The sequence below is a fragment of the Cynocephalus volans genome, chromosome 2, assembly GCF_027409185.1.
Source record: "Cynocephalus volans isolate mCynVol1 chromosome 2, mCynVol1.pri, whole genome shotgun sequence".
Classification (NCBI taxonomy): domain Eukaryota; kingdom Metazoa; phylum Chordata; class Mammalia; order Dermoptera; family Cynocephalidae; genus Cynocephalus; species Cynocephalus volans.
In genome coordinates, this window is record NC_084461.1 from 153364612 (window position 1) to 153435824 (window position 71213).

At 48.9% G+C, this 71213-nt stretch overlaps 1 protein-coding gene across 1 annotated transcript; it reads left to right on the forward strand.

The window, feature by feature from the left end:
- The first annotated feature begins 14179 nt into the window (after positions 1–14179).
- On the forward strand, positions 14180–49007 carry NEURL1B (neuralized E3 ubiquitin protein ligase 1B). The gene is made up of 6 exons (XM_063087679.1): positions 14180–14904; positions 20299–20426; positions 33079–33624; positions 44864–45583; positions 48183–48308; positions 48700–49007. Exons 1-6 carry the CDS (start codon positions 14180–14182, stop codon positions 48942–48944), a joined length of 2490 nt encoding a protein of 829 aa, XP_062943749.1. The 3' UTR covers positions 48945–49007.
- Positions 49008–71213: the final 22206 nt, after the last annotated feature.

Here is a 71213-nt window from a genome sequence, read left to right on the forward strand (position 1 = left end):
TGTGATATTAAAAATCCAGAGAGCATATATTTTGAGCACAGGGGATGCCAAAACGTAGCTGCTTTATTTAAGGAATTATTGGGCTGGTGTGAACGGATGTTTATAGGAGCTTTTGCTCCTGCTTGGGGGGAAGCAGGTATGTGCAGCTTGGTTGCTAAAAATAGGGGGATCCTCAGTCTATTTTCATGTGATGAGTCCTGAAATATCACCCCCACCTTTCCCACCCCCGCTTCAGACTGAGCAGCAGAGCAGATACACGGAGACCTAGCTGAGGATGGGCTTCGCCTGGGGAAGGACCTAAGGCCACAGGGTCCTCAAGGGCTCAGGAGCCACTCTTTAAATTCATATGCTCAGTGCATGACTATAACCAGATCCCTCTATAAGGCAGGCCAGGGTCTTTGGAGTCTGAATCTCCAGCTTGAATCTGGCTGTCTCCCCATGTAAACTTTTGCTAGGACGCTGGGTCCAAGTGGCTGCTTCTGCCCCTGGAAGACAAGGACAGGGATGCCCACCTTGCAGGCTGTCGAGAGGCTGGAAGTGCAGATGCTCAGAGCCAGGATCTGTACTGTGAGCAGATCTGCTCATCCTAGGGGCTTCCCCAGTTCAAGAGGGGGCAGGAGACTTCAGGGCTTTTGGCTCAGAGAGCCCCAGATGGGTCCGCTTTACAGATTGCACAGCGTCCTGGGAGGTGAGGTTGGAGGAGGTCCCTTCATTGCATTCCCCTCTGATCTCCCCCAGCTGCTGCCAGCCAGCACTCTCCTCGCCATCTGTCTGCTTGGGCATCCCTTTCATTCATTCATTCATTCACTCTGTAATATTCAGCAATAGTTCTTGGACCATTTCACAGCCTTTGTTCAAGTCCCTGACTGAGGATCCTGAGGCCAGGGAATCCATGTGGAAGAAAGCTTCTCCCCAACCCCCCACCACTCTGACAGAGTGGCCCAGAATGGCCCAGGTCAGACTGCACAGACAGGAATCTGAGGGGAACTGGAGAGACTCCACAGGCCCTGCCTAGGGCAGGCTAAGCAAGTCTCCTCCTGAGCTAACTTCTCCCACCTCTTCCATAGTCTTCCAGGGAGGGTAGGAGCACTTCAGTCTTTGGTTATGGTCAGGAGTGATCTGCAATGGTCTCAGCTGTGGACACTTCAGGGTCAAGCACTTTGGGGTCAGAAAGATCTGGATTGAAATCTCTCAGCTTGGCAACTCAGCGCCTAGGTGGGCTTGAGTGAGTTTCTTTGCTTTTCTGAAACACCCTGTCCTCAAGTAATACCTATGTCATTTGCAAAATACCAGTTCATCACTTGCAGTCCCCTCTACCTGCTGCACCCTTCCTCAGACACACATGTGGCTTCCTTTCTGCCTCCCTCCCAGGTCTGCAACCAGGTCCGCTTTCTCAAAGAGGCCTTCTCTGACCGCCCTGGCTGGAGGGGCCACTCCCGCCCACACATCATGCTGATTTGTGTCCCTATTTCCATGTGTCACCCTGATATTATATTATACATTTGGTTTCTTGCTTGTTGCCCACTAGAACGGACCCTTCAGGCAGGGATCTCAGCTCCCCTCTGAGTGGGGGAACACAGGGGTCAGGATCCCACTTTTCTCTGTGTGAGGTACACCCACCCCCTTCACCTTTGGTGGAAAAGGGATAGGGATTCATGTTGTGAGATGTTCTGAGATCGGTGCCATTCCTAGCCCCATTTGGCAGACCAAGAAATGAGGATCAGAGAGGCAAAGAAATTATCTGAGGTCACACAGCATTAGCAGAGTAGGATGCACACCCAGTTGGCTGACTTTGAAGCCCTGGCTATTTTCTCTTCGGGGGAGTTTGACAAGAGGTAGCAAGACAACTAGGATACACTGGCTACCATAGAGATTTGCTGAGAGCACAATTTCACTTACATCTTTCTGCCACTCTGACACTATTTGAAATTTTTTAAAAATATAAACACTATCTTTTGTGCTGACAATTTTCTGAAGTGAGATGTAAAGGACAGAGTGACCTGGGGCCTGTTGTGTGAAGTCTCCCCTCTCAGTCTCTGTCCCCAGGCTAGGTGGCAAGGTGGCCTTCTAATTCCTTCCCCTGCCCCCGATCTGGTGAGGACAGGGCCTGTGTTGCTGGGAGACCCTGGCAATAGTGGGGAATGGAAGGAGGGGGATGGTGGCAGATGAGTGGGAACAAGGCCTTTACGAGGCAGCTGCTGGAGGAGGGGGACTGCTTTGTTGGGTCTTTTGAAGGCCACACACAATGGGGGACCAGGGACGCCCCTTTCTTTGCTTTCTTCTTCTACACCTGCTCGACCCCCTGTTCCTCCAAAGGCTCCTGACCTCTCTCCTTTTCCTCCTGCTGGCTCCTCTGGGCCCTGCCTCCTTTCTCCCTGAGCCTCACCCTTCTCCCCCTCCTGAGGCCCTCAGAGGTGGCACTTCAGGGCTCCCAGCAGATCAGATGACTGCTTTTCGTCCTCTCCCACAGTCTTCCAGGACTTTATGCGTGCTGTTTCTCCCCCGGAGTACCCTTCTTGCCTGTGTTCACTTATCCGAGTCTACTCAGACCATCCGTTAAGAAAGAGGTCTTCAAATTTGTGGTTCCCATAGTCCCTAAGAGAATCTTGAGCACTATGTATGATACGCAAACATTAAAAGTTTTCATCATAAATGTAAATAGTTGCCAAGGATGTAATTTCCAGCTGTAGACCGAACATGTGCTTTAGATAAAAATCTCATCAAAACCTTGGAGCCATGGATTCTGCTCATTCATTTGCCTGAAAACTCCACCATGCACACTGAACAGCAAAGCCAACCCTCTTCAACAAATTGCGCAGCCAGGTCAGGCTGAATTTCAGGAGGAAAACCATATGAGTTTCTTTTTCAACTTGTATGCATTTCTGCATCCACGCTCTCTTCTGAATGCTGTTTCTAAGATGCCTGAGGCATGCTGCACTAGATGAAATAAGGCTTCTGTGCCTCCTGCATTTCTTACGATGCTGTTTGCTCTCCTGTCTGAGGATGCTCCCTCAGCACCTGGACTCTCAAATTTTTCCCATTGGTGCCCTGGAAGGTTTTATTTTTCAAACTTTTTGTTGTAAAATTTAACACACAGAGAAGCCCATCATGTGTGGCTAAAGCTCACATGAAAACTAAAATGTGCAGCTCAATAATTTATCAAAAAGCAGACAGCCAGGTGAAGAAACAGAACATTTCTAGATCTCCCTTGGGCCCCCCTTGGGCCCCTCCTAATCACTCTCCCTCTTGTTCAAAAGTGATCACCATCATGAATTATATAATAGTCATTTCTTGCTTTCCTTTCAGTTTTATCACCTACACATGCCTGTTTTTGAATGTCATGTAAGTAGAGTCGCATAGTGTATGTTCTTTTATGCCTGGTTTCTTTCACACAACATTATGCTTGTGAATCATGCAGGCCGTGTGGCTGTGCTTTGTTCTTTGTCATTACTGTATACTGTTCCATTGTATGAGTATCTCCCAAGTTATTGATCCGTTCTACTGTTGATGGACATTTGCGTGTTCTCAGTTTGGGGCTATTTTGAATAAAATTTCTTTGAACATTCGTCAACATGTCTCTAGGTTCATATAAGTAGACACTTCGGTTGGGTGTATGCCTAGGGGAGAAACTGCTGGATCATGGGGATAGAAGAAGGTTTAACTGTAATAGATATTCCCAAATCGTTTTCCAAAGTGGTTGTACTACTTTACACTCCCACCAGCAGTTCCTGTTGCTCCACGTCCTTGCCAACTCTTGGTATTGCCAACCTTTTAAATTTTAGCCAGTCTAGTTGGGGAGCTGTGGTTACCTTAATTAACTTTAAGATAACCTTAATTTTCATTGCCTTGATTATTGTGACCTTAATTTTCATGGCCCTGATTATTGATGAGATGCAGCACATTTTTATGTATTTATTGGTCACTGGAATGTTCTTGTTGTGAAGTGCCTGGTTTTTGTCCATTTTTATATGGAGTTGTTAGTCTTTTTCATATCAACTTGTAGTTGTGTTTATTCTGGAAAAGAGTAAGTTCTGTGCTAGTTATATGTGTGCAAAATATCTTTTCCTGCTCTGTAACCTGCCTTTTTACTCTCCTATTGATGTCTTTTGACAAAAAGAATTTTTAATTTTAATTTTAATGTAGTTGATTTTATCAGTCCTTTTTTTATGGTCAGCACTTTCTGTGTCATGTTAAAGAATCTTCCTACCACTTTGAGGGCATGAAGACATTCTCTTACATTACTTTCTAGAAATTTTATGTTTTTGCCTTTAACTTTTTTTCAATTTTATTTATATTTACTTTTGTGGGGTACAGTATGTTTTTCAATACATGCATATACTGCACAATGATTCACTTATTGTAGATAGCATAGTTTTGACCCCACTAGTTCACCACTAATCTTCCCCTCCCCCACCCCTCCCAGCCTCTGGTAACCATCATTCTACTCCCTACTTTTTTTCATTTATACACTTGAAGATTAACATCCTTATTGCAAAAAGAACTCTTAAAAATGAATTTGAAAAATCTAAGCAGAAATTTTGTGAAGGACATGAGTAGATAAGTCATAAACCCTAAAAAACCACATGTGGTTAATACGTACATTCTAAGATCTGGTTGTGGGTGGAGGTGGGGCTGGCCCAGCCTCAGTCTCAGGACCCCAGGTATCAGCTGGCTCGGTGGCTTGCCTGGATGTGGGAGTGGGGACGGGGTTAAGGCCCACGGCCCTGTCTCAGGACCCCTAGGCATGTGCTGGCTCCATTGCTTTGCCCTTTAACATTAAGCTCTACAACTCCCTGAAATTGATGTTATGAATGCTGTGAGGTAAGGATCAGGTGTAATTTTTTTCTGTATGGATGTCCAATTGAGCCAGCACAGTCATTGCAAAGATGTCTTTTCCCCCACTGCTTGGCAGGGTCACATTTGTCATAAAACATGTGTCCATTTGTGTCTGGCTTCTCTGTTCTATCCCATTGTTCTGTTTGTCTATCCTTGTACCAACACCACACTGTCATTTACCAGAGCTTTATAATGGATATTGATATCCATTAGAGCAAATCTTCCACTTTTGTTCTTTTTTTCAAAAAATGGCTATTCTTTGCCCTTTTTGTTTCTACATAAAATCTTTTGAAAACTAGAATCTGTTTTCCAAGTTCCACACACACAAACCTGTCAGGATTTTTATTAGGGTTGTATGCATTGAATCTATAAAACAGTTGACAGAGAATTGACTTCTTTAAAATATTGAGTCATCAAATCCCTAAATATGATACAACTCTTCATTTACTTTGGCCTTTTTGGATTCCTCTTAATAAAAAATACTCAGAAAACTGAAATCTTAAGTGAACCAATTTTTTAAAACTATTAAGTGAGTGATAGTGCAGGCAGCATTTGGATAAGGCAAAATCATGAAATTTGCTGCCCTCCAGCAATGTTCCCAGAATTTTTTCTCTGTACCCCCAGCTGGTCTGGTGTCAAGGGGACTTCAAGCTGTGCCTATGTCCCCAGACTGATTCTGAATTTAGAATTCTGTGTTCAGCCTTTCTCACTTAACATTAAAACACAAGCCTTCTCCCTGTGATTCTAAACTCTTGGGAAACCTCACAGCCAGGATCTCTGTAATTCTGTCTAGTGTCTTGCCTGTTTATTAAGCCATTATCCTATAGAAGGAAGTATTTGTGACTTTACACTGTAGTATATAGGGCATGTGTTTCTTGAGAACTTACTATCGCCAGAAACTTGTGTTAATGTTCTGGGCTCATTAATTCATTTAATCCTTGCAACCCTCTCAGCTAGTTTCTATTATTTGCCACATTCCACGGTTATAGACCCTGAGGCTCAGAGAGGTCATATAAGTAGCTCGAGGTCACACTCATGAGTGCCCAAGCTGGGACTGAAACCTAGGCACTGTGCTCTTACACCCAGGAAGATGGAGGATGCTGTTGGCCCCTTGAAACACTCACATCTCCTTTTGTGGGCTCCCTCTTCTTGGCCTGAGGAGTCTGTGAGGTGGAGAATCCAGCTGTGGAGTCCCCAAGACAGGCCAGAGTCCATGGCATCCCAGCTGTGTGGCCAAGGGCAAATCCTTCACCTCTCTGAGTGGCCAAGGGCAATCCTTCACCATCAGTGAAATGGGCAAAGAGGGTCTCGTGAAGGTACAAAGAAGCCATGAAAGGGAAATGGCTCTGTAAACTCGAAAGTGCTCCCAGGTGTCAGGTTCCACAGATGGGCTATCTGCATGGACTCACGGTCCAGAGGAGGAAAGAGTCTCCTCCTAGTCACCCACCTGCAGCTGGCCCAGGACCCCAGCTCTTTCCACCTCACCTTGACTGCCTGGTTCTCTCAGACCACCATCATGACACTAGCTGGGGTGTGATGGGCAGTCTTGCTGGTGGCCCAGTGAGAGAAGCCACTCATCCCATGGTCACTAGGGTCTGACACTAGGCCTGGCACAGAAAAGGTGCTCTAGCAATAGTTAGGGGAGGAGTTTCAAAGAGCCCTCCTGGCATTTCACTCAATTAAGGGACCAGTGGTGGCAGAGCAGGTGGATTTGGCAGGGGTCCAGAAATTGTTTGGAGGCATTGGGGAAGAGAAGAGGGCAGTTATCTTTTTACCTCTCTGATGGCATTAATGCCCCTCATTTATAGAATGCCCTTGTTTCCCAAGAGTTTGGCCTGTCACTGAGTCCGTATTGCTCTGAGACATAAAGGTAAAGTCACTTGCCCAAGTCATTCAGCAAGTAAGGAGAGTTGGGATTTAAACCCAGGATCATGTGAACAAATTCTGGACTGTGTATCTGACTGCAGGGTTGTGATGCCCATAGACTCAATGTCACAGTTCCACTCACATCCCATCTGATCCCCACAACAACCCTGCAACCCTGATTTTTTTCATGGCCATTTTACAGATGAGGACACTGAGGCCTGCCTGAGGCCCTGGATTGGAAAGTGCTGCAGCTCCAAACTCGTCCTGGGTTTTCCAAGTTCTAATCACTGCCCAAGCTCCTCCAGCCTCCCCACACAGACATCTCCCCTGAAGCTGGGCAGAGGAAGTAACAAAGAGCAGAAACCCCTGAGCATGAGCCAGACAATGGTGGGAATGCTCCAGCATGGGCTGGGGTGGCTCCTCGGGTCCCCAAATAAATAAGGAACATAGTCTCATGGTGCAGAAAGCCGACAGGGGTTCTAGCCTTTCTCCTCCTAGGTTAGTAATGGTAGTTCCCAGAGATGAACAGCCTGCTCTGTGCCAGTCTCTACGCCAGACCGTGGGGCAACAGTTCACACACCTGCCCTCTTTGACTCTTCCCAGTAACCTGGGAGACAGACCCTGCTACTCTCCTCATTCTTCAGAGGAAGAAACTGAGGCTCAGTTTGCTTGCCAGAGTCCACATGGCCAGGAAAGACAGAGTGGCAGTTTTTAACCCATGCCAGCCTGGCCCTGGCCTCCAAGCTGTACCAAGCTTGTACTCTTGGAGGCCTGCTGGGTCACATCCTCCTGGTTCCCTACTTGTCTCATGAAGCCTTGCCTCTGCTCTCCTGCCTCTACCAGCCCCACTGTGCACCTAGCAATACCTCAAGAAAGGCAGCCGAATCTTGCTTTATACCACAGATGTGTTTAGAGAAAAAGTGTGCTCTACGTCAGATCTTATTTTAAACATGCAGGGATTCTAACCTCAGGCAGTCTTGCCTGAGCCTCCACCATGCACAGGCTCCTTCCCAGGCTTCTTCTCATTTCATTCTCACTGTAGGTGCCATTGTCCCCATTTTACAGATGAGGAGCCTTAGGCTTAGAGCAGGGACATGCCATGCTCAAAGACAAGTTGAGTAACATGCTCAAGGTCACACAGCTAGACAGGAAGGAAGCTGGACAATGAACCCAGACAGTCTTGTTCCAGAACCTAACCCTTTAACTAACACCCCATCATCTGTGGGTGAACCCAGCCCCTGACCTTGGGCTTCATCCATCCATTCATTCGTTAAACATTTATTGAGCACCTACTCTGTGCCAAGCACTCTCCATGCATCATCTCATTGCAAGTTTGTATCACCTATGAGGTAGGTATTATTGTCATCCCCATTTTACAGATGAGGCAACTGATGTTCAGAGAGGTTAAGTAAGTGCACAAAGACACTCAGTAGAGCTGGAGGATCCAGGCACTCAGCCTGCAGAAGGCAGCATGGGCTAAAATATAGTGGACTTGGTGTGCCCAGCCAGGAACCTTGGGCTCTGCCCTGCTCTCAGGTAATCTCTCCATTTTGCAGAGGAGGTGGTGTAGCCTCAGAAGGCTGAAATGACCTGCCCAGAGTCATCCAGCCAGGAAGTGGAAGAACCAGGACTTGAAACCAGCCTGCTTGGCACCATCTGGATCCTCTCTGCAGTGGAAGGGGTGTTGAGCAGAGAAGGGCTACAATCAGCTTGTGGGCATGCAGGGGTGAGGCCAGGGGTGGGGAGAGCAGGAGAAAAGATAAGCCCTTCCCAAGCTCACACATACTAGCCATTCAGAATGTGCCAGGCCCTTTTGATTAGTGCATCTACTCTTCCAATGCCCTATGAAATATGGACTCTCATCAACTCCATTTTACAAATGTAGAAACTGAGGCACAGAGGGGACATATAACCTGTACGAGGTCACCTGCTTAGTAATTGGCTACACTAGAATCTGAGCCTGGGTTCTTAAGCCCCCCACGATTCATTATTCCAGTGTTTCTTTAAAAGTCCACAACCCCCAGGTGGGTTCTCCACAGCTCCGGGAAGCCGGCAGAGAAGAGTAGGTTATCCCAGGGCAGACAGGGGCTGGCGCTAGGCTTAGAGATGCATCAGCACAGGCCTGCCCTCAAGTTGTTCCAGGTAGGATAGGCCAGGCCCTTTGCAAACTCTCAGCCACTGGAGGGGCTGAGAGGAGGAGAGCACATACTCTGGGGTCAGAATGGGCTGGATGGTAGGCCTGGTCCTGCCACTATTGGCTGTGCAGGCTTGGACAAGTTAGTTCACCTCTCTGAGCCTTCCAGCATGCACTGTAGAATGGAGATGACAATAGCCCCTTATCCTTTAGGAGGAGGTAAGATTAAATGAGGCGACAAATACAACAACCTGAGAAGCAGCCCCTTAATCTCTAACACATTTCCCGCTCATAGAATTGTCATGAAGATGAAAAAAATCAGAGACTAATATGTCCAGTCAAACCGTTCTCTGCCTGTATGACTATGGCCAGGCTACCTACACTCTCTGAGCTTCAGTTTCCACATCTATAAAATGGGCACGTTGACAGTAATACTTTTAGAGTTAATGCAGGGTTAATACATCTAAAGGGTTTTAAGAATGCCGCTGGCACTCAGTAAATGTTAGCTATTATAGTGTTGTAATTATCATCATACTTGCACAGTGAATGCAAGTTATTGGGATTGTAAATTGATTTCAATTCAGCCCCTGCCTCAGGCTTCTGTCCCATGCTCATAACATGCATTTCAGAGTATCTAAGCTCTGTCCTTGTGTTGCAAGAAAGTTAAGGAGTCTAGGGCACCCATGACCCCAGTCTCTGGCAGAACTGCCTTCCTCGGACTTCAGAAAAATGTCAGCCCTTGGCCTTTTCAGATGGCTGGCATGATACCCATCCATCTGAACATGGTTGATGTGACTCTGGACAAACTCAGAAAGAAGTTGTGCCCACTTAGCCTTCCTGTGCACAGTAGATGAGCTCCCTTTGGAACTGGCTCCAGGACCAAGCATGTGTCTGCAAGCAAACAAGACAAGGAAAACCACGGGATGAGTCTTCTTTTCCCTTTTGCCTTGGCTGCCAGATACAGTGCTGCCAGATTCTGTACCTCATAAAAGGAAAAATGAAAAAATGAACACTGCAAAATGGGAATTGTGTTAATGACCAGACTGTGATGAGGATCACTCAAAAGGCACAGCCTGGGGTCTGCTATGTGGTTGGCACTTTGTAACAAGCAACTGAAAAATAACATTTTTGCCGGTGAAGACCCACTGTGTTTGGAAATTGAGGGTTTTATAGGCAGCATTTGCTGAAAAGCAGGGTCTTCCTGTATCAATATTAAAACTAAGTTTTGTGGTTTGACTCCAGCCTGGATTCTCAGTTCTTGAGTTGTGTGGAGACTAAGCAAACACCCTGGGGGAAAGGGTTATTTCACCTAGGTGTCCACAGTGGGCATTCCCCCCACCCCAGTGTATGCCCATTTTACGAGGTGCACCTGACCGCCTGCTATTGCATGGGGTAGGGCCTGCCAGGGCATGCCCCAAGGGAGCAATGCCAGGGAACCTGGCCAGGACCCTCCCAATACCTATTGCCCTGGGAAGCTCTGCTGGCACTCATAATCAAGACAGGCAGCCCCACCCAGGGGTGCCTGCAACCCAAGTGTGGGTACTGGTGCCAAAGGAGGGTGGCATAGTCTGTGCAATCCTGAATGTGGTTGGTGGGAACATGTGTGTGGAAGTCAAGTCCAGGAGTGATCATGACTGAAGGCTGCTGCCCAGGCTCAAGGATGCCCACCCCTGATGCCCTGTCCCACAGGTCCCCTGGAACTCTTTAGGGTCTGTGGCCTAACAGTCTTTTCCCTCCCCTTTTTACTGTCTGCCACAGTTCTTGGGTCCCAGGCCCCCTAACATATGAAGACATAGGCTCGACACTGTCCCAACTGGCCCTGCTTGGGAGCTGGTGGGAGGGGGTGAAGTTGGAGGAGACAATAAAAAAGGGGACCCACACCATGGGAGATCAGCTTTGTGCACATGCAACAAAGACAGGGGAGAGTTCTCTGCAGTTCTTCCAAGGCCACAAGATGTGGGACCAACAAGACTAGGGAGCTTCAAACCAAACTTCACTCCCGGGTTCTCCTGTAGGTTGTAGGGGCTCAGCAGATTTTTGGACTGGAAGGTATACTTTAAGAGATATGTGATTCAGGAAGCCCCACCACGACAGCCCTCCCAGGAAATCACATGGTTTCTGTTTGCATGCCTGCTGTGACAAAGGCATCTCCCTCTCTCTCAAAGCCACCTGTTCCACCTTTGTGGAGCACTTTGTCTTCCTAGATGAGTGTGCTGCCCAGAGCTAAAGTGACTTCTGGAATGGCCTAATCAGCATGCACTGGAGCAGCAAGCCCCTTCTTTGTTCTAAAGACTATATTTCTGTTTTTTGGGGTTTTTTTAAATTTAAATTTCCTTAAGGTTTTTCTCTTTTCTTTTAAAATGTATTTATTTATTAATATTATTATTTTTTTACATTCTAAGATGTTGTGGAGCAGATGGGGGAGGGGGAGAGGAAAAGGGGGAGGGAATAGTGTAGGAGGAAGAGGAAGGAGGGGGCCGTGGTTGCGGCACCCCCCTCTCAAGCCAGCAGGGGAGACCAAGGGGCTTCCAGCAGTGGCTCGGTTGTTGCTGGGCTGGATGCAGATGCTAAAGACTATATTTATGTTAATTTGCTCTGTTGTATTTATTTGTTTCTCTCTGCACATATCACTATTGATCATACTGTGGTCCAGGGCTACTATCAACTAAAACTCATTCTTTCACAACTCCTTCCTTCCTCTCTCTTCTTCCCTCCCCCCTTCCCCCCCTTCTCTCCTTCCTCTCTCCTTCCCTTCCTTCTCTTCCTCCTTTCCTGTTTTCACCCAGCTCAGGGGAATGCATCTCTGCAGTCTATTTATTCAAATGAGTACTGAGCACCTGCACATGCCTGCCCTGTGCTGGGCACTAGGGATTCATAGATGAATACAGCCTATGTCCTGCCTGCAGGAGCTTTCCATCTGGCAATGGAGAGGACAGAAAGGTAACAGCTACAACACCTGCCTTGAGGGTGTAATTGAGGAACAGGACAAAGTGCAGAGGGACCTCAGACCGGTGAGCAACTACCGTATATGCCCCAATATAAGGCAATCCAAATAAAAGTTAAGGGCAATCCCCATTTTCCCAAAGAGAAGATGCATAATAAATTTGAATAGCATAAACTTGAAGGGGTAAAGATGAAATTGTCAGATGTATACTTGTAATATGTATTACTTTAGTTAGACATACATATTTAAAATCATTTTAATATAAAACATTAATTTGGAAAGATTGCTTTTGTCCACTTTCAAATTTCAAGAAGCTATTTGATGCAAATTCTTTTCTGTGTGGCTTTGACATTAGTGTTGCCATCATGATGGGGGAGGGAGGTGCTGCTTTTTTCCAGAGCACATCTTATTCACAAGGCTCTAGATGCCAAAATGCAGCCCTTTCAAATCCATGTATCAGGCAACCACTGGACACTGTGTCTCCACCACAGGTCCCATCCATATCACATTAAGACAGTTGGGGCTTCAGCTGCTGCAGGGGTGTGTTTGTGATCTGCACAACATGGCCACTTACCGGGATCTCTGAAAGTGACTTTCAAAAGGTCTGTTTATATAACCTCCCACCCTTGTGGCCACGAAATCTCCTTTGCCTTGCATTGCATTATCTGAGTAAAATTCCCTTGACTGCTTGTATAGTAATGCTGACCTCTAGATGCCTTCCAAACTCCCATGGATTGAAGGTGTATCAAGCTAATGTGCCTTTCCCAAACAGAAGTTTGAGGTTAAAATTAAGTAACTGAGAGGGGTTTCTCACCTGCAATGTGAGAAGTCAGTAACTCCAACACAAGGCAACCTTATCTTCAGATATATAAGTTAGGGTGAGGTGGAGAATAGGGTTTCCCACAGGTGGAGGCTCTGAGCTGATCTTGAAGAATGAGAATCCTCTGGATGGGTCACACACTATAGGCAGAAGGCAGTGGAGAAGCCAAGCCAGAAGGCTCTCTCCAGAATACCCTCCTCTTATTCACACAGCTCCAGGCTAGCTTTGCCACTTACCAGCTGGGAGATCTCCAGTGCCTCTTCCACTCTGAGCCTCAAATTCCCTATGTGTGAAGTGGAGGAAATAACACATATTTCAAAAGGTCTTAAGGGATATCAGAGCAGGGAAAATAGAGTTGGAAAAAAAACTGGCTTGAAATTGGGTCTTCTTGGGCAAGTCATTGCACCTCCTGGGCCTCAGTGTTCCAGTCTGTAAAATGGAGCACTAGGAGGGCATGGACTAGCAGGTTCACTCCCCACTGAGTGTCCCAGGTGCCTGTATAGGAGGGGTGCTCAGAAAATGCTTGTGAGGTAAATGAATGAATGAATGAATGAATGAATGCCTGTTACTTCCTCTGCCAGGAACACTCTTCCCACACCGTCCCATGGTCAATTCCTTCTTGTCCATCTGAGGGAGCTTACGTCCTCCCCATTCTTCCTTAGCGCCCCCCAAACAATGTCACCCCATCACTCTTTCTCTCTGGTTTTATTTTCTTCCTGGCTTTGATCACTATATTATGTGATCTTAATTGTTTGTTATTCCTGTCTTCACCACTAGCATGACATCTCCATGACAGTGGGGACCTTGTCTGTGTCTGCAGGGCTCAGCACAGGACCCGGCACATAGGATGTGCTCAATACATATTTAATAAACGAGTGAGTAAATTAATGAATATGGATTCCTTCCTCCCAATCTTTGGACACCGCCTAGGTTTCTCCCATTCGTAGAGAGTAGAAAAGACCCTATCCCGGGTACCCCGGCTCCGCTTCTTCAAGCCCTTTACACTGTCCCAGGCGCCCTTCTGCCTGTATGTACATTCCCGCCCCCACCCCACCCCCCAGCACCCCGCAAAGAGCTCCGCAGGGGCTAGGGCTTGGCCCACTGTGGCCCAGCGCATGGAAGAGGGCCTGGTACACAGCAGGCCTTCTTAACGTGTTGGAATAAATGAGTGAAAGGCCAGTGGACTAACGAACTTGGCACCCCGAGGACACCCGGCTGCCTCGCGCGCCTTCCTGGCCCGGGCGCGGGAACGGAGAGGGCGGGAGGCTCGGCCGCGCCTCTCCCGCCGCCCGGTGCAAACTTTCAAAAGATGCGGCGGCCGCGGCTCCGCCCCTGCACGGTTGGAGCCGGTGGGAGGCGGGGGCGGGGCCGGCGGGCCCGGGCCGGTGGCTCCGCCTCCTCCTCCAGCAGCCGCTGCCACCGCCTCCCTCCCGGCGCCCGCCCTAGCTGCCGCCCGCCGGCTCGCCCGTGCAGCGGCGATGCCCCGGAGCCTCGACCCAAGCCCCGGCCCCCAGCCGCCGCGTAATTAGCCTTCGTGCGCCCAAAGCGCGCCGCCTCCACCGCCGCGCCCGACGCAGCGATGGGCAACACCGTGCACAGGACCCCGCCAGGTACGCCGGGGATCCCTGGCGGGAGGCGGGCGCCGGGCTTCTCTCTTTCGAGGGACCCGCCGGGTGACTCCCGGAGAGCACCCCCCACGCCCCTTGGAGCCCTCGGCGCGCGGCAGGCTGGAGTCTCCGGTGCCTCCGGACCCCGGCTCCGAGCGCGCCCCGCGGCTGGGCTTTGCACTTCAGGAGGGCGGGTACAGCGTCCTGGTTACCTTGGGGACCCGGGTGCTCGTTCTCCCGGCTTTGGCAAGATGTGCGAAAGGGCCGCTGGGGCGATGCCCGCGCCCCCTCTTCTTTGTTCCAGCCGGAGGGCGCTGGTGAACGAGTCCGGGGCGACCCGAGGGGTGACGGAGCCGGGCTCGCCGGGCTTCCGACGGCCAGAAGCCGCCAATTGTGCCGAGACTGCAGCTGCTGAGAGTGGGGGGGTGCTGTCAGGGCTACCCCAGTTTGCAGCCGCCGAGCCCCCCACCTCGGCGCGTGCTGCCTTCCCTTGGCCGCGTTCCCACGCGCACCCCGGCTGCGCCCCCCTCTGGTGTCCGCGCAACTGGGGTCTCTTTAGCCCCTCGGAGTCGCTGCTACAGACCGCATCGCCCCTAGTCCAAACCACCCCAGAATTTCCGGGACCAGAGTACGGGGATGCAGAGGGGGGAATGGGTTGGACTGGGGAGGCAGAGGAGGCCTTACCGGAAAATACCTGGTAATTGTGGGAACAGATCAGCGCGCTGAGGCTCTGTGCCCGGCTGGTTTGCATTTTAGAGCGCGGTATGCGAGGAAGCTTCTCGATAAAGATGTGTATACCAATGTTACAAATGAAGAGGCTGAGGATCCAAGGAGGGGAAATGACTCACCCAAGGTCACACTGCGAGTACTAGGAAAATCTAGATTGGGACCCGTGTCTGTCTGCCCGTCCTCCCACCACTCCCCTATGTCTTTAGACATATTGTGGCTTAACCCTGGATATTTGTAGCATCCTTTGGGCATCCTTTGAGAGGATGTGTGGGTGTGGGGGGGGGGGAGGTGTATTTAAAGTAGGAAAGCTCAGCTCAGTGGGGAAGCAAGCCAGCTGTAGGGCAAATTAGGTGTGAGGTTTTAGAAGAGGGACATATCACCCCATCTCTGCTTGAACACTCCCACATAGCCCTTCCTTCTAGGCATTACATGCAGTTATCAAAACCGGGGTATGGAAGAGGAGCCAACTCCTATTTTATAAGCCTCTGGGCAACTTTAAGGCAACTGTACTCATACCTCCAAATTCTCAGAGAGGTGAAGCCACTGGCAGAGAGTCACCAGCTAGTCAGTAGCAGAGGTAGGATTAGAACCCAGGTCTGCTTTCTGGAGGGTGGTCTCTACCTCCTGTGGACATGGCTATTGCCAGGATGGGGGAGAACCCACCCATTGTGTCAGAAGGTATTGGGGATGTTCTCCTAGCCACAAAGACCCTAGGCTGAGACACCTCAGCACGGGTCCCTTTGTTCCATTTCTTGATTAAGAAATGTTTGTGCTGTTCTAGTGAAAAAGCCATTCTGCCATGTGTGGGTCATCCTTGGAGTGGGGAAGGGGCAGACCCATGCTAGGTAGGCTAAGTATAGCTGGAGCATTATGTAGTCTCCATCCTACTCAGTCCTGGCTCCTGGGACTGGGCCACCCCAGGCCGGGAGCCTGAGGGTGAGTGGGTTACCCACCGCAGTGTCTGAGTGTGGGAAATTCATACTGTCCTCTGGGGCTTGAACTTGCATTGATTTTGAGGAAGGGGACAGAACTGAAGTTCCTGAGCCACATCAAGTTGCAGGTGCAAAGAATGGGAAGGGCTGTTTATTGTTTTCTGACCTGCCTGTAATTAGTTTCTTGCACACACTGTGCCATTTTTTTACACCTCTGTGCTCGGCATATGATGCTTCCCACGCCTGGAATAGCCTTTCTTGTGTAGTCCATCTTTCTGAATCTAGCTCAGTTGTCACCTACTCCAGGAAGCCTTCCTTTTCCACCCACAGTCCCATCTTTTGCTCTCCTACCTGGATGCCTTAAGTCCCTGCTTGTTCTTCTGACCACATTGTATTGCTGTCACCCATCTCCATGACTCCTGGGGGTTCCCTGAGGACAGAGCTCATGTCTTGATCATCTTATATCACTGGTTGCCCATCCCAGAACCTGCTGTCTGGCAGGAGCTCAAAAACCGGAGCTCAAATGTTCAGCCTGAATCTTAGACTGAAAGAACACTTGGCTCAGTCTTGCCCTCTAGAATCCTTGTGCTTTCATTCTCAGGAAAAGGACACATGCGTGGGGTTTGTTCTACGGGACTTGAAATAGAGAGTTGGCATTTGCTGAGCACCTGGATTCTATGCCAGGCTTCCTGCATATGTGGCTTCATTTATACGCCAAGCTCGCTTCTCCTTAAGGCTCCTGCACTTGCTGTTCCTCTGCCTGGAACATTCTTCCCCTACACCTTTACCTGGCTCCCCCCTAGCTTCGTTAAGGTCTCTGCTCAAATGTGGTTCCTGACATTGCCTTGTGTCTAGCCCTTCCCACCCCGTTGACCCTGCTTTATGTCTCTTCTTGGCATGTATCACCAAGTGACAGGCTGTGTGTGTAGTTAGCTAGCTGTTTATTGTCTGCCTCCCCCAGGTAGATTTTGTCTGCTTTGCTCACCACTGTGTGTTCAGCACCCAGATCAGTGGCTAGTACATAGTAGATGTTCAGTAAGTATACGTTGAATGAATGAATGAATTTAATTCTCCCAATGGCCCTTCAAGGTAGGGATTATCATCCCCATTTATGGATGAGAACCAAGACTTAGAGAGGTAAAATGACTTGTCTCAGCCCATGTGGCTCATCCAGTTGGTAGAACCAGGATTGAAATCCAGGTTTATTTAGCTACAAAGTCCTGCATTCTGCCTCTGACATGAAGTATCCTCTCACCCCATGGTTTAGATAATATTTATTGGGTGCCCCACCATGGTACGGTATTCAGTAAGGAAATACCAAAGAAAAGGAAGGCCATGTATGAGTGATTGCAGGGCAGCCCCGTAGCAGCTCTTATAAGATGCATCAGCATATTCAGACAAATGTCCCTTAAATGAACGTGTGTAGGGGTCAGCACGGGCCCTCAAATCTGCTAAGCTCTACTGTGTGGTTTACCCATTCTTTTTCCAGTTGCAATTCGATCCTGCAAAGTAAGGTGCTAGTCTCCTCATTTTACAGATGAGGAGACTGAGGCACAGAGAGGTTAAGACACTTGCCCCAACTCACACAGTTAGGCAGTGGCAAAGCTGGGGCTTAGAAGACTGAGGGCAGTCTGAATCGTAATGCCACATGTTTGTTTTCTCTCAACTCCATTAATCTTAATCTGGGTTTTGAAAGAAAAAAAACATGTAAATGGGTATGGATAGGGGAGGGCAGCATTCCAGGATGGGAGATGGGGTGGGAGGAGGGACTTTTCCCCTCCTTTTCCCACCAGCACAGTCCAATCCTGTCCCTCACGCCTTTGGGGCTCACCTGTAGTTCTGGTTGGAGAAGAGGCAGAATTCAAACTGGAGGTTGGGTTTAATCATTAAGTTGTTCCACACTTGACCAATGGCCTTTTTAGTGTTAGTTCAATAAGCGAGCATTTCGGAACTTTAGAGTGTAGAAAGTGTGTTGACACTGCTCTGTGCCGGCCCTGAGCCGGGGCTCTACCCACACTGTCTATTTTAAATCCTCATAACAATTCTTTAAAAGGGCTATATTTATCCCCATTTTACAGAGCAGCCATGGGAGGCTGAGAGGGATAAAGGACAAAAGCACACATAAAAAAAGGCAGAGAACCGGTCTTCCTAACCTTAATGGACAGTTTGCAACTGCAGCATGCAGACGGGGAGGCACCTGCACCTACCTAGACACCCAGACCCCTCCCCTGCAGAGCCCCTTTCTCTATTTCACCTGGATGAAGAGCCATGCACAGCCCACATGGGCAGATCAGCTGCCCCCCGGCTTCCTATCAGAGCAGTGGGTGGTGATGCTCCCAGGGCCCGGCAGCCACTGTTTTCCCTGGATCTGGACTTTCTCAGTCCTTGGAGGACAGTGACCTTTGTCACTCTCTCTCAGCTATGGCAATAGGTGCATGGATGGCCCAATGAGTAATCTTCCCCTATCTCTTCCCACCTCTCTGCCTCCTTCGCCCAGTCACAATTTAAAGTTAAGTTGTGCTTTCCTTCCCTGACCCTGCCCTGCCTGCCTGCCTCCCACCAGGTCATTATGAATCATCTTTACAGCCTGAGCTGAGCTCCTCAAGTGATAGAGGTTTCTCCAATATTCCTGAGACCTCTGTGGCTGTCAACACATGGTTGGGACCTGACTATCCAAGGCTCCTTGGTGACAGCCTGTGAGAATGTGGGGGCTAGAGTGAGGGGTGGTAGGAGTGGAGTGATCTTATCCATCAGTGGACATTGGGGAGAGGGAATGGAGCCTGTCTATTGTGTAGGAACAGTGGAGAAGTTGCCCATGGCAACTAGAGCTGAAAGGAGCTAGGGTCTTACTCTATTTTTACCCTCTTTCTATTGCCACCTCTTCTCTCTTCTCTCCCTCTTCTCTGGCTATAGGAGTAAGGAAAGGCTTCCTGGAGGAGGTGACATCTGAAGGAAAGTTCAACTGAGTATCTGCCCCCCCCACCCGAATATCATCTCCTTCTGCCTGCCTTTAGTATCTTCTGTGGCTCGGTTGCCCAGAGGCAACCCTGATCTACGCTTAAGTGCCACATACCCAGGCTGGGGCGACACTGGGGTCAGCCCTGCTTTTCGTTTTCCTGAGTTCAAATCTCAGCTCGGCCATTTCTCAGTGGTGTGACTTCTCTGTGCCTCAGTTTCCTCACCATGAATCAGGAAAGCTAGAGGTCGCTCCCTCATGGTTGGCAGTGGTGAGAATTAAGTGGAATAGAGCAAATGGGTGTTTAGCACAATGCCTAGGATGGTAGATGTCATGGTTACTGTTGCTGCCCTGGAAAGAGAGGCCTTGGGCCTGCTCCAGGTGACCATGAGCCTCGAACCGTGGGGCTGGATTGGTAGACATCCTTTTCATGTGTGCTGGCAGCAGTTCCCAAAGGTTGCTTGGGCTCTTTCCTGGACACCTGATTTTTGATGAGAAGAATCTGCCTGGCAGGTTGCATTTTGCAGTTTTCATGTGTTCAGCAAACCTCCAGGCCAGGCTCTGTGCTGGGCCAAGGAACACAGCCTGGGTTTAGGGGCTCAAATTCTACTTGTAGAGACCAACAAGGACACAGCAGCTATAGTAAGTGGCGATGGGGGAGCTCAGCAGGTTGTGAAAGCCCAGAGGAGGATGCAGGGAAGGCTTCCTGGGGGAGGTGTGCTTTCTCTAAATGAGACCAGAGAGAAAAGAAGGGAATGGGAAAGGCAGAGGAACTTGATGTGCAAAGGCCTATGGGGAGGGAGAGCAGCACATGTGTGGGGAGCTGTGGAGTTTGGGGGCCCCAGTGCAAGTGAGGATGGCATGTGGGGTCACAGTGGTGGCCAGAAGCAGGGAGCAGGGGTTGGGGGTGGGAGAGGGTTCTTGCAAGCCAGGCTGCAGTCACGAGGCTTAGATTTCTCAGCTGCCACACTCCCCATGGGGATAATGTGCCATATTTGCCAGCAGGGGCATAGAATTTTCCCTAGGCTGGATCGCAAGGGCTGCTCAGAACAGGCTGTTTAATCTTCCCCATGGACAAGAAGAGTCAGCTCTGCCCCTCTTTTGGACCAAAAGGTTTTCTGTACTTAGTGCTGCTCTCTGAGGGTTTAAAATAGAAGCCCAGAAGCTGAGTGTGTGGTTAGAGCTTAAAGCAGAGAGGGAAGAGGGAGCACGCCAGCTGCAGCCCCGCAGGTAGCCAGCACTCTCCTGGGCAGTATTGATGGGTGGTCAGGGCTTCGGCATGCTTGCCCCATGCCCGGCCGTTTATCTGTCTCATCCTATTTAATAATCAGGAATGAGCCTTCCATAGGTTGTCTCCCTATGTCACAGATGAGGAAACTCTGTAACTAAAAAGGTAGAGGCAGCCTCTGGGAATCTTGCCCTAGGGGAGAAGGGGTGAACTTGAACTCCATACCCCTTCCTCATGCCCGACTAGGACTCAGGCTCCTGAAGTGTTTGCCACCCCATCCCCCACCGTCAGACACCACGGTGCTCCCAACATCCTTCCCGAACCCCCAGCTGCCCCAGGCCCGTCCAACCCAGAGCTCCAGGTAGCCCCCACCGGTCAGTCACCAAGGGTCCAAGCCAGGGTGAGAGCCCTTTGTCATCCTATACCGAGTCTCCTGCAGGTGAGGAGCTGTGCATTCATTGTCAACAGAGTAGGGAACCACACAGACTAAGGTCCTTCATTCCCAAGTCTGAGTCTTGGCCCTGCCCCTTATTAGCCAGACAAGCAACTTGACCTTGCTAAGTCTTGGTTTCCTCTTCTGCAGAAAGGGGATAATGATGTTACCTCTCAGGCATGCAAAGTGTCTGGCAGATAGTAAGTGTTCACACGCGGCACCTGTTGTGATTATGTATTTACTGGGTGAACAAGCCCCTGCTCCATGCTGAGCCCAGGATGAGACACTCCCCAGGGAGACAGATGCAAAAGAATAATAATAACCACTAACTTGTATCATGCAGCCAGTCTGTGCCAGACACTGTTCTAAGCAGGTACATGCATTTAACTCTCAGGACAAGCCCTAAGAGATAGCTACTATTATTAGTCTCATATAACTGTCAAAAGAACAGAGGAACACAGAGAGAAAGTAACTTGCCCAAGGACACACAGCTCAGGTAGTTTGACGTGATCCCAGCTAGAGGGAAGGAATGTTGGTGTGGAAGGGAAGACTGCTGGGTTGGGGGTAAGGGGTTACGTAGGGGGCATTTCCCATTTGAACTGGAAGCCTTCATAGTATTTAGCAGTAATCTGTAAGCATTTAGAAAGCCTGGCAGATTAATTTTTAATTGTTTATATAGTTCTTTGGCTGGTTGTCTCACATCCCACCTCTAGGCATGTCAGGGTGTGGGCCACTCTCCGAGCTGCCTGTGGGTTCACTGTGGGAAGCCCCAGCTGACGTTCTCCAAGGTCTGGTGTGTGGATCTCCAACCCCCTGCCAAGGCAGGTCGGAGAGAACTGATGTCCTGAGGGCTATCTGGACAGCAAAGCAAGGGCCGTGTCATCTCCAAGGGAGAGAATAATCCTCAGCAACATGGCCTGGGGACCACTGGACCCTGAGAGCTGCCTACAGACTTGATGGGGAAGGGCACCATGGACTGAATGCAGACATGACCAGTGTATGGATCACATGGAGGCAGTTTCAGTTCAGTTAAAGAAAGAACTTTCTGTGGAGCTGTCTGGACGTAGAAAAGGGGAGGAAGTGCCTCTTGCTGGAGTGCCACTGGTGTTTAGTGTAGCTGGGACTTAGCATGGATATTACAGAGGCCACTGGACTATCCAGTGGCTCCCGGATGAACTGCTAAGGTGACTTTGACCCTGGGGTCTTACCGGGAATGCTGTCCAGTGCCTGTCTGCTGGACTCCTGCAGAGCCCTGCACATCTTTCACTTATACAGTCCTCCTGCCAGTTACGTGTGGTGGGGGCTTTAGCCCCATCTTATAGATCAGGGCACTGAGTCACAGAACGATGAAGCCACCTGCCTAAGTCTGGGTCTCTTCCCTCGCGCCGACCTCCCATCTTCAGCACATTTTCAGACTCAGCGGCAGGTGTTGCTGAGCAGGGTTTGGGACAGCCATCCTTGGACGGCAGTCCCAGCCCACCCTCATCCCTTCTCCTGTCATTCTTCGTACAACTGGGACTCAGGGCAGCTCAGAGCTGGCCTCTTACTCATTAAAGTTCTTTAATGAGTAAGCTATTTGGGGAAATGGGTGGGTGGGGGTGTCTCAGCAGTAGAATATCCACAGCTATTGAAAAGAATATTTTGTTTATATTCTCAACATTACACATTGTTTATATCACAATCTTATCCCTTGGGCACGTGTTTTCTTTCTTTTTGCCCCAAGGATGATGGATTTATGAGATGGGTGGGCACACGTGTACCTGGTGATTCCAAAGTCCAGTCTGCTTGGTAACTTTCCACTCCAGACAAGTGGATCTTCACTCCTCAGAAGAACTTCCCTTCCATTCAAGGTTTGGGGTGATTCAAGGGCAGGAGGTAGCAAAGCGGAATTTCTGTGTCTGTGGGGTTTGGTGCACGTCTTCATCCCTGCAGACAGGTCACCCAGTGGCTCTGTTCCCAGAGTTATAGAGTGCTCAGAATCACCAGTCCCACCTCCCATTCGACATCAAGGACCCGAGCCCTGCATAGGGTCACACAGTGATTGCAGATCAGGTCTTTGGCTGGAATCCCTAGAGAGGTGGTAGAAAGAGGATTGGTTTTGAAGGCAGTCCTGAGTTTGAATCTCAATTCCACCATCTAAGCTGTGTGACCTTGGGCAAGTCACTTACCCTCTCTGAGCTTCCATCTATAGAAAGATACCCTCTCTGGGCTTCCATCTTTAGGATGGGGAAAATGACAGTACCTCTCTCTCTTATGGGTTGTGATGAAGAATAAATAGGAGACTCCATGAGAAGTTGAGCCCAGTACAAGGTTGAGACTCCATAAGTGGCCATTACCTTTCTTCCTCGAAGGTAAGGAATCTGTGCTCCCAAAATTGATTCGGGGGTTGGGGGAGCACTAGGACCAAATAGTCCTTCCTTGCATCTCTCAAGACCCTGTGATAGAGATTACTAAAGTAGCTGCTGGTTAGCTAGGGAAGCAGTTCCACACAGTGGCCGAGAGCCTGCATGGGCTTTGGATTCAGATCTGAGTCAAATCCTGACCCTGCTTTTTACCAGCACCATGACTTTGGGCCAGCCCCTCCCCCTCTCTGGGCCTAATGTCCTCATCTGTGAAATGGGCTCATAGGGCTATAGAGAGGCCCACTGAGCCAAGGACTGTCAGATAGTCAGAGCTTAGGATATGTGGGATGGAGATTCTTATCAGGGCTCCAGAGTTTGCATTCCCAAGCACGTATCCTTTTACCTCATGGGTAAGGGGATGGAAGTCCATGCAGGCTTCCTGCAGGCATCCTCAGTCCGCACTCGCTGCTTTTATGGGCCCTTCAGGCATTTGCAGGAAGCCCAGCATGATGGGTGAGGAGAAGGAAGAAGACAAAGCTGCATCTTCAGAGAAGGACACAGAGGCACCTGTCACAGCCACTTCTTGGGGAGCCAAACATGGCAGGAAGGAAATGACATTAGTTGACCTACTATGTGACAGGCACTGTGCTTTGCTCCTTCCCTGCAGGGATGACTTCTACGCTTTGCCTGAAGTAGCCATAGTATCTTCTTCTTAGCCTTGGGAGCCCGGCTGGTGTGCATTCAAATGCCACTTCCTGGCTGTGTGGCCTTGGGCAGCTCTCTCAACTTCTCTGAGCCTCCCTTCCTTACCAGCAGTGGGTCTGTAGCAGTCGCCTCCTCTGGCGCTGTTGGGAGGATCACACGGAGTCTCATGGGTGAGGGCCATCGCCCTAGAGGTCTGCTTCCCCCATGGTGCCCCACCCCCAATTCTTCTTCAGACCTCAGGGACACTAGGCACTGGGCTCCATCCCCCACTGTAATCAGTCACCCTCTTTCCTTTTTTAGATGCTTTGCTTATTGTTCATCCCAAGTTCCGCCAAACCGTGGCCTTTGAGCAGCTCAAAACAAGCTGATTGATGACATCCACTGCCGCCCCTGCCCCACCCCCCAGCCAAAGCTTCCTTCCAGAGACCAAGCCAGGGCATTGCTCATTCTGTGCCAGAAAGTGGCTTACGCTACTTGTACATAGTCTAGCTTTTCCTGGCAGGTCAGATTGTAAGTGAGAGACCCCAGGGCCAGCAGACATTTTGCCCAGCTCTTGTGTTTGTGAAGGACACATTTCCTCAGCTCCAGGAGCAAGAACAGCACTGCTGAAGGGGAGCTTCCTCCTTCCCCAGAGCCGCTTTCAACCTGAAAAGCAGGGCCAGTGGATCTGTTGTTCCAGGAAGTCCCAGTTCTTTGGGGCCCTGCAGGTGCTTTCCTCGGGCTGAGTTTTGGAGCAGCCAGGCTTCTGGGCACCACCCAGGCTGGTGGGGGGGGGGGTGTGACTATCCTCAAGGCACAGAGAAGAGAAACGACAGGCCTGGCAGACTCAGCCAGTGTATCAGTGTGCAGCTGCCAGGGCTGCCTGGAGGAGAAGCAGGCGTTGAGGGGCAGGACCATGCCAGCCGTTGGAAACAATGTTCAAAACCTGCACTGTTTTTCTCGCTCCTGCTATGCTGGGTCATTTTGACAGGCATGGAATAGAGAAAGGCCCAGGGTGTGAATCTCATTCTTCAGAGAGATGGATCCATGGGGGTTTCTTCCTTGCTCCAAACCCTTCAGTGGCCCCCAGAGCCCTCTCGAGGACTTTAGCCTCCTCTAGGTGGCCTTTAAGACCCTTTGTGATACAGCCCCTAACTCCCTCCCCAGCCTTCCCTCTCCTTTCTGCCTTGTACTCCACAGTTCCCCGATGCATTCAGCTCTTTCTCACCTGCAGGCCTCTGCTGGTGCCGTTCTCTCTGCCTGAAACACATCCATTGCCCAGCCCTCCCTGCCGACCACCCTGTGCAGTCGTGGTGTCTGTTTGTGTCCATGCCCCCTACTGGAGGGGGCAGGGACTGTGTGTGACTCATCAGCACATGTCCCCTTGCAGCCAGTGCAGGCCCTGGCACACAGCAGATGCTCCATAATTGTCAGATGAAGGAGGAAGTAAGTGATGGACTCGAGCAGGAATGAGGGCACGTCCTCCCACCCCTTCGTGGCAGTGGGACCCTAATCCTGGGAGCCGGCACCTCTGAAGTTGGAGTTTCGAGAGTCCCTTTATCAAGAGGGGCCCAGCAGAGGGTCAGAGTGGCTTGGGAATCCCAGCTCCAGCTGAGCATGCTTCCAGGGGGTGTTGGGATGACCTCACCCCCTGGGAACTCTCACATGAGAGCCCACTTAGCTAAGAGGGCCGCCACTTAGGCCTGGACGAGTGGGCTTTTCTCCCCATAGGCAGCATCGAGTGACCTCTGGCCTCCCTTTAGGCCTCCTGGCAGCTGTTGATGGGTTTTGTTTGCAAAGCAAAGGGGAGGGGAGTGGGGTGGCGGTTTCCAGCATGGGCTGGCTCTCTTCCCTCTGGGGTGCTGGCCTCCGAAACACAGAAGAAAGTCCCAGTAAGTGGCGTCTGTCTCCTGGTGCCTGTCATTGCTCCATTTGGCAGAGGTGTGGAAGGGTTGATTTTTTTTCTAGCCTACTTTCAAACCCACCAATGGAAAAGGTACTCTCTGTTGCCAAAGGAGACCAATGTCCTTGCCCCTTTCGGTGTGGCGGGAAGCCTTGCTTGCCAAATACCAGCCTTGCCTTTTCGTCTCTCTAAAGCACACCCTAACACACGCACACACACAATGTTGCTTCCTATTGCCAACAGCGTTGGTTTGTATTTTGGACTTGGGCAAATGTTTCTTGAACCAGAGATTTCTCATTCAAAGTCCACAATCCAAGGATGGATGTTATAAAAGCCCAGGAAGTTGAATGTCAAATTGTGTGCATGGGGTGTGTGTGTGCATGGGGTGTGTGGGGAGAGAAGTCTGCATGGCTTTCATTGCTCTTAATGCAGTCATGACTCCCAACTCCAAAGGTTCCAGGCAGCTGCCTTGAAAGAAGGGGTGGGGTGCGAGGAAGGACCCAAGCATGGCCCTCCCAGAGCCGTGGTTTCCTCATTTGCAAAATGAGGGTGGTAAAACCTACCCTGAAAATTAAACCCAATAGATGATAGCATGTGCCTGGCACTTAGTAGAAGCTCAATAAAATGCCAGTGAAATCCTGTTGTTAAAAGGAGGGGCAGAATAGACTCTTCTCCCAGTTGGCGATTCCTTTTCCTGATGGAGAGGAAACTGCTGAAAATTCCAGCCAGAATGCCATCTGCTGAATGCCAGCACGCTGGAACCATTACCTTCGGGGCCAGAAAAGTGGTAGCTGTTGCTTTCTGCCATCCTCCTGGCAGTAAATGCCATTTCCTTGGGCTCTTTTTAGATCAAAGAAATGGCTAGACTGGGGAGATGAGTGAGGATCATTTAGGGGGTGGCATAGTGCGTATTTAGGACGCTGCTGGAATGGCTTAAAAATAGGCCTCTGTCCTCGGACACCAAGGGAAAGCAACCCCGGGGTTTTCAAGAGAATTCTCCCAGCCAAGGTCATGAGCCTTCCACAGGAGAAATATTTCAGAATGTGTTTCCCCAGCCACCACGGGTAGGCATCTCTGACCCAGGAAGAAGCCTTTCTTAGTCCAAGGAACTAAATAAGGTTGTTAAAGGAAGGGACCAGGTGTTTACGAGCACCTACTATGTGCCACACACTATGTCTGACAGTTTGCCTTATGACATCCTCATGACAATCTTGCAACAGGATGAATATGACTCTTACTCATTTTCTAGGTCTGGTTGGGACGTGGGGCCACAGAAGTTAAGCGTAGATCACACAGCTAATAAATGACAATACCAGAATTTAAACCCAGTTCTGCATGACTACAAGCCTGTGCTTTTAAACCACCTCATAAATTGAGATTTAGAAATAAAAAACGTGGAAGAGATGGAGGTGAGAGGCTTACCCAGTAGTTGGACCTGATGTTCCCTGTGGGAAAGGGAATGACGTTTATTGAATATTTACTATGTGCCAGGACCTCTGCTGGGATCTATGTTCTCATTGCCTCTGCCTGCAGCCTGACATGGGGATCTAAGGTCACACACCGTTTACACATGACAAAACTGCAGCTTTGGGAGGTGAAGTGACTTGTCAAGGGCTCAAAGGCCCTCCAACTAGTAGCAAGGCACAGGCTCACACCCACAGCATGTGAAGTCGACCACAGAGCTGCCCAGGGAGGAGTTCCTGGGATGACCTGTCTTCCAGAAAGACCTGGCCAAGGCTGAGCAGTAGCAACTTTTATTTAGGCAGAGCAGAGTTCTCTCCTCCCTGACAGCCACTCATCGCCCATCCCCCAGAATCTGCCCATACATTTAGAGTCAGGGCATTGTTTCCTTGACTAAATGCAGGATAGACCCTCCCCTCTGCTCTTGGTGGAGCTAGAGCAGCCTTTGGTTAACCATGAAGGTTGGGCCAGGCCTGTCTCCTTCTCCCTCCTGTGAACTGGAAGGGTGACTGCAGAGGTGTCCACTCAGTTCCCACCTCAAGACCCCTTCCCCAACTTGTTCCTTCAGTCCCTGGACCCAATTCCTGGCCAGAAGAGGAGAGAGGCTCACTGACCAGAGGCAGCATCCCCCCACAAGCCAGCAGTGCCTTAGTCTTTTGTGGGAGGAAAGGGACATGGGATTTGATTTGGAGGCCTCTTCCAGGCAGAAAGTTTTTTCCCAGTGACAGGGTGTCTGTTTGAACCTGGTCCTCAACCAGCAGCTAAGGACCTCTATGCCCATAGACTTAGCCATCTGGGGGAATGGCAGAAGTGATCACGAGGGGAATGGTGGGGATCATTTTGGCCCTTGATGGAATATTCTTCAGCCATAAAAGAAGCACAGTGAAGAGTAGGGGGCCATATGGGAAAATACTTTTAATGTAATAATGTTAGAAAAGAAATGACAGGATTCAAAATTAAATGTGTGTTCTGATTGCAAGAAAGTTAGAAAAAGTACTTAGTACTACTTAGTACTCCTATACCACTTATGGAAGAAAGTCAGGATGGGGGAAGAGCACTGGTTTGGGGTCAGGCAGAGCTGAGTTCACATCTCATTGCTGCCCCTTGCAGCTGCGGGAAATGTCTTTGCTGCTTGGAGCCTTGTTTTTCTCTTGGAAAATGGAGACAATAATCCTATTGGTGAAGATCTGTTTTGAGAAGTAGTTGCAATTATGTATTACAAACCATCTGGCATGGGGCATGGCCTGGAGTGGGGGCACAGCCAGTGGTTCTCACATGGGATCAGAGCTGGGACAACAAAAATGCAACTGGAGTAAGGGTGTGAACGTGGGGAGCTGCAGGAGGCATGGGTTTTTCTCCTCTTTTCCAAACTTTCTGTAATGTGGCTGTTGTGTTTGTTGCATCAATTTAAATGATAAAGTTCAGGTTTTCCTCAATATCTCGAAACTAGAAGCATCTCCAGGGCCCTTCGAGTCCACCTCCACATTTTTCTGTTCCCTATAAGAACACTTTCCCTGCACCCAGCTAAAAGCAGATGTTGGTGTACAATTTGGAGATTGCTTCTTGTTGTGTTTTTTTTTATTTTAAGCATCTTCAATTTGTGTAAATAACACATCCTCTCAGAGACTTTTTCACTCTGGTTTTCTTTTTCTCACATCAGGGCTCTGGCCTCAGAAGGGAGAAAAAAATAGTGTTTCTCTTTCATTCTCTGAAGGAAGTCAGATCATATAATCAAGATTAAACAAAAATGTAAACTTTGCTGGTTACATGGCTGCATTTTATCCTAACATATAGTTGGTTTTGCAGGAAACTTCCCCTTATAGTAACAAGGCAGTATTTCTCCCCACCCTGGCTTTCATTTATATCTCCAGACCTCTCTTAACATCTGCTTAAGACTTCCAAACTGTTTTGTAAAGAAACTCTCCCATTGAGAGATAAGGTTGGAAAACACAACAGTGATGGGGAAGGCAGATAAACATAATCAAATAAGTTGGCCCACGGACTTCGGTGTTCAGAGGGCTTTTGATCTGCGGTCCTTTTTAATGTTTCCTGGAGAATTCATTAGCTGGAGACCTTGGCCTGCTGGGCACTAGAGGAAGTTGCAGCCCAGAAGTTGAGTGGTTTGCACAAGGCTGCGGCGTGTGTAGAGGATGTAGGCCTCTGCTGATGGTTTACTCCCAGTGGCGTTCCCCCTACTCATCTGGGTTTTGTCCTGAAATAGCTCTCCAGCCGGCCCTTCCTCTTGTCCTTGTTGTTCCGGAAATGGCACGCAGCCTGGCTCTGGGTCCACCCTTCTCACTGCCTTGGAGGCCCCTCCCTAACAGGTGGTGCTGACCAGGCCATAGCCCTGCTGGGTGGTCTGAACCTCTTGGGTTGGCATTCAGGGCCTTCCTGTCTGGTCCCTGTGACGTCTGCAGCCCCCTCGTCCCTCGCCCCTGAGGTTGAGTCGCTGCCTGACCTCACATACCCTCTGCCACACCTACCATATCCTTTTACCCTCCCCACAAATTCTAGCTTCCCCCTGCCTCTGCCCCCAGCGTTCTCCTCTGCTCCCTCTCCTCCCTCAAGTCCTGGCTCAGTGGACATCGCCACCACCCCCAGTCCCTGCCTGGCAGGGTCCTGGATCTCCTCCAGGCCCTTGTAGCCCCTCAGTGCTGTCATCTGAGTTGGTCTTTATCATGCCCTGTTGTCCTGGTGTATTCAGCTGTGACTAAAGACGCTCAGATCTCCACTAGGGCAGGATGTGTGGTTTGCAGTAAGGGTAAGTGAATGAATGAATAAGCAGTGGAGTGAACATTTTGCCTGCTGCCCTCCTGTGCTAGTCCAGTGCATGCAGCTCTGCCCAGGGGTGAAGGGAGTCAACAGGCAGCCTCCTGCCTCCTTCTCCTACATCAGGGGTCTCTGACTCAGCCCTTTTATCCATCCTGTGTTAGTTCCTAAACTGCAGAGAGACTGATAAAATGGTTAAAAAGACAGGTCTAGGGGTCACACAAACCTGGCTTCAACCGCAGCTCTGCCTTTAGCTAAACCAGCTGTGTAACTTTGGGCAAATGACTCAACCTTTCTGAAACTCCATTTCTTCTTCCACATGATGGGAATGGATAACAGTAGTCCTTACCTCACAGGGACACTATGAGGACTGAATAAGGAAACGCATAGCAAGTGAATGCACAGTAATTCCATCAATCAGGACATTTTTGGTTGCGAGTATCTGAAACCCATCTCAGCCTGGCTTATAAGCAAAAGAGGGTCCCCTAGCTGAAAAGTCTGTAATCATCTGATTGGCCAGGCCTGGGTCATACCCCAATTTCTAGAGTTGGAGTGAGGTCAACCCACTAGCTGGCGAAAAGCTGGATCTCCCAAGGAAAATTGGGGCATAGTAACCAGAAAAAGAGGGATGGATGCTGGGCAGGCAGAATCAGCAGGTACCTGCATGACTAATGTAGAGGGAGGTGTAGAAAAATGGAGGCCTTCGTGATGGCCCAGGACCTGTGGAGGTGGTACTTGGCCAGCTCCTCCAGAGCCTTACCTTTCTTGGGTGAAAATGACCTCTGACATTCCGTGCCCTTGCATCAGGAGTGGCATGGCCAAAAGAGCCCACAAAAGGAGTTCCTACCCTGATCCTGACTGACCTTCAGCTTCGGCAGGCCCCTCTCCCTCTGTTGTCCCATTTCCCCATCTGTAAAATGGGCTTGTTGGAGGAGAGGATCTCTGAGGTCTGCTCCAGCTCTAACTGTAACACAGGAAGCAGCTGGCATTTATCAAGTGCCTGGTGTGAGCCAGGCATGGGGAAATCAAAGATGAAATGGACAAGCTCCTGCCCTCCAGAACCCTCCTCTAGTATCGCCCTACCCCTTCCTTTCCACGTCTCTGCTTCCCCTTCAGGTGTCCATTATAGAACCAAAAGCTCTTTTTAAAATTTGTTGTATTCATTGGATATAGTTTAAACGTTCAAAAGAAGTATGTTGAATGTTTTTTTTTTATCTCGGTAAAAACGAATTAAAACCTTCAAAACCTTCAAAACATATCCATAATCTGATCCCTTCTCATCACCTTTACTGATACCCCCACCCCCATCTGAGCCACCATCATCTCTACCCTGGAGTAATCCAGTAGCCTTGTCGGAGGCCCCAGTTTCCTTGCCCAACCCCCTGCCCAACAGTTCACTGTACACACAGTGGCCTCAGCAGTCCTACCACTTCCCTGCTCTAAATCTTCAATAATGTCTCATCTCATTCAGAGTAAACTAGTTAAAGAAAAAAACAAACAACTATGGGATCATCCCAGCCCAGTCCTCCAACCCCACCCCAGTTCTGATCTTATTTCCTTCCACTCCCCTACTCGTTTACACCATTCTGGCTGTACTGGCTCCCTTATTGTTTCTCAGCCACACTAGCACATTCCCACCTCAGAGCCTTTGCACTTGCTGGTTCCCCCTGCCTGGAATGATCATCCCCCAAATACCCTCATGGCTCACTCCCTCACCTTCTTCAGGTCTCTGCCCAGAAGCCACTCATCAGAGAGGTCCTCCCTGAAAATCCTAACACCTCTCTGCCAACCTTCCTTGGCTGCATTTTTCTCTGTAATGCATCCCACGAGGCAGAATATGTTTTATTTCTTGACACTGGAATGTCAGCTCTATCAGAGCAGGAACCTTGACTGTCTTGGTGATTGCTGTATTCCCAGTGCCTAGAATGGTGACCAGCACTTTGTAATCACTCATTTAATATTTGTTAAATGAATAAATGACTAAAGTCCCTTAAGCTCCTTTTTCTAATGTGGGACCTTAGCTTTTTTATTCCTTGTATTTTGTCTTCTTTGGGTTAGTCAGTGGCTTCTATTTGGAGAGGGGCCTCCCAATTACCCTGCACGATTTTCTCAGGGACTGGGGCTTCCTTCTCCTTGGGCCTGGGGAAGGGATCCATGGCTTGTCTGCCTTGTCATGGCCTCTCCTTCTTCATTTTCTCCTGTCCTAGCTCAGCCTCCACCCCCCGATGTGCCCAGAGCACAGTGCACCCTGTGGCTGGGCGTGGGAGGAGTGGTCTCTCATTCCCTGGAATTGCCATTCTTCTCACTGTGTGTGTTGGGTTGCCTGTGATTTATGAAAATTTGTCATGAAAACTGTATTCAGCTGCTGGTGTGAACAAGCAGCAGAGACTCATGCTGTAATCAGTCACCCACCCTGCCACTTTCCAGGCTGCCAGAGCCTCCCAGGCACTGCTCCTGGGGTGTGAGGAGGAAAGGTAGGGTGGAGATGAAGACCCCCACTCAATACTGGGCCACCTGGGTTCATGACCAGTGGCCAGATCCTTTGAAAGGAGACCACCCCAGGATTCCCCAGAGAATAATTTCCTTAGAAGAGAACCCCCAAGAGTGTAAACTCTAGAAAAGCCCACCTTGCTCCAAAGTAATGCCATCATTTACTGTGGGTAAGGGGAGGGGAAGCCACAGAATCCTGGCTTGGATTTGCTTTGGAACCTCAATAACATCATATTAGTAGTGGCCTATTACACACATACTTTGTGCCCAGGTAGTATTCTAGGGACTTCATCCATATTACCTTTTAGTGGTTGTGTAAGTTACATAATGTCCCTACTTTACCAGCAAGGAAACAATCTAGAGAAGTGACAGGGTCCGCCCCATATCACACAGCCAGGAAGTGCAGGAGAGCTGGGATTTCAGGCTGTCTTGAGGATCCCAAGAGAATGCATTGTGTCTGTTGCCTTACCAGCTTTGCTTTTGAACAAAACGGGCATGGAGAAAGGCAGTCAAATATCTTCCCTTCTCCTCTAAGAATCCAGGCCCCCTATTGCCTTTGGAGGGACTCAGCAGCCCACAGGTGGCCCTAGGAGGTCGTTCTAGATTTGGAGGGATTTGATGGGGATGAAGAGGTCATTTGATCCCCAGCTAGCTGTTGTGACAGACTCACTGGTGCTGGCCGCTCTGAGTGAAACAGCTCGAGTGCTTCACCACACACACACAGAGTCTCAGTTTGCTCCTCCGTGAAATGGGTATAGTGATTTTGCTTTGGCAAAGCTAGGGGTAGTCTCCGTTTGGTCTCCGCTGGAACATTCTCAAGTTGATCAATTACCGGTCTAATTAATAATTAAGATGAAATTTTAAATGAAATGGTTATTAAAGGACGAATCAGGACCTGCAGAGTTCCAAGGTGGCTTAATCCTCCTGCCTGTCTTTTCCTGCAGACTCCAGCCCGCCAGCGCGCCTCCTGGCCACCCGGCCGTGCTGCGGCCCCGGCCCCGAGCGCCGCCCGGTCCTGGGCGAGGCGCTGCGCTTCCACGCGCAGGCCAAGGGCAAGAACGTGCGGCTGGACGGCCACTCGCGCCGGGCCACGCGGCGCAACAGCTTCTGCAACGGCGTCACGTTCACGCAGCGGCCCATCCGGCTGTACGAGCAGGTGCGGCTGCGCCTGGTGGCCGTGCGCCCCGGCTGGAGCGGCGCACTGCGCTTCGGCTTCACGGCGCACGACCCATCGCTCATGAGCGCCCACGACATCCCCAAGTACGCCTGCCCTGATCTGGTCACGCGGCCTGGCTACTGGGCCAAGGCGCTGCCCGAGAACCTGGCGCTGCGCGACACCGTGCTGGCCTACTGGGCCGACCGCCACGGCCGCGTCTTCTACAGCGTCAACGACGGCGAGCCCGTGCTCTTCCACTGCGGCGTGGCTGTGGGCGGCCCGCTCTGGGCGCTCATCGACGTCTACGGCATCACCGACGAGGTGCAGCTCCTCGGTAGGTCGCGGGCCCAGCTGGAAGGGGGGTGGGCGGCCCGGCGCCCCCTGGGTAGCAGGCAGAAGTTCCTCTGGGCTTGATGTGTTTCTTTAATATTCACAACCACTTAGGGAGGGCTCACTTTGCCAGGCGTCATGCCAAGCGCTTTGCACATCTTAACATTTATTTCTCACGACCACCAGCCATCTGGCTGTACAGATGAAAAAACCGGCACGGAGAGGTTAAATCACTTGTCTTGTATAAGTAGGGTTGGAACCACGCCGGTGGGGTCCAGAGTCCATGCTCTGGCCCAGTCAGGTTCATTCACTTACTCTCTGAGTTACTTGTATGCTCACTCATTCGTTCATCTATTCCTCCGTTCATTCTTTCACTCTCTTTTTATTTGCTGGCTCCCTCATTCATGTATGCTCTTATTCCCACGTATATTCATTCATTCGCTCATTCATTCATTTACTCATGCATCCCTTTGCTTACTCATCCATTCATTTAATCACTGAACAGTCATACTTATGACCTGATCACGTGCACCCGTCGGGTACCCACACTGCACAGGCAGTGAGCAAGCAGGTGTATCAGCCCCAGCCCCAGGCCGTTGTTAAGGGGCTCCAGGTACCTTGAGGAGGCAGACCAGTGTGAGCCGCTCTCACAGAGGAGGCAGCCGCTCATGCTGAAATACTGAGGGTGAGAAATCTTGGGGATAAAAGTTCACTATCCCTATCTTGAAAGGTAAAATTCATATAAATTCATTTTAACGTGCACAATTCAGTTGTCTTCAGTTGGCAGCCATCACCTCTATCTAATCCCCACACATTTCATCACTCCAAAGGGAAACCTGTACCCATTAAACAGCCACTCTCTATTCTTCCCCCAGCCCCCCCCCCCCAAGCACATATACCATCCCTGGTAGCCACTAATCTGCTTTCTTTTTGAGACCTTAGCTCTTAAACCCACAGATTGCACCTGAACCAACCCAGCCTTGATTTTTGGGGGGCTACAGGGAGAGCAGGTTTCTCAAGAGGTCCAGACACAGACCTATGTGTAATTTACCTGCAGTGACATGCACAGATCTGAAGGTTGGTGGGTTTTGACAGATTTATACACCTGTCCATAACCCCAGAAAGCTCCCGCTTGCACCTGCCAAGTCAATCTCACTCTTGCCCAGAGGTAGCTACTGCTCTGATCTTTCACTATACATTAGTTTTACCTGTTATAACGTGATGTAAATGGAATCATACAGTATATATGCATTTGTGTGTGGCTTCTTTATCTCAGCACAACGTTTTTGAGATTCATCCATGTTGTTGCTGTGTTTATCAGTAGTTCCTTTTTTATTGCTGACAATCATGGCATTCCATTGATATGAATTACCATAGTTTATATATTTGAATGATTGGGCTTTTTCTGGTTTTTAGCCCTTCATCTTAAAGGAAAACCCTGGCCTGGGCTCCTTGCTTCCCTGCCCTGTCCCCAATCACCACCACCACCATTGGGCAAGAAGGGAGGATTCATGCATCTGATCTCTACCCTCCCACCAGAAGTAGGAAGGCAGCAGAACTTCTGAGTTGTCAAGCACAGGGGCTTGGGTTGCACGGACCTCTCTTCTAGACCTGGCTCTCCACTTGCCAGCTGTGTGGCCTTGGCCAGGTGACTGAACCTCTCTGTGCCTCAGTTTTTTCATCTGTAAAATGGGTTCAAGATAGCACCCACCTCATGGGATTGTTGGTGGGGATACATGAAATGACATATAAAAGAGATGCAGCACAGTGCCTGGCACATAGAAGGCACTCAAGAAATATAGCTAAGAAATAAGAATCTCTGTCGGTTTGCAAGTGGGCCAGAGCATCCAAATTCCAGGCTTAGGCAGACCAGATTGTGATTAGCACCCACCCTCCAAGCTATGGCATTTTAACCATGTCCCCACCCCCACCTTCCTGCCCCAATGCTTTTTTCCATGAAAGGTTTTGGTATTTCACCTCCAGAAATTGTAGGTTTCTAAAACCTCTAGATTTCCCGTCACTCTTTTTGGAGCAGTTTATTCCTCTGGAACAGGGAAGCAATCACGCCTCATTCACCTCATTCACAGACCATGTCTCCAAGTAACAGACAGGAAATCACAGCCACTCCATAATCAGCACAAGTGGATTAGGATTTTTTAAAAATACGACTTGGAAACAGCCTTTGATGACTTAACGAGACTGTGTAAACCTGTGAGGAAAGATGGACTCTTCTCCCCCAATTCATTTGCTTACTCAGCAAACCTTTACTGAACCCCTACAACGTTCAGGAAAGGGAGAGGCAGGGTCTGTAGGAATGTCAGTGTAACAGCAGATATGAGCTTCAGTTTCCTTATCTGCAAGACATCCCTGAGATACACTAATTGATGGGAAGTGCCTGGCACAGGTGCCACAGGACAATGTTGACAAAAATATATAAAAGTGGGAAATGAGATCAGAAGGAATTGCAGCTCTGGAATGGGATCAGGGGTGAATTTCACTTTATGTTTCTATGAGTTACCCTTTAAAAAAAGTATATGTAAACAGCGTGTAATACTTTTACAATCAGAAAGAGCAATAAAGTTGTTTTCCTTTCTGAAGGTTATATGAGATAATGGAGGAGAAGTTTCTGGCACACGATTGAGGCTCAATAAATATTTGTTTCCTTCCCAGGGGGAAAGCAAGTTGACATTGGTAAAGGGATAATGGGTGATTTTTATTTCTTTTTTTCTTCCACAAGTTAACAATAATTTATAATCAGGAAAAAAAGGTATAATAAAAAGAAGAAACCTGAGCAGTCATGATTTTGTGTGGTTTAAGTACAGGCAACAAGCACCCTACTGTTGCCAGCACAGGGTGAGGCAATGTGAGAACCTCAAAAATTCCACCAGAAATCTCCCAATTCCTGGGAGAATTTGGCTTCCCAAGAGCAGTGTCTAAGGTACCAAATAGATACATAAAAGGTAGCCGGTGTCTATATTATCCTGAGCACTCTGGACTGCTTTCCATCACAAGGAACAAGGAAGTGAAATGATTCCTTTAGAGATTCTCAGCTTTGAAATTCCAGAATTGAACACGTCTAGAACCCCTTCCTCAGCAAAATCCAATCCCGATGGATAAAACTTGAAAGCCAGCAAACAAAAGTGGCATCTGGGTAGGGTCACCAAATTTAGCAAATAAAAATACAGAACACGCAGATACGTTTGAATTTTAGATAATGAAAATCTTTTAGTATAAGTATGTGTCGTGTGATATTTAGGACATACTTATGGGGAAAAATTTTTATTTATCTGAAGTTCAAATGTAAGTGGGCATCCCTTACATTATCTGGCAACCCTAGTCTGGGAAGCATCCTCCCCATTTTGTGGGGCTAGGGTGTACTTTATTTGTCCTGGAACTTAAGCCAAAGTGTGAGAAATAAAAAGGGGTTCATGGTGAATTGTGTGTGCAGCCCAGTACCCTCATGCACGGGGGACCAGCTGCAGCAAAGAACATTGCATCTAAGGTGCCAGGCCCTGGGGTGCCCTTTTTAGATAAAGAACCAGGGTTCAGAGAAGGAAGGTGACCAGCCTAAAACTGCCAAGCTTGTAAGTGGCGGAGCAGGGTTAGAAGCCAGGTGCATTCACATTTAGTTCAGTGGTTCTCCAGACATGGCTGCACATTGTGATTGCTTGGGGAGCTCTGAAAATCCTGCTACGTAGGCTACACCCAGGCCAATTAAATCAGATCTCTGGGGATGGTTCCCAGGCATCGAGGTTTCTTAAGGCTTCTCAGAGATCCCAGGGTGCAGCCAGGGTTGTCATCACAATGATCCCTTTTGCATGGGTGCATGCTCCCCCTCCCTTTCTCTCTCCCTACCTGCTTGGGAAGGTTGAGTACTAAGCTGAGTTCTTCAGACTCCTTGGTTCAGGGAATGGTATCAATCTCGGACCACACAAGCCCCATCTCTTTCTTTCTTTGACTTTTTTGCTTTATCCCCAATCCCCACTCCCTATTAATGCTGTTTTGTGCCCACGTAGGCACCACTGTGATGTTTGGCATAAGCCCACGAGTGTATTTTTAAAAAATAGGCAGAGTTGTTTTATGTGCATGTATGGGTGATATCATGCTAAAGATTTACTCTTTTTTTCTTTTTCCACACACCCTTTTTTAGGATCTATCTGTGCTATTGTCTGGTTCCTTGTTCCCTAGTGTCCTCCCCTGTTGATGGACACCTGGATTACTGCCAGCCCCCCATGTACACACACACAAATTACTTTCTGCTGGACCCAGGAGAGGAAGGTTCTGCCAGGTCAGGCATGCCTTTTGCCTCCTCTCTGGCTCCAGGAAGTTTTATCTCCTTCTCCAACGTAGCCCTTTCCAGAGGCTCTTGAGTTCAGGCCCCATGCTGTCCTGATGCAGCCCTGTCTCTCTTCCCAAGCGGCTTCGGAATGGTCATGTCCTCGCCATCTTTCCTCTGTCCAGTGATGGAATGCTGGTCAGATTGAACAAGTAATGCCAGCCCAAGGCCCTGGCATTGCAGACTATATTCCCGGAAATCTTTGGTTGCAAGAGACAAAAACCCATTTCAGTCTTGCCTAAGCAAAAAAAAAGAACACAAAAAAGGAATTAATGTCTCACGTAACTGACAATTCCAGGGAATGGCTGCCTTTGAGCCTGGCTTTAGGCAGGGACCCAAAGAACAGCACCTGGGATGTTTGTCAGCCTTCGGTTCTTGCTATGCTGTGTTTTTTGTTGGCTTCATCCTCAGCCAGGCTCTCCCTTTGGGGCAGAGGGAGGACCACCAGCAGCTCCAGCACCATGTCCCACCAGCTTAGTGAATCCAGCAGAAAGAGAGCTGATTTCCCAAAAGATCTATAAAGTCTCAAGACTTAGCCTCATTGGTCCAGCATGGGTAACACTTTGTCTCTGAACCCATCTCCATGGCCAGAGGGAAGGCATAAAGTGATTGACCAGGTTAAAGCTCCCCACTCAAGGCAGTTCCCCCAAAAGAAAAGCTGGGTGCTGGTACCAAAGAAAGGGGGATGCCAGGCAGCCAGAAACAACAGTTCTCCACAGGCCTTGTGAGGGAGTCACTTACCCAACTTGAAGGCATTGAGATCCTTTATTAACAGTAGTTCCTGGGCACCTACTCTGTGCCAGGCATAATGCTGAGAGTTTTGCATGGGTAATGTCTTCTATTCCCTACAAAAACCCTATGAGGCAGGAAACTTGTCATCTTCCTTTGCAAACTAGGCATGGGTAGATTATTTGGCCTAGGTCATGTAACTATTGGTGGTTCTGGAGTTAGTGTTTGTTTATTAGTGTTATGAACAAAGTGTTTGATAAAGACTTGAACCTATGGATCTAAAAGCAGGGCTTAGAGGTCTGAGTGTACCACTCCAGGGTGCAAGTGAGGAAACTGAGGCCAGAGAGGGATAGGTACTTGCCCAAAGTCATCTAGCTGGTCAGTGGCCATGGTGGGAGCGGGGAGATTTTGGCCTAGGACCCAGGCAGGGGGTGCCTCAGTGTGGGACCTGTGTGTACCCCACACCAGGCAGGGAGGAATGCTACAGCTAGTGTCGTGCAGAGCCCCTGAGGGGAGCAGCGCAGGGTAATTAGCTTTTGCAGTTCATGTTTTCTTTCCAAACAGTCCAGGCCAGCTCCCACCTTTCCACCCCAACAGTAAGGCTTTTGCTTGGCAGGGTGAACCCCTGAAGGGTTGTCCTTCCCCAGTTTGGAGTGGGACCTCCGCTCTGTGACTGCCACCTTGTCTTACCAAGGGCTCCTGAAGGCCTATTCTATGCCTGGCACAGTGCCAAGCACATTGTGATTGCAGTTTTGCCCCATTTAGTCCTCCTCATGGGCCAGGGAGACAGGGGTGAGGGGCCCCACTTTGCAGGTAGGGAAACCAACGTCATAGCCAGGAGTGGCCAGGGTCCAACTGAGGACCAGTCTTCTTTGGTTGGCAGAAGGGAGGCATCTGGAAAAGTGTGGGCTCAGTTGCCTACACACCTGGGGTCCACCCCCAGCATGCCCAAGCCCACATGCCATATCCTTTCTACTCAAATCCCAGTGCCCCCTCCCTGGCCACCGACCCTCTGCCTGCCCTGCTGTGACTAGGAATGAAGGAGCTCTGCTCCTGTCCCCGCCCTCCTGTTCTTGGTCATTGCTCCTATTATTTGTCTACTTCTCTATCCACTGACTCATTCCCATCAGCACATAAAAGAGCTTCCGTAGCTTCCGTCTTTTTATAAAATGCCCTTGACCATCTCCTCTGCCAGCCACAGTCCCATTTCTGCTGTCCTTCAGGGCAAACCTTTCTCAAAAGTGTTACCTTTACTACTCTCTCCTTTCCCTCTTCAGCTTGCCCCAAAGGGCACAGGTCCCCTCCCTTCACTGACTGCCTGGCAAGCTCAGTCTTCAGCCCCACGCTGCCACCACCCAAGCTCCTGTCCCTGATCTCACCTCACTGTGGCACAGGTGACTTCCCCACCCCACCCCCACCTCTTGAACACTGCTCATGACTCCTGGGCCTCCCCAAGCTCCTGGTTTCCTTCCTACCTCTGGCTGTTCCCCCGCTGCCTCTCTTCTGTATGTTGAGAGCCCCAGGACTTTGTCCTAGGCTCGCTCTCTCCTTCCTTTCTACTTTCTTCAGTTGTGTACTACAACATGCAGATAGAAAAGTATATAAAAACAACCGTGGAGTTTAAGAAATTGTTATAAAAGCAAGGCTGTGCATCTTTCTCCAGATGATCCAAGCCACTGCTGGGCCTTGAATCCCATCTCTAAGCTGGCAGCTCTCAAATCCACGTCCCCAGCCCTCCCTCTGCCCACTCAGTGTCTCCTCCTGTCTGAGAGGCAGCTGCACTTCAGACAGAACTCTTGAATCCTGCCCTCTCCTTCTCCCCCAGCTGGCCCCATCCCCATTGTCAGTAAATAGCACTGCCCACTTGGTGGGTCAGGTCAAAAACTCAGAAACTCTCCTTGATTTCTCTTTTCCTCTCCCTGTATCCATCCTGTCTGTACATTCTATCGTTTCTGCCTCCAGTGCATGAACTGAATTGGTCCTTCAGAGACCATGGAGTGACTGATGGATAGTCCCTCTTTTTCCAGTCCTTCCTGCCTTCATTTTGATCTTCACATGAAGATGGTTTCTCCTGGGACATAAATTCTGCTTCTTGCAGCCCCAGATACATTTGACCTAAACGAAAGGGGAGGGAAAGAAAGGAAAGGACCCAGATCCATCCTGGGCACCAGAGCTGGGTCCTGGTGGTAGCCCAGCCTATCTCAGCCATCTCAGCCTCCCTGTACCTGGCTAGGGGTCTGCTGCTGCATGGTGGAGCTCGGTGGATGTTCATGGGAAGGAGGGGTGCCTGTTGGGCCCTCCCTCTTGGGGCCACATTAGACCCACAGAGACTGGAACTCCAAGGAGGCTGCTTGGCCTGAGGCTGAGTCCATGTGCTGGGCAGCTTTTTTAAGGGCTAAACAAGAGCAGCTGAATTTTGGAGGCAGTATTGCTAGTGTCAAGGGGCCTGGCTTTGGAGTTAAGCAACCTGGGTTGGAATCCCATTTCTGCCACCCCTTGGCTATGTGACCTTGAGTAAGTTTTTCCGTCTCTTGGAGCCTCAGTGTTCTCACACTGTGAAAGATGCCCATTTCACAGAGCCACATAGGATAGTGGTGAGGATCGAATGGGATAATCAGTGTATGTAGTTGTATCTGGTAGGTGCTCAAAAAGATATGTCTACTTTCATGAGGTCCAGAGACAAGCCACAGTTAGAAGGTGGGTAGTCTTGATATGCTCCCTTGGTGGTCTCTTGATGTTGCTGGATTTCCTCCTATAGTTGGCTGGTTCTCCATAGAAGAAATGCCCCTTTGAGTGGTGGATTCTGAAGTGTCAGGCCTAGGCCAGCACTGCACTGTCTGGGATCTGTCTCAGTCAGGGACAATGCCCAATGGGGACAAAGCTCCTTCCATAAAGTTAATGTGAGGAGACCCAGCCTTTCCTGTGCCAAGCACCAGACTAAGAGCTGTCACATTCATTGTAATAACCCAGCCTCGCAAATACATCAAGCAAGCTTCCAGTGCCTCAGCGTCTTCACACCTGTGCCTGGAATGTTTACTGTCCACTCTTACCTGGCCACTGCTCCTTGACTTTCAGGTCTCAGCTCCGTTATCACTGTCAGAGAGGCCTTTTCTGGCCCACTCCCAGCCCCCCCCCCCTTCTGACCAAATCCCCTTTTTACACTCAGAGAACCCCTGCTCTGTCACTCCCTGGCTGTGTGACCTTGAGTAACTCACTCGACCTCTCAGTCTCAGAGCTCCCCCACTGAAATGTGTCCACTTCACAGAGCCACATCTGTGAAGTGGCAGTCATCACAGTCTCTGTAAGGTGGCTTCATTAGGGTCTGTCTGTCCTGCTGGAACGAACAGGAGCCATACCTGTTTGTTCAGCTCTGTTCACCCCGTGCCCTGCAGCGCTCGCCACACGGAAAGTGCCTTTAAACATTTGTTGAATAAATGCTGAAGGCATGATGATGATCACAATTAACATGTTTTGAGCACTTAGTGCCATGTTCCATGCCATACTGTTTATAGAAGTAATGTAATCTCCATAACGTGTTGGTAGTTAGGGTGGTTACCACCAGTATTCTGTGTTAAACTGAGGAAGCTGAGGCTCTGAGAAGTGAAATGACTCACCTAAAGTTACATAGTTAGGAAGGGCCAAAGCCAGGATTTGAAGCTAAGGCTGCCTGTCTCCACAGGCCATGCTCTTTGTTAGGAAGGTGCACTGAAAGACAGGCTCCTGTGTGGAGCCACTGGGGGCAGGAAAGAGGAGTGTTGGGGCTGGGAGGCAGAGGCAGCTGGCAAGAGCAGGAAGGACCCAGAGCAAGCAGAGGCCCAGGGCGAGCCCAGGCCAACGCCTTTAGGCTTGGCCTGGCAGTGCAGTTGTGGGTGGGGTGTGGAGCCCTGGGAAAAGGGCATTATGCCAAGAGGCTCCCAGAAGCATCCATTTGTCTAAAATGCTTTTTCAAAAAAAAGTGCTTGTTTTATTCTACATTTGTACATGCTTTTTTTTTCTGATTAAAAAATCAATACATGTTCTTTACAGAAAAATTAGAAAATCAAAAAGCTATTAAGAATCAAATTTCCACCCAGAGATAACCACTCTCAAATTTTTTATGTATTTCCTTCCTACATTTTTTCTATGAATCCATTTCCTTTGCATCCTATACACACATTTCCCACAAAACTAGAATCACACCATTTATCCAGTTTGGTATCCTATTTTGTTCACTTTGTTTTATCATGGTCATTTTCCCCGTATTGTTAAATATTAATTGAAAACTTAACTTTCAAAAATAACATACGTTTTTCTGATAGAAATTTGTAGTGTACATATTTATTGTAGAAAAATTGGATAATATAGAAGAACCTAAAGAAAAGTCCTTCACAATCTCACCCCGACAGATAATTACCATTAACATTTTCTTATATTTCTTTCCAGAACTTGATGCTTTATGCATATAAATAAGATGATACAGATAGATATATGTATGCACACATATATGCTTTTTAAGAGATCCGAGCTGAAATTCCACTTCTCTCAGGCTGAGGGAAGCATCTGCTGAGGTCAGGTGCACATGCTCAGGTGCCACAGAGGTCAAGCAAGTAGTGAGAAGGCTGAAGAGGGCCACCTGGGAGCCAAGAGGAAGGAGAGGTCAAACCCCAATAAAAGGACAAGCCTTAGCCCATTGTTGCCATGCTGGAATTCTGGCCCTGTTACTAAGACCTTCAGGTTTTCCAAGAGAAACTATAAATACAGTTTAAGTAAAAGGTGGGGGGCACGGGGTAGGGGTACATAGATGCTCACCAAGGAATAGAGCATACAAATTTGAAAAAGCATGTTCATTATGATGATTTTATTTTTCTTTGGAAAACTAAAGACTTTTTTTTTCATCATACGAATTACAGAATGATAACATTTAACAGAATCTTGGCTAGAGGGGTCTGGTTTTAAAAGTTTTTGAGAAACTTTTTGTTTACTTACAGTTAACAAGAATATCTTTATCTCTTAAAAAAAAAACCCTCAAAATTTCTTTGTCATTCAGTGGCAGACAATCTCTTCTAGAAACCTCACTGATTTATCCAATAAACTGTTAATGAAATGTGCCAAGCACTCTGCTATGCCCTGAGAACAAGGTAGTGAAGAGACTGGCACAGACCCTGCCCTCCAGGGACTCACATTCTAGTTGAGGAGAGAGAAAATAAACAAGTAATCTACCAAAGTAGATAGACCTGTACTACCTGAATTTAGTGTTTAACTATAATATATAGTATCAAGAATTTTTTCATTTTACTAAAAATTATTCAAAAATATTTTCATGACTATGACTTTTAGGAACCGCCCCCCTTCCTGTTCTACAGAATAAGTCAATCTCTTGTAAAGCCCGTATCCATCGGATGCTTACTGAGACCTGCCCAGGCTCAGGCACTGTGCTCCATGCTGTGGACACGGCAGTGAGGATAAGCACCGGCCCTGCCTTCTTTCAGAAGCAGCATGTGTTGAAGAGCCAGACTCTGGAGCCATACAACCTGGGTTCAGGTCGTGGCTTTGCCACTTAAAAAACAAGCTGTGTGCCCTTCGTCATGTTCCCTAACCCTTCTGTGCCTCAGTTCCTTTCTTTATTAAATGGTGGGTAGTAACAGTACATACCTCACAGGGTTGTTGTGAGGATTAAATGAGATACCATGTGAAAGGAACGTAGAATCATGGCATACTGTCGCGTGATAAGGCCACAAATACAGGGTTTGCTCTTTTTATTGGAGCTTATGTTCTAGTTGAGGAGACAGACAATAAAGGCATTCCAAATGCCCTTTCGATGTTCAAAAGTATGAAAACCTCAAAGGGAAGGAGGGGAGGAGGAAGAAGGGAGAGGGAAGGAGGAGGGAGGGTGAGAGAAAAGGAAGCTGAAATAAGAAGAGGGAAGGATGGAAGAGGAGGCGGCGGGATGGAGAGAAAGAGGAGGGAGAGAAAAAGGAGGAGGAAAGTTAGGAGGAAGCAGGAAAAAGGAGGGCACGTGGGAAAGAGCAAAAAAGAAGGGAGTAAGAACCTTATATAAGCCAGTCCCAAAGATATGAAAACCAAGAATTGCGCTTAGTTGTGCCTCACTAAATAAGTACGCGAAGGAGCAGATCGCGAGGGCGGGGCTCGGGGCTTCCGCGGCCCCCGCCTCACGCCGCGCCCCTCCTGTCCCGCGCAGAGAGCGCCTTCGCCGACACGCTGACGCCCGCGCGCCTCGGCCAGCCCCGCTTCACCGCCTGCCTGCCGCCCAGCAGCCACGACGCGGCCAACTTCGACAACGACGAGCTCGAGAACAACCAGGTAGTGGCCAAGCTGGGCCACCTGGCGCTGGGCCGCGTCCCGGGCCCGCCGCCCGCCGACGCCGCGGCCGCCGCCATTCCGTGCGGGCCCCGCGACCGCCCGCGGCCCGCGTCGTCGCCGGCGCTGCTCGAGGCCGACCTGCGCTTCCACGCGACGCGCGGGCCCGACGTGAGCCTGTCGGCCGACCGCAAAGTGGCCTGCGCGCCGCGGCCCGATGGCGGCCGCACGCTCGTCTTCTCCGAGCGCCCGCTGCGGCCCGGCGAGAGCCTCTTCGTAGAGGTGGGCCGCCCGGGGCTGGCGGCGCCCGGCGCGGTGGCCTTCGGCATCACGTCGTGCGACCCGGGCGCGCTGCGGCCCGCCGAGCTGCCCGCCGACCCCGACGCGCTGCTCGACCGCAAGGAGTACTGGGTGGTGGCGCGTGCCGGGCCCGTGCCTAGCGGCGGCGACGCACTCAGCTTCACGTTACGGCCCGGCGGCGACGTGCTCCTGGGCGTCAACGGGCGCCCTCGCGGCCGCCTGCTGTGCGTCGACACCACGCAGGCGCTCTGGGCCTTCTTCGCCGTGCGCGGCGGTGCCGCGGGCCAGCTGCGTCTCCTCGGTGAGTCCCCGCCCGACCGCGCGTGCGCAAGGCCCCGCCCCGCCGGCTCCCGCCCACTAGCTGCCCCCACCCCCCTTCCCAGCCCGCGGCTCCCGACCTTGAGCTTCCAGCAGTATCACCGGCACCGCCCCCGAGCTCCCGACCCAGTAGGTCTGGGGTGCGCCCCAAGAACGTGCATTTCTAGCAAGTGCCCCGATGATACCGATGTTGCTGCTCCCGGGACCGCTCTTTGTCAACCACCGACCTAAAGCTTGGTAGTCTGTATAAAGTCGGTAAATGGTCCGTGCAATTTTTAGATCCGTTATGATTTGTTCTGTTAAGGTGCTTTAAGCGTATGTCATGCATGTTAAGTGTAGGAGAAAAAATAAGTTGAACTGTCATTCACAACTCAGGTGAAAAAAAAGTTTAACTGCACGTAAAAGAGGAAATAAGAATAGCACCGTCCACAGAAAATGGAATGGAGACTTGAACCGTCCAATTTTGAGATTCTTGCCTTCATTCATGCTGCAAATAGACATGGAGCCCCCGCCAACTGTGGGCCAAGCCCTGGGCTCCGGGATAGGGCCCGCAGAGGACAGGACACCGACGGCTGTGCATATGAGGAGCTCACAGACATCTGAAGGGAGAGCTGCCCGCTGTGCAGGTAGCTGCAGCGTTGGAGGGGCTTCTCTCCCAGCTTAGTGGAGTCAGGGTGGTAGTCAAGGAGGGCTTCCCAGACAGCACAGCTCCATTTTCATGGTTCGAGAAGTAAAGTCAAAATAACAGAAACAGTCAACATTTCATATGTTACCTCTTTAAATTTTATTCTCCCAATGACACTGTGAAATCAGTATCATTATCCCCATCTACATATGAGAAAATTGAAGCACAGAGGGATTACATGACAGTCCCAGAGTCACATAGCTGTTAGCTATGGAGATGCTGGACAAATCACAGACTCTCTTGAGCCTCAGTTTCCTTCTGTGTAGAAAGAGAGTAATGCCTGCATCATGGGGTTGTCAGGAGGACGGACTGATGAGGTGCATGTAATGCCTTCAGCAGGGCCTGACATAGCGTGTCTAATCAGTGGTAATAGAGCAACAGCTACTGCAGTTGCCTGAATGAGGGCAGAGAAGGAGCAGGGTGGTGGTTGTGGGGTCGTTTTTTGTTTCTGTTTTTTTGAGGAACCATCAGACATAATCACCATTTCAGCCTGAGATGAATTGCCCATTATCTGTGCATTCATTCTCAAGTAGGGAAAGGGAAAGGGCATTTCTCTTCATCCTAGAACTTCATCCTATCATCTGAACCAACAGTAAACTTGGGGAAGAAAACACATCCACTAGTAGTCAGGCATCTTGTAGTTGCAAGTGACAAAACCCCACTCAAAGTACCCTAAGCAAAAAGGGAAATTTATGGGTAAACATAAGTGAAGTCTTAGAGTACAGTTATGCATCACATGATGACATTTCCGTCAATGATAGATCACATATCCGATGGTGGTCCCATAAGATTATAATGGATATACCACATAGTCTAGGTGTGTAGTGAGCTATACCATTTGGTTTGTGTAAGTACGCTTTATGGTATTTGCAGAGCAATGAAATTGCCTAATGACACATTTTTTAGAATATATCCTCATGGTTACGTGATGCATGACTATATTGCGTGGCTTCAAGAACAGCTGGACCTAGGTGTTGAAAGGATGTCATCAGGATCCCTTCTCTCTTTCCATCTCAAAGCTCTACTCTCCTCTGTTGCCTTAACTCAGGCAGGCCCTTGCCACAGGGTGGCTTTTACAACACCAGGCTTACCTCCTGTATTAGTCTGTTTCTGTTGTTTATAACAAAATAATCTGGAACTGGGTAATTTGTAAGAAAATGAAATTTATTGCTTACAACTTTGGAGGCTGGGAAGTCTAAAGTCCAGGGAACACATCTGGTGAGGTAACTCTACAGCAATGCAGGGTGTCACATGGTGAGAAAGGCAGAGCAGAGAGCTAACCTGCCTGCTTCTCCTTTTAAAGCCCTCAGAGCCACACCCGTGACCATCAATTGGATTAATCCATTTACTAGGGCATGGTACTCACAATCTAATCACCTCCTCAAGGCCCCACCTTTCAGTTACCATAATAGGGTTTCCCACCCTCTTAACACTGTCACATGGAGGTTAAGTTTCTAATACATGGACTTTGGGGCTACAGTTCAATCCACAGCACCCCCCAGTGGAATGAGCCCCAAGTTTCCCAACAGTTCTAGTGAAAATCACACAATCGGTCCTCAGTGGCCTTGCTTGAATTATGTGCCCTTCCCTGAACCACCATTGAGACCAAGGAGTGGAGTTTTTTGGCCTGGATCATGTGAGTGAGGGTGAAATAGTGCCCCAAAAGACCATCCCAGCGCTATTTCTGAAATAAACGGGAGTGGAGGGTGAGCAAGCAAAGAACCGATGTCCACTGCACTTGTGTGAGCTCATCGGTCCTTAGAGGAACCCTGGGAGGTAGCTCCTGTCATCTCATTAGACAGCTGGGGAAGCTAAGGTGCAAAGTGGTGAAGAACTAGGGATTAGCAGGGCAGGTCCAGCCTACCACCTCCCCTGATGGAGTCTCTTTGGGTTTCAGGTACCCTGCAGTCCAGTCCTGCGACCACGACTCCATCGGGATCCCTCAGCGGCTCCCAGGATGATAGTGATTCAGATATGACCTTCAGTGTCAACCAGTCTTCCTCAGCATCTGAGTCATCCCTGGGTAAAGAAATGTAAACGCTGGCAGGGGGCAGGGGCTGGAGGCTGGCCTGGCTGTGCCAGTGGCCTTCCCGGGGCTGAGCAGGGTGGCTGCCTTCCCCCTGCCTCCTCACCTTCTCTCAGCTGTACATTCAGCTGATTCAGCTGGAGGGAGGAGAAACATCTAGATATGGCATCCCAAAGGGTAATGATGGTGTCATTTTGTCTCAATGCTTTGTGGAGCAGAGGATAGAAGGGTAGAGAGAAAGGTGCAAAACCCAGAAGGTAAACCAACATTGGTATCTCCCAAAATTGTTTCCCCACCAAGAAGCCCGATATTCTTGCAGTTACCCCAGCAGAGCCCCCCTCCCTGGGAACTACATTATTAATGTATGACCTCTTCTCCCTTTCAACAGTGACAGCCCCCAGCTCACCAATGAGCCCTCCAGTGTCACCGGTGTTCCCCCCACCCGAGCCAGCAGGCAGCAAGAATGGCGAGTGCACAGTGTGCTTCGACGGTGAGGTGGACACAGTCATCTACACGTGTGGACATATGTGCCTGTGCCACAACTGTGGTCTGCGGCTCAAAAGGCAGGCCCGGGCCTGCTGCCCCATCTGCCGGCGGCCCATCAAGGACGTCATTAAGATCTACAGGCCATAGCCTGGCCTGCCGACGGGCCTTGGCTAGAGCAAGGTCACCTTTCTGAAGCCCTCCTGGGTCAGGCAACCACCATGCAGCCAGGGAGTCCGAGGGCAGCAGCTGTCTTGTCTGCCACTCTGCAATGGTGGGCAAGGCAGGACAGTTGTGGAGATGAGGCCCCGGGGATCTGAGCCCAGGCAAGGGTTGCTTCCGGCTCAAAAGTGCTTTGTCCCCCAAAGGCCATCCCAAGAGCAAGCTCAGGAACTGCCTGGCAGATCACCCTGTCCCCTGGTGATGTTTCAGCTGGGAAACAGCGTCCTCTGTCTGTGCAATGCTTCTTTCTGGGGTTAGGTCGAGTGTGTATGTGAGAAAAGGAGGGAAGGGAGGGGGCCAGAGAATAGAGAATGTATGTGTGTGAGAGAGAGAGAATGCATAGGGATTTTATCCAGGGATCCTGGCTCTAGGAGGTTACTGAACACTAAGGAATGTGCAATCCAGAGCCCAGATGTTAGCGTGACTAGAAATCGTTCACTTTCTGAGGATGGGACATAAGCTGGTTTTGAATGTATGAAGCCTGAACCTAAAGAACTCCCTTGGATGGTATAGAAAAGAGACACTCGTTTTCTAAGGCGAAGCAGAAATAACTCACTGTTTACAGCTCTAATGCAGCAACTCCTTGGGGGGAAGGTGGGCGGATAACATAAGAGAAAATTCACCTTTTTTTGTTTCTTGGAGCCTAGTTTTGATGGGTGCTGTGGCAGAGTGCCCTGACCTGCCTCCTCCTCTCACACCTTCACCTGCAGACAGTCTAATAATAAGCACATTGCACCTTGACTCTGTCTCTATTTTTTGTAACATCCTTTCCCATCTCCAAGGAGAAGACAAGAGGCAGGTTCTCTTTTCCTGGGGGAGGGAAAGCATCCTAGAGGCAGGTGACTCACCTGGAGTTGGAAAGGCCACAGAGTACAGACAGCTCTCCCTATTTCCTGTCGTAACCGTAGTGCAGACAGCTCTTCTATTTTCAGTTGTAACCCTTGGACCTGGTTTTAACCAGGGGTTTTGGGCATTCCCAGGGCAATCTGCTAGCAGAAGTAGGAGGAGGGATTAGGGCTATGTAACTGGTCTTTGTTTTGATTCCCAGTTTGTTTTCCCCTGCTGATTACTAAGGTGTAATTGATAAGTACCATGTTAACTGATAATTGAAACATTAACTGAAAATGCTGGCATTGTGATTTCCCCCCTTCCCAGGTCTATTTGCTAGTATTATGTGGGGCCTTGGCCCTACTGCCATCCCATCACCCCTGCCTGGGCCCCTCTCTGCAGACTCTCACACTACACCTTGGCTGATGGGCTGGCACAGGCCTGCTCCTCCTTTCTTCCCCCCAGTTCTGGGCTTCACCTCTGCCCTGTCCCATGCTGTACTTTTAGGGAAATCCCTTGGTCTCCATATTTCTCAGTTTCCAATCAGAAGTCTAGTACCTGACTGCTCCAAGATCTCTCAGGAGGATCAGAACAACATTCTAAAAAACCTGAGATACCTTGCAAAGAGCAAGTATTGTTTTTGTTATAGTTACTAATCTGACCATCTCCTGCTGAGGGAGAGAGGGAGCAGGAAACATTCAGGGAGTTTATGCATTCATATAACAAACGTTTGCTGGGTGTTCAGAGCAAAGCCGGGCCAGGCCCTCCTCAGATCAGGTACCACAGACCAGCCAGTGCCCTTGCAGTACTGGAGGCCTTAGGTCGAGCACTCCTCTGGCTGGGAGTAGTTATGGTTTTCTGATCTGATCTCAACTTTAGAACCCTACTCTCTTGCCCTGGCTAGAACCCCTGATTGATTACTTTTCCCTACTGAATCTTGGAAATATGCCTACATCTTAATTTTGGAGCAGAATCTTTTGGGGAGCTACAGGAACCACAGTGTTTGCCACCATAAAAGTTTGAGAATTTAGGCAGCCCTGGGTGCCCAGCTGAATTTGGTCAGTGGGAGCCTTCCATTTACTGGGTCTGGGCCACATACAGGCCCTGTGTGGGAGGGCTTGTCAGCTGGGACTGTGGTTCTCCAGGCAACTGCCCCTGTCATCAGATTAAGACACAGTCACAAGCTTCAGTGGTCTCAGTGGCCTGGGGAGCCAGCTCCTCTCTTGCCATTTTCCCTTCCTGGCTGCCCCCTTGGGTTCAGCCAGGGTCATGTACAGCCACTACCAGGAAGCCAGTGGCTGAGGACCTTTACCTAGGGATGGACCAGGCCTGGCTCCTGGTGACCTGTTAACTGGGAAAAAAGGAGCCAGTGGCCTGTTTAACCTTTTCTGCAGTCTCTATAAATAGCCTCCCTGTTTCCAAGAGGAGTTAAGGGGGCATATCTTCTAAACACCAGACATTTCCTGATGCTCTAAACTGATTTATTCAATTTTGCAGAGGAGGAGCTCACATCCCCCTGTATGTTCTGTCTTAGAAAAAGGAATCACCATTTTTAATTTCACACCTACTGTGTGCCTTGGCACTGGGCCTGAGAGGTACTTTTCTGCATTAATCCGATGAGGCATGTCTTATTACCATATTGAGTCACACTGAAGATACTGCTGATGATAAAATGCATTGGATATGTACCCCTAAGAAAAAACACTGCCGATCTTAACTGTAGGATGCCACAACTGTCCAATTCATTCCAATCAGAGATGTTCAGGTGTGAAAAATACGTGCTACTTAGAATCAGCGAGATGTGATGTCCCCATTTGGTAGGTAAGGGAACTGAGGTCCTGTGAGTGAAGTGACAACAATCACACAACAGGAGATGGCGGGCTGGGATTCAAACCCAAGTGTCTGGTCTGAAACCCCATGCTCCCCACTGCCTGGCTCTGAATCCCAGAAAGCTCAAGACTTTTGAGTTGTCACCTGAAGAGAGCCTGGTCACCTGTGCCTGTGTGGAGGTTCCAGCCCCAGGCTGTGGCCCACACCCTGGAAGGACAAGTGTCCTTTTTTTCAGGTTCGTTTGTTCACTGCCCACCTTCTGGCAGAGCTGCATTCTGTGACAATTTGGCTCCAACTCAATGGCCTTCTCCTGTTAGGTGGGGACATGCAGATGGGACAACACTGGGGAGGGACCCAGGGCTTTGTCCCACCACATTCCTGGGCCTTATGACCAGCACCCCCTCAAGTAGGGTCCCCAGCCCACTGAGCACCCTCTCAGTTGACCCAGCCCTCCTATTTCCCAGGCAAACTGCCCATTGTGTGCCCTTCTGTGCTGCAGCAGCTAGGGCTCCTAGGAGGGGAGAGACCAGAAGACTCCCTGTTTGTTGTGCTCTTGTGCCTGTTCATTTGGAGCCTCCTGAAAAACTGGGCTGTTTCCGATGTAAAACAAGCTTTTTCCAGTGTGTTCCTAGAAAAGGGAGTCTTCTGGGATTTAGCGACTCGGGCATCTGCCCTAACTGTGGCATCACTAATCAGCATGAACTGTGTTCTGGACACAGAGTTGAGAACTGGGACTAAAGACAAAGCCTGCGAGATGCTCCCAGTCCAGAGGAGATAGATTTATAAACTTTTATTTGATCCCTCTGGTGTTGGGTTCTGAGCTAGCATGTAGTAGGTACCCAGGAAAGATTCCTGAATAAGCCAGAAATCAGATTGTGAGTGTTCAGGGGTTTGGTAAAACACGCAAAGTCATTCAGCGAACATTTGCTGAGTGCCATAGGTGTGGAATGCTGGGAGGATTGAGCAGAGAGGACCGTGGCCTAGCTCTGATGCCAGAGGTGGGACATTAAGAGGGTAGTGAGACTTTTGGGGGAGGATCCATTGGGCTTTCTTGGCCAATCTGTTGCCTCAGGTCCATCTAGGTAAGTTCCTGATGACTGCTTTCCTAACCTGAGGCCTTCTGCGTGCTTTGAAAAACCTCCTCCGTGTTAGAAGTGGTGAGCACCTTGCAGCCAGTGAGCTGCTGCCATAATGGCCTTATAATCTCCAATCCTCACCTCCCACCCCCATCACCCTCAGGTCCTCCCAGGAAGACACTGGGGAGATGGCTACCTGCCACTTTTAGCTCCTGGAAATCAGTCCCCAAGGCCCAAGAGAATCCTGAGAGTCAGTTCCAGCTGAGAATGGGGTTGTGTAAAGTCTTGGTGAATGAGAGGCAATAACCTCCCACTGCTAGATCCTGTCCCTGCCCCAGTTCTGGCAGGGGGACACCGGCTCAGGAACATGTGGCCTCCTGGCATTTCTTGGTATTTAGTTGTCTCACTGTTTTTTCAAAGTCCCTAATGAAATTACTTGTACAACAATCTGTCTGTGCCTTAAGAAAATGTCTGTGCACTTTTTATCCTTTTTAAAGCAACTTTTAAAAGTGAACGGGGGACTAGCATACGTGGTAGGGTTCTAGATATCTGTGATAATCACCAAGACCCTTTTGCATTGTTTTTGATGTTGGAGTGATAAAGTGTACATACCCCACCCTACGCCCTGCTACCTGTGTACAGACCTTTTTAAACATGTCTCTTATTATATTTCTGATTCAATACTGTGACCTCTCCAATACTGTTTAATCTTTGGGGATCTGTAATAAGGGTTTTAAAACTTGGGGAAGTGGGTTGGGAAGGGTTTGCACTGGTCTTGTGTGTTGTGCTTTTGTGTGTTATGTGTTCTGATTTTTGTCTGTTTTTATTTGTTTATATTAACATAATTTTCCTGTTAAAAAAAACAAATATAACTTTGGCTTGTTAAAAAAGAAAGTCTCTTCAGAACTCAGTATTTATTTTTATTGAAACAGGATTATACATATCTGTGGGTGCAGTGTTGAATATCGATACTTGTGTGCAATATGTAATGCTCAAATCAGGATAATTAGTATATTCAACATTACACAATGTAGTTGCTTTTTGCGGCCCTTTACCAAGTTCTCGCTAACTCCTCCCCTCCCCCTTTCTCACCTCTGGTGGCCTCACGGAACTCAGTTTTTAAAATCACACTAAACATACACTGCTGGGGAGTGGAGGTGAGGGATTGAATCGTTGCCAGCCTTCAGGAAACAAATTGCAAAATGTCTACAGAGCCCTGACAGTGTTTCACTTGTTTGCCAAGTAACTCACTTCTGCAAAAGTATGGCAAGGAAATTATTCTTATCAAGGACAAGCTCTGTGTAAAGATGTTCATCGCAGCATTATTATAATGGTCAAAAACTGTAAGCAACCCTAATGTCCAACAATCAGGGTGTACTTGATAAAACTCTGGTCACAAGTTACAGAAACCCAACTTCGACAGGTTTAAGGGGATAAAAGGCTCAGGTCACTGAAAAATCCAGTAGTAGAACCCACTTCACGTACAACTGGATCCATGATGCATCGGGACTTGGCCTCTCTCCCTCTCTCCACCCCATTCCCAGGCAGGTTCTCAAGGTAGCATCTGCAGGTCCAGTGTACATCCTGCCTTTGAGCAACCCCTGAGGGACCAACGTGGGTCACGTGTCTCTTCCCAAGCCAATCACTGAGGAGGGGGATACAGGACTCTGGTTGGTCAGATCCAGGACATGTGCTCACCTGCACCCAAGAGCTACCCTGTTCTGAACTCCAGGAGGTGAGTGGGGAATTGCAGTTCCCAGCGGAAAGTGGAGCTATGAAGAATGCATGCTGGGCAAGCAAAACCCACAGACGTGGCCGTGGGGAAAGGTTGAATAAACCATGATGCAGACACGTACATGGTTACAACATGCATGGGGTGTGAAGCCAGACTGACTGGGCCTCACTGAGGCATTGGTTGAAACACTTCACTTCCTTGTGCTTCAGCTTCCTCATCTGCAAAGCGAGGATGGTAACAGTTCCTGATTTTAAGGTGGGTGAGAGCGTTATTGAGATCATGCTGGTCATGTGCTAGGCACAGCGTCTGGCAACAGGAGCAACAATTGTTGAAGAGTTCATAACACGGGAGCATGTTTATGTAAAATATGGTGGGAAACTCAAGATGTAAAATTGTACATACGCTCTGATCTCGTGAATGTAAAAATACAACCAACAGCCTCCAAACCTGACCTGCATTGGAAAGACCAGCAGAAAAGAAGCAAAATGTCTATGAGGGGCTGTGTCCAAGTGATGGCATTATCGGTGACTTTTCCCCCTTGTTTCCCAAATGTTCTATAATGATCAAGAATTTCTTTAAATTTGTTACTTGGAAAAAATTATCTCCCTACTCTGCAAAAACCGAAGAGAACAGCTGGCCGTTGCTGGAATTTGTCAGGAATTTCCAGACCCATTGTTGGTGTCCAAATTTAGCCATGGTAGAGATAAGCGCCTGTAAGTTTCTAGTGGAGGCCAGGCCAGGCTGACCAGTTTGGTTGGGCTTCCTCCAGGCTGTGCTTTAAGGCCCAGATTTCTGGGGTGGAGCCTTGCAGTAGTATCAGCAGCAGGGGTGGGAATGAAGGAGCTACCTGGGCTTCTCTTTCTAGCTTGTTAGAACGGCCCAGCTTGGTGACACTGAGTTTCAGGAGCGATAGGATAAGAGAAATGAACCAGCAGTTGTCAAGCATTGGAAACCATGATTATCACACATTCTCACAATGTACCTTTACAGCAATATTTTTCTCCTCATCTTACAGGCGAGGGAGCTGAGGTCCCACCAAGGTAGAAGTTGGACCCCACATGGGCCTGCTCCAGAGTTAAGGCAAAATCTAGAGGCACATTTCGCATCCCTTCCCCAAGGTCTGATGAGAGGCAGAGTCTACGCAGAACCCAGGCTCCTTTCTCCCCTAGGTGCCCTTCCTGGGATGCCACCTGCTTCTACTGGGCCAGAAAACATTTTCATAGATGCCATCTGATAATCAAGATTTTTTTTAATAAAGAAAAAAAAATTAATCTGGGCTGTTTGAGTTGTAAGAGACTGAAACCCAACTCATGAAAAACACAACTTAAGAACGAAAGGGAGGAGGATGGGATTTATTGACTTACACACTAAACAGGGCAGTTCTGGCTTCAGGAATGGGTGAATCCAGGTGTTCACACAATGTCGTATAGCATTTGCCTCTGTCTCTTAGTTCTGCTTTCCTCTGAGTTGACATCCCTCTTGGGCAGGCTCTCCCTTTGTGAAAATCATGGTGGCCTCCAGTGGCTCCTAACTTATGCCACCTTAGTAACACTTTAAAGAAGTTTCAGGAAAAGTCCCAGGGCTGTCTTTCCTTTGACCCCTTGGATCAGAAGCCCAATCTTTGTCACATGCCCATACCTGATACAAAATCAAGCATGACACGGCCCTTGCCCCAAAGAACCAACCAATCTGGAGGGTAAAGTAGACCTATAAACCGACATGTTCAGACCAGTGCAGTTTCAAGGCTGCTGGAACAGATCCAATTCAGGGCATAAAGTGATGTAATTTGGGCATCCTTCTTTCTCCTGGCCATTTACTCCCTTACTAATGCCTGGGCCATGTTCCCCAGGACATCATATTTCTCCTCTAATGCTTCAATTACAAACCCTGTGCCCTGATCCTCACGACCTCCTGCGTACAGTACAGCTAGCCTCAGAGGAGTTTTGCTGTAGTGTATGTACAGATTCTTCTCTTTCCCTTATTCCCTGGGTTCCTGCAGAACAAACAATCCTCACAAAGATAATAATAATAACGGATCATTTAATGAGCACTTACTATGAGTGAAGGACATCATTACATCATTAAATCCTCACAACAGCTCTTTGAAGTAGGTCCCATCATTACTTCCATTTTTAAGAGAGAAATCCAAGACTCAGAGATTTCAGTAACTTTATCCCACTGTACGGCTCCTCAAAGATAAAAGGATGTCTTCTCTTCCTGTTTGTAATTATTTCCCAGGATCTAGACCCAGAGGTCTAGATCAAAGGCAAATGGGCCTGGAACATTTGCACCTGTGATTTTGTTGCTCCCAGAAATATGCCATCAGTAGTTACTATCATCCTACATTACAGATGAGGGAAGGGAGGTTCAGGGAGGTCACTGCTTGTGCGCTGTGGGGCCAGGATTTGAACCGGGTCTGACTCTTTCCACCACATCCCAGCTTGTCTGTAGTTAAATTGACAGTAGGAGGAGGAGGGAGGAAAAGAAGAAGGGAAGAGAGATGAGAAGAAGAAAAATATAGAAAACCAGCCAGACTCAGCACCTAGAAAGGCAGAGAGAAGCCATCAGCTGTGTCCTGGACTTACACAATGCCTATTCAGTCAATTCCGGGGACAGGGAATCTTTGCTTTCCCCCTCACGCTCAAGTCTCCTGGCTCGTGAAAGCTGGTTTTGGCTCCCACACAGGGATGTGGAAAACAGGAATATTCCAGGCATCCAGCTATGGGAACAGAACCCCGACCTTGGCTGTTAAATGCACCCAGGGAGAGGCTTCCAGAATCCCGAAGGGAGGCTGCATCCAAACTGAGTGCCTCAGACAGCCTGGTCCCCCCTCCTCTGGCCTGCCCTGGTCTAAACCTTTCTCTGAGCCTCAGTTTCTGGATCCTGGAGGTAAGAGGGGTGGCAGTCACCTCATAGACTGTGTCAGGACAAACTGTTAGGAAGTGGCTGCGAAGCAGTTGGTACTAAGTAATGGCAGTTATTGTTTTTAAGAGAGAGCACTACAGGCCCTGCCACACCACCTTCCCTCCCTTCCCTCTCCCTCCCTTGGCCTGGTTGGGCCGGGGGCTGCCAGTGTCCTCCCACAGCCCCATGGGCCTCCCTTCATCACAGCCCTGATGGCCCCGCACTGCCTCAGTGGTGAGTCTGCCCCTCAACACTGTCAGCTGTATCTGCAGGTGATGCTGTGTCTGTATCCCGAGCTCCCAGCAACAGCATCTACCAGACAGTAGAACCTTGGTATTCACATCTCCCCACCCGCACCAATGTGGAGTTTCTGGCCTCAGCACACCCCCTTCCCGCAAAGAATGGAAACAAATGATGATCAGACGGCGGGGGCTTGCCGCCCCCTCTCCCCTTGCTTGTGTTGGCTCCCCGTCAGGAACGCTGGCCCAGGCCTTGGAGGCCAACCGGCCTCAGACTCCAGAGGGAAGGTCACGCTCTTGCTTAGCTCCCAGGAGTTGCTCTGCATTCCAGGAGGGGCGTGGGAAGGGCCAGGCCTTCTCCCACTGAGCTAAGGGGGAGCTGCCTGCAGCCAAGCCGTCCCCCACAGCCTGGGCACTGGCCCATGCTTACCTTGGAGGGGTCAGGAGAAGGTGCACTTTGCAAGCACAGAACAGGAACCTCTAAAGGTTCCCAGTGAGCTGTCTCTGGCTTCCCTACCTCCAGCTTCCCGTCCTAACTCATCCCCCTCTCCCTTTTCCGCTGCCACCTCCTCTCGTCCACAAAAAAAGAATCTTCTCCACAATTCTGAGCAATTCCATTCTCCCTTCAGCCTCTGTCCCCTCTGACAGGTAGTCCCATCTGACTCCTGACCTGGCTGGCTTTGCACCTGCGGTGGTTTCAGCTAGAGTTGTTACTAACAGAGGCCCTCGGGCTAGGGGAGCCTTCCCTGAGGTGACACCAGAGCCTGGCCTCGGAGGCTGGACAGCAGTTGGCCAGCAGAGAAGACAGGCCTGAGCACTCCCTGCAGGAAGGAGCTGCCCAAGCCCAGAAACTGAAGGGCATCATGTTGGTGGAGCCCCCAGGGCAGGGGCAAAGGTCCCAGGAGACATTTTCCTTCTACTACAACCAGCTTCTCTTCCTCCAAGAGGTTCCCACAACTCTGCTGGTGGGTGGCCCCTGAGTAGGCTTCCTCCCACGGGCTGGGCTCCTCTGGCTCGGGAAAGGATGGATGGACATGCAAAGGGCAGTGAAATAGTCTGGGCAGGCGGTCAGGAGGCAGGATGGCCGAGTGACACTGGGTGACCCCCCCCCCATCCCCTCTGGACTGCCCTTTCCTCATCCTCACCATAAGGCAGTGAACCTGGAAGTCCTAAGATTCCGGGAAGGGGTTTTCCAGGCTCCTCTGTAGGTAGGAACAATTTCTTTCTAGAAGATGTAGCATCATTGCCCTCTAGTGGCCATAATGAGGGATGGCAAAGACTTGAGCAGAAAAAATTGGTGGGTAGGCAGGTAGTCAGGGCCCTGGTGCAGGATGGATCTCCTCGCCTCACCCCACCCCAGTGGATCCTCAAGATATCAAGAGATGACCTAGGAAGCCAGGCTCCTGCCACTGGCCTCACAGATCTGGGTAAGATTGAGGAAAGCACGTCAGGGGCTGGAGTTACGTCTGAGTTTCGGGTCGGGCTGGAGCTGAGGTGAGGGTGGAAATGGGGGTGGGTTGGGGCTGAGGCCATGGCAGGATCCTTTCCCAGACCCTGCAATGCTGGGAGCATGCTGCATGGAGATCATAGTTCCTAACTCTGGTCCCCACCATTGGCTACTGATCTGACCAGCTCAGTTTAACCCATATGTCCTACTTTGTGCCAGGCACATTTGAATAAAATAAGTAGGGAGACATGCAATATTTTTTAAAACCCTCAAATATAGACAGAAACGGCAAGCCTGTTAAAACTGCATCTTTGGCCATCCCCCCCCACACACACACAAAAGTGCCTCCCCATTACTTGAGATATTTCTGACCCAGCTGGTTCAGGAAGGCTGCTCTGGGTTTGTGCTAAGCTCCGTAGGTTCCATCTTTCAGATGGAAGTAACAGAAACCCAGCATGAGTGGCCACATCATGGTAGCAGTGGAGGGTATGTAGTGGTTGGTGTCGAGCTGAAAAGCCCATGGGTCAGACTGGATGGGGTTCAAACAGTGATGGCGCCATCCTGCTTTCTGCCTCTACACACGGTGGCCCTGATGTGCCCAGGGCCGTATCCTTCCAGCTTTAGATCAAGGGCATCTCTTTCCATCTTTACAGCAAAAGATCTGGGATTGAATCTCATTGGACCTCATTTTTTCATGGGAAAAAAGTTGAAGGAATATACCAAAATGTTCTCAAAGGTCATCTTGATGCGAGGATGATGATGGTGAATTAGGAATGGTTTTATTTTCTTCTTTTGCTTCTCTGCATGTAAAATTTTTTAAAATTAAAAATTCTATAAGAAACATATGTTGCTGTTATAATAAGAAAAAAATTATTTTTGTTTGATGCAAGAAGAGTCTAGACAGGGCATGAGAGAGAACTGGCAAGAAACGATGATCTGAAGAGAGTGGTCAAAGTGGAGCCCAGTGAATTAGCAAATTGAACATGACACAATCTCTGCCCTCACCGACCTCATTGTCAAGGGGCAGGGACATAAATGGAGGCAGATGTCACAGCAGAGTGGCCCAGGGGATTGTGAGAGCCCTGACCTTACCTGAGGAGGTTAAGGGAAGCTTCCAGGGAGAGGGAATCTTGAGGAGCATCTTGCAGGGCAAGCAGATGGTCTCCAGGAAGAGGAGGAGAAGAGGAGCTTGCCAGGCAGGTGGAACAGCATATGCAAAGGCCTTGAGGCAGCTTCATTTCAGCTTGGGTAACCCATTAGGCCAGTAACAAAAAAAGGTATAAGAAGGAACTCATTGGGACAGGATGCCAAAATCCACCATGAGGATAGCTTTTGAATATTTCTTTTTAAATAGTCCCTTTTATTTTCACTTCCTCCTTCACATAAAATAGAAAACACTTACGCTCTGATTCACCTGCTAGGCTTTTCCCAACAGCTGTGGTTTGCCTGATAAATTGCAAAATTGACCTGCTAATACTAAGTTAAGTCATATTAAATCAGAAGACTCTCCAAGGGTTGTTTATCATTCCCTTCTTGTCTGCAAGGGAAGAGGGAGCCGTGCCCTGGGTATGGATATAATATGGGCTCTGTAAGCCCTGTGACCCTAGCAGTCACTGGCACTTGCTACCCTTGGATTCCATAATAACAGAATAGGTGTAAAATAACCACAAACCACCCAGAACACCCCTCACTGCATGATCTGGCCAGAGTGAACTTGTGAGACTGCCAGATGGCCTCAAAAAGCCCACCTCTGCTGGAGAGAGCAGTGACAACTGGCGGGCTCAGCCCACCCCCTTACTTCATGGGTAGAAGAAAAGACATGGGGGGTCCATCCCTCCTCTGCAAAATGGGATGCCTTGATTGCTTTTGGACATGTTGCTTGGTGTTCATAGTAACCTTTGGAGTCAGTGTCAAGTCCAGGCTCATAGCATGATGCTCAGGCTCTGCAGCATCTGACCCTTTGACTCCTGCACAGTTGCCACCATCACCCTGCACCTTGCAAATGCCCTAGCCAGAGGGAGCTGCCTCTACAAATGTGGAAGGCTTATATTTTAAAATATTAATTGAGTCTCAACCACCCCAAATGTCCATCATCAGATGAGTGGGTAAGGAAACTGTGGTACATCTACACAATGGAATTCTATTCTGCTATAAAAAAGAATGAAAGACTACCATTCACAACAACATGATGGACTTAGAGAAAATTATATTAAATGAAACAAGTCAGGCACAGAAAGAGAAATACCACATGTTCTCGCTTATTTGTGGGAGCTAAAAATAAATAAATAAATAAATAAATATACCAACAAACAAAGGGTGGGGGGGAAGAAGACACAACAATCACAACAATTCCTTGAACTTGTTAAGTGGACAGACATGATGTAGTGGCAGGGGAGGGGAGAGGGAGAAAGAGGAACAGGTAAAGGGACATGAAAATCAACTACAATGTATACTAAGAAGTTAAAATTTTTAAAAATGATAAATATTAACTGAGTTTCCTTGACCCTTGGCATTTCCCTCCCTTACCTAGACTCTCTCCCTGCCTCCCTACTCAATGGAAAGATGCCTTGGGGCAGAAAGCAAACAGGATGTAAGGACTCAGTGCAACACTGATGCTCCAGGAGCAGTCTGGGTTACCATGTGGACAGACCGAACTGAGAACGGGCTCCTGTGTGCTGCATCTACTCCCCATCAACAACTTGGCACAATACGAGCCCCTCGAATTTGGGGGAAAAGGAGGGAACCCCAGTGGAAAGAACTCTCAGAATTTATGTTGTTGAGAAAAAAAAGTTCCTTTCATGCATGCCTGGGTTTATGAGTTGACATTCATACTGGCTATACACATGCTTCTCTCTCAGTCTGGAATGTTCCCCCACCCACATCCAAGTACACATGCGTGCGCGCACGCACGCACGCGCGCACGCACACACACACACACACACACACACACACACACACACACACTCTTTGTCTGGATCACACCTACTTACCTGCTCACCATTCAAACCTCAGTTTCCATATAATCTCCTCCAGAAAGCCTTCCCTGGAAGACCTCACCCCTATCCCTGAATCAGCAGGCTGGGCTAATCTGTACAAGTGTACATTCTCCATTGTCTCCTGCAGTAAACCTGTGTGTCTCCTCCTGTGTGTCTCCTGCAGTGAACCTCCTGTGTCTCCTCCAGAGCAGGGACAATATCTAGTTCACTACTGTATCCATAATGCTCAGAACAGTGTCGGGCACTTAGTAGACACCCCACAAATATTTCTTCACTTAGATGACTGCATGGTGAGTGGAGAAGACAGGATTGGGGAAGATGTGCAGAGAGGGGTTATTTCTGATAGCTGCCGTGCCCACGGGACAACGAGGACCCCTACATGAGTCCTGCTGGCTGTTTGTCCCACTTTGTCCGGCTCCACGTTTCGGGAGGATTCTGGGGAGTAGAGGCAGTGCTGGGAGCACGGGAGGCACGCGGGGTGGGGCTGGGGAAAGGGCTTCGCGGAGTCTGGAGGAGAGGGTAGGAGCACCTGTGGGTGGGAGAGGACAGTAAGATGTTAGTCCCCCTCGCCATGACCGAGAAATACAAGGACAGGGATTGAACTATTTTGACACTGGTTTTTTGTTTGTTTGCAGGACTGTGTTCCTGATTCCACAGGGCTTCTTTTGGACTGGACCACAGCTTTGTAAGCGTCACATCCTTGAGAAAACACAGCAGATAGGTCCTGCCTGTTCCTCCACACTCCTCCTGAATCGGGAGCAGGGAAGAGAGATTCCTCTTTGGCCCGGCACACACAGCCCTCCCTTCGTCCCGCCTGTGCTGGCTCGTTGTTCAGTGAGCATGTACCGCGTCCCCGCGCGTCCCCAGTGTAGAGGACCCTTTATTTTCTTATGCTCTTTGTTTGTGTAATAATCTCTTTTCTATGTTCTACCTTGGTCCCTGAAGTGGACAGCTATGATTTTATTTCTGCCTGGGCTTCATTCCCTTTCTTTTGGAGACAGCACCTCAATTTTCTTCAGGGGTGCCCCCATTCCCATCCCTGGCCCCACGCCGGCTGATCTCGCTGTGTGCATGTGACCTGGCCCGTCCGTGCTTCCCACTGCCACTTGACCCCACCTGATGAATTCATTGTCTGCACAGCAGCTGGAGGGACTTTCTTAAAACATAAACCAGATTATATAATTCCTCTGCTTAAAGTCCTTCAAAGAATCTAGTATCAAACCCAAAGCTTCAGGACCAGCCCGTGGCTCACTCGGGAGAGTGCGGTGCTGATAACGCCAAGGCCACGGGTTCGGATCCCTATATAGGGATGGCCAGTTAGCTCAGTGGGTGAGCGTGGTACTGACAACACCAAGTCAAGGGTGAAGATCCCCTTACCCGTCATCTTTAAAAAACAACAACAAAAAAACCCCAAAGCTTTTTATTTTTTTTAAAAATTTATTTTTATTTATTTTTTTTATTTTATTTTTTAAAGATGACCGGTAAGGGGATCTTAACCCTTGACTTGGTGTTGTGAGCACCACGCTCAGCCAGTGAGCGAACCGGCCATCCGTATATGGGATCCGAACCCGGGGCCTTGGTGTTATCAGCACCGCACTCTCCCGAGTGAGCCACGGGCCGGCCCAACCCCAAAGCTTTTTATCAGGACCTGCAAAGACTTGCATGATTTTCATAAAAGTTTCAACATAAATGTTACTAGGAAATACCCTTTGTGGCCATGCTATGGAGACGTTTGCCTATTTCAGCACCCTGTTTATATTCTTTGTAGCATTTATCACAATTCATCAGTTTAATTTCTCTCTCATCCTATCAGAGGGTGAGTGAGGGCAGGGACAGCTCTATCTCCCTCACTTTTTATTGCCAGCCCCTGGCACACGCTGGGTGCTCAATCAATCCTTGAAGAAGGCTGTGGACAATGAGCTGGGTTGGGGGGAGGCCAAGCGGAGACATGTGCTGAGCCGCTGCAGTGATCCCCGTCTGGGATGGCGCCAGTCTGCACTCAGCCGGTGCGGCACAATGGACACAGTGGGCAGAGGGCGTGTCTTAATACATTGGGGCTATAACTGAATACCATAGACCAGCTTATACACAACATGAATTTATTGCTCACAGTCCTGGAGGCTGGGAAGTCCAAGATCGAGGTGCTGGCAGATTCGGTGTCTGGTGAAGACCCATTTTCTGGCTCATAGATGGCTCCTTCTTGCTGTGTCCTCACATGGTGGAAGGGGCAAGGAGTCTCTCTTGGGCCTCTTTTATAGAGGCACTGGTCCCACTTATGAGGGCTCCTTCTCATCACCTAATCACCTCCCAAAGGCCCCACCTCCTAATACCATCACATGCAGGTTAAGATTTCAAAATGTAAATTTGGGGGCAACACAAACATTCAGACCCTAGCAGGGAAGACGTGCTTTGGGGGCAAAGATAACAGAATGTGCTGGCGGATTGGATGGGGGAAGAGGGGAGAGGAATCGAGGGTGACACCTAAATCTCCAACTTGAGCCGCTGTGTGCATGGTGGTGCCAGCAGACTCGGGATGTGGAGGGCCGGTTTTAGAGGAAAGCCTACACTTAATGTTTCAGATATATCCGTGTTGTAATGTCTGTGAAATGTTTAAGGAAGTGTCATGTAGGCAGCTAAACCCATGAGTCTGGAGCAAGGTGGGCAAGGGAACGGGTGGGAGGGACACCAGGCCAGTGTGGCGTGCCTGAGCTGGGACAAGAGTTTCTCAAGGAGAGAGAAGTCAGCTGGGAAGATGCTGCTGAAAGATGCAGTAAGGCAAGGGGGTGGGTGGTGGGCCTGAAACCTAAGCTGGGGGGACAGGATGGACGGTGGGAAGAGAGGTAGGCCAGGGGATGGGGACAGTGATGCTTCTTGAGCAAGTGAACTAGAAAGGCGGGAAGTGTCGCTGAGAGCTGAGTACTTGGACTTGAGACGTCAAAGGTGATTCAGTTTCTGAGAATGACAAAGTTCGTGCGTGAAGTGGGGGACGAGAAGGTCACTGGAGGTGAGGAGGGGTGAAACCGTGAAGTCACGCCCATGAGAGTTTAAGTCCTCCCAAATGAGCTCATTTTCTGTGACTATGAGGGGAGGGGCCTGGGGGCTGGCAGGTGACCACGATGGCTTGGGAGAGAGGATGGCATAACTGATGACCATGGACTTTCAAGCTGGGAGGCGGAGGAGCTGGGAATCTACAAATCCAGCTCGGAGCTCCCTGGCACGTGGGCGCGAGGGTGAAGCCGTCTTCTCCCTCAGGTACCTGGAGGGCACCGCAGTGTGTGTGCTCAGGGCAGATCATTCCAGTCCAGGCAGGAGGCGAGGAGGCTGCTCAGAGCTGCCACAGGAGACACAGACAGGCTTGCTGAGCTCAGAGCAGGACAGACGGCACAGGGGAGAGATTGGGGACGGGGGGCAGTGTGAGTCTATGTGAGCAAGTGTGAGTGTGGGGATGAGTATGTGGAAAAATGTGCAAGAATGTTGAATGTGTGGTTGTGTGAGGGATTTGAGGTTGTGTGTGTGTAAAGGTGTGAGTGTGTAAGTGGCTGAGTCTAAGTGTTGGGGCGAGTAGGTGGGTGTATGTGTAAGAATGCTGGTATGTGGCTGTGTGTGAGTGTGGGGGTGAGTGTGTATGAGTGTGAGCTCATGTGTGTGCAGGAGTGTGTGTGTGAGTGTGTGTGTGTGTGAGTGTGAGCACATGTGTGTGCAGGAGTGTATGTGTGTGTGTGAGTGTGTGTGAGCGAGTGAGAGTGTGTGTGTATGTATGAGTGTGAATGTGCGTGTGTGAGTGAATGTGTATGAGTGTGAGTGTAAGTGTGTTTGAGTGTGTATATGTGTATTTGTGTGAGCGTGGGTGTGTCTGTAGTGGTGTGAGAGACAGAGGAGGGAAAAAGGAAGAGAGAGAAGAGGGCAGATATGTAGGATCAGGTCAGCTGTCAGGTTGTGCAGGGCAGTCTGGTGAAAGTCTGGAAGATGCTGGAAGCTTGGGAGGGCTGGGAGGCAGGATGGGATTATCCTGAGGGTCTCAGGGAGGGAGGGTTCTCAGCCAGCTCCACTCAGGTGGTCCTGAGGCCTCCTCAGCATTCCTTTCATACCATGTATTGGCATTTTCTTGATTGGATGTTTTTATCATTTATTTTAAGAATTGCACAATATTCCATTGATTGGATGTTCCATAATTTATTCTTTGTTTCTCTAATTAATAAGCATTTTGATTGTATGCAAAAATTTTCAGTGATCAACAGCATTGTCAGGCAAATCCTTGAAGCTTTTTGCTCATCTCACAATTGCTTCCATAGGATAAATTCCTTGTTAGGTCAAAAAATACGCAAAGGTCTAAGATCTATGCTGCCAAAACACTCTCCAAAAGGATTGAAACAATTCACAACTTTACCAGCAATGTGGGAATATCAACTTCCCTGCAACCTCACCAACCCGGGGTATTATTTATTTTTCATCTTTGATCAATTAGATACTTTAAATATATGGCAACTCATTGCTGTTGCAATATGCTGTTATTTGATTATCAGCAAACATGCACATTTTATGTTTTGAGTACTGGCTATCTTCTTTTGAATTGCTTTTCTATGTCCTTTGTTAATTTTTTGGCAAAGTGTCACTGGTTAGTAAGAGCACTAGTAAAAACAATAATCCTTTGTTGGCCATATATGTTGAAAATATTACTCCCAGTTCATTATTTGACTTTTAATTCCAATGGGAAAAATGCCACCTTTCCCCATTCCCCAAATCCTACTGCTATTTTAGTTTAAGTTGCATAAACATCCTAAAGTAATGACTGAAAATTTATATCTTTCAAATAGTAAATTTTCCCATCCAGACATATGATATGTATTTCTATTGTTTTTTCAAGTTTTCTTTTATATTTCTTGTAAAATTTTGTTGTTTTCTGTGTTAGATATTTTCCATGTCTCAGTATGTTTATTACATGAAGATTTTGGCTTCTAACAATGGTGGGCAGTGGACTAGCTTGTTGCAGACCAACCCTGTCATCTAGAACAATTAGAGAACCTGAACAAAATATTTTTTAATCTATTTAAAGACAGTGGAGAAGTACCCAGGCAGACAGGACTTGAGGGGCCAATGTTTGGTGCTGCCTTTCCTCATGAGGTGCTGCCAATTCAGAAGCAGAGGCTCTGCAGAAAGTAGCTACTGTAAGGCTAAGACAAGCAGAGCTTCCAGACATCTCATGAGGACAGAAGAACAAAATTTGCCAAACAGTACAGGCTGAAGGGACTTGTAAACATCCCAGGCTCTCAGTTGAGATCCCTCCCGAAGGGCAATTCTCTAGAAGCAAGGGAAACCAGAAATAGGTCAGAAGCCCAGTGTGGCATCTGCCTGTTTCCTCTTTAGATTAAGGTGATCCTCCCCAAATGCCTGCCAGGAACAAAAGCAAATCCTCTCTGGGGAAAAATAGTATCTCTGGAATCTCAATAGTTCATTCATAATGCCCACCATTCAATAAAAAAATAACCAGACAAGAATTCAACAACAACAACACAAACAAACAAAAACCAAAAACAACGAGCAAGTGAGAGAAAGTAAAACAAAAGATACACACCCGCAAGAGACCCAGATATTGGTGTTATATGACAAACTTAAAATAACTGTGATTAATAGGGTTAAAAAATTAATTACAAAGATGGAAAATTTCATTTGGGAATTGAAAGCTATTATTGAATGGGAAAGTAGAATTTAAAAATAGGATAACTGATGTTGAGAACTAATAAATGGGCTTTAAAAGCAGATTAAATACAGTTGAAGGGAGTATTGGTCAAACATAGGTCAAAATAAAATAGCAGAATAGAGCTCAGATAGACCGAAGGATTTTAAATAGAGACAACAGAGTAAAAGAGACAAGGGACACTATGGAAAGGTATAATATACTGTCTTAGTTGGCCCAGGCTGCCATAACAAAATACCACAGACTGAGTGGCTTAAACAACAGAAATTTGTTTTCTCACAATTCTGGAGCCTGGAAGTCCAAAAGCAAGGTGTCAGCAGGTTTGGTTTCTCCTGAGGCTTCTCTCCTTGGCTTGCAGATGCCACCTTCTTGCTGTATCCACCTCACGTGGCCTTTTTTTGTGCACATGCATCCATGGTATTCCTCTTTCTGCACCCAGATTTATTCCCCTTATAAGAACACCAGTCATATTGGATTAGGACCCACCCTGTGACCTCACTTAGTCTTAATTATCTCTTTAAAATCCTTATCTCAAATACAGCCACATTTGAAGATACGGGGTGTTAGAGTGTCAGCATATGAATTTTAGGAGGACAAAATTCAACCCGTAGCATACACATGAAATCTAATACCAAAAAGGAGAAAAGAAAAAGAGTGGAAGCAATATTTGAAGAGATAGTGGCTGATGGAGTTTGGATGAGTTGCCCCTGCCAAAACTCATATGGAAATCTGATCCCCAATGTGGCAGTGCTGGAAGCTGTTTTAGTCATGGGGGCAGATCCTTCATGAATGGATTAGTGCTCTCCTTAGGTCGGAGAGTTATGAGTGAGTTCTCGCTCTATTAGTTCCCACGAGAGCTGGTTCTTTAAAAGACCCTGGCACCTCCCCCCTCTCTCCCTCTCTCACTTCCTCTTGCCATGTGATCTGCTTGTACCCACCAGCTGCCTGCTGCTTTCCACCATGAGTAGAAGCTGCCTGAGGCCTGTGCCAGATGCAGCTGTCACAGAACTATAAGCCAAATAAACCTCTGTTCTTGATAAATTACCTAGTCTCAGGTAATTCTGTTATAGCAACACAAAATGGACTAATACAGAAAACTGGTACCAGAGAAATGGGGTGCGGCTATACAGATACCTGAAAATGTGGATGCAACTTTGGAACTGGCTGTTAGGCAAAGGTTGGAGGAGTTTGGAGGACTTAGAAGAAGACAAAAAGGTGAGAGAATGTTTGGAACATTTTAGAGATTGGTTAAATGGTTGTGACCAGAATGCTGATAGAAATGTGGACAGTAAAGGCCATGCAGATGATGAGGTCTCAGATAGAAATAAGAAACTTACCAGGAACTGGACAAAAGGTCACCCTTGCTACACCATAGCAAGGAACTTGACTGCATTGTGTTCATGCCCTTGGACTTTGTGGAAGTTGGAACTTAGGATTTATGAACCAGAGCATTTGGCAGAAGAAATTTCCAAGCAGCAAAGCATTAAGGAAGCTGCATGGTTACTTTTAACAGCCTACTCTGAGTTATGGCAGCAAAGGCATGATGTAAAGCCAGAATTTAAAAGGGAAGAAAGTGTAAAGATTTGGAAAATATGCAGCCTGGCCATGTTGTAGAGAAGCTGAGAGCAAGAGAAAAATGCAAGGGTGAGGTGGATAAACTGTTTGCTGAAGACATTAGTTTGGTAATAAGACAGCCAGATGCTAATAACCAGGACAATGGGAAAAAAGCCCTAAATGCATTTGAGAAGTCTGGAAGGGTGCCCTACCTATCATAGACACTGAGGCCTAGAAGGACTGAGTTGTCCCAAAGGACAGCCCTGGGGCACAGCTGCCCCTGGAAACCTGCTCCCTGCATCCCAGCTGCTCTGGATGGAGCATCCCTGCCTCAAACAGCTCCAAGTGTAGTTCATGCAGCAGCCCTGGAGAGTAGAGGCCTGAAACCTCGGTGGCATCCACGTTGTGTTAAGTCTGTAGGCCGGCAGGACGTGAGAGCAATGGAGGTGTGGCAGCCTCCACCCAGATTCCAGAGAATGTATGGAAAAGCCTGGGGGCCCAGGCAGAGAGACCTGCCACAGGGGCAGAGCCACCACGGAGGCCATCTACTAGAGCAATGCCAAGCAGAAAAGTGGGGTTGGAGCCCCCACAGAGAGCCCCCACCAGGGAAATGTCTAGTAGAGCCAAGGCAGCGGGGCTGCCACCAGGACCTCAGATCTGTAAGACCACTGGCAACGTACAACACTGGCCTGTAAAAGTCATAGGTAGCAGCACAGCTCAATGGGCTGCACCACACAGAGCTGTGGGAGCAAGGGTGCCTGAGGCTTTGGGGATCCGAATACCCCATTGTGCCCAGGATGCAGGATTTGAAGTCAAAGAAGATTATTTTGGAGCTTTAAGTTTTAATGTCTATACTGCTGGTTTTTGGACTTGTTTGGGGCCTGTTTCTCCTTTCTTCTGGCCTATTCCTCCCTTTTGGAATGGGAACATGTACCCAATGTCTGTTCCACCATTGTATCTTGGCAGTAGATAAATATGGTTTTGATTTTTACAGGTTCACAGCTGGAAGGAATTTTGCCTTTGGTCTCAGAGGAGACTTTGGACTTTGGAATTTTAAGTTGGTGCTAGAGAAAGCTAAGACTTTTGGGGCTGTTGGGATGGAATAATTGTATTTTATATGTGAGGGGGACATGAGTTTTGGGGGCCAAGGGTGGAACAATGGAGTTTGGATGTGTTGTCCCCTCCAAAACTCATGTGGAAATTTGATCTCCAATGTGGCAGTTTTGGAAACTGATTGAGACATGGGGGCAGATCCCTCATGAATGGATTAGTGCTCTCCCTAGGTGGGGGGAGTAATGAGTGAGTTCTCACTCTATTAGCTCCCACAAGAGCTGGTTGTTTAAAAGACTCTGACACCACCGCCCCCTCTCTTGCTTCCTCTAGCCATGTGATCTGCTTGTACCTGCTGGCTACCTGCTGCTTTCTGTCATGAGTAGAAGTAGCCTGAGGCCCATGCCAGATGCAGCTGTCCTAAAATCATAAGCCAAATAAACCTCTGTTCTTCATAAATTGCCCAGTGTCAGGTAATTCTGTTATAGCAACACAAAATGGATTAACATGGTGGCTAAAATTTTACAAAAGTTAGGAAAGACCTCAAGCCACAGTTTTGAAAAATGCTATGAACTTCAAACAAGACAAATAAAAACTTACCTATGCACATCATAGAACAATGACTGAAAACTGAAGACAAAGAGAATATCTAATAAGTAGCCGGAGAGGCAAATAAAGACATACTGAATTACTTTCAGAGGGACAATTAGATTTACAGCTAACTTCTCAACAGTAATGATGGAAACAGAAGACAATGGGATGGATGATATCTTAAAAGAGGTAAAAAAACAATTTGGTTTTTTTTTTTTTTTGGTGGCTAGCTAGTACAGGGATCCAAAACCT

Coding starts and splice junctions, on each gene's coding strand:
- NEURL1B (XM_063087679.1), top strand. CDS start 14,180: ATGGGCAACACCGTGCACAGGACCCCGCCAGGTACGCCGGGGATCCCT. Junction 20,427..33,078: donor GCTCCAGGTAGCCCCCACCG/GTCAGTCACCAA, acceptor CTTTTCCTGCAG/ACTCCAGCCCGCCAGCGCGC. Junction 33,625..44,863: donor CGACGAGGTGCAGCTCCTCG/GTAGGTCGCGGG, acceptor TGTCCCGCGCAG/AGAGCGCCTTCGCCGACACG.